At 37.6% G+C, this 72,089-nt stretch overlaps 1 protein-coding gene, 1 long non-coding RNA gene and 1 pseudogene across 4 annotated transcripts; 1 reads left to right on the top strand and 2 right to left on the bottom strand.

Annotated features, from left to right (window-relative positions):
• Positions 1-17,208: 17,208 nt before the first annotated feature.
• Positions 17,209-33,499, bottom strand: vrk1 (VRK serine/threonine kinase 1). Its single transcript, XM_051722186.1, has 13 exons — positions 33,409-33,499; positions 31,379-31,556; positions 30,099-30,154; positions 28,707-28,776; positions 28,045-28,132; positions 27,754-27,862; positions 27,474-27,566; positions 25,548-25,680; positions 24,287-24,407; positions 23,959-24,017; positions 21,938-22,110; positions 18,345-18,438; positions 17,209-17,485 (listed from the first exon to the last, which is right to left on the bottom strand). The coding sequence occupies exons 2-13, from the start codon at positions 31,542-31,544 to the stop codon at positions 17,370-17,372; spliced, it is 1,278 nt and encodes a 425-aa protein (XP_051578146.1). The 5' UTR covers positions 31,545-31,556; positions 33,409-33,499; the 3' UTR covers positions 17,209-17,369.
• Positions 33,500-34,678: 1,179 nt separating this feature from the next.
• LOC127454977 (protein phosphatase 1 regulatory subunit 37-like) lies at positions 34,679-68,786 on the top strand (annotated as a pseudogene).
• Positions 48,089-52,624, bottom strand: LOC127454781 (uncharacterized). Of its 3 annotated transcripts, XR_007899602.1 has the most exons (5): positions 52,355-52,624; positions 52,144-52,259; positions 51,302-51,470; positions 50,324-50,487; positions 48,089-49,938 (listed from the first exon to the last, which is right to left on the bottom strand). It is a non-coding gene; the product is annotated as an uncharacterized LOC127454781 (long non-coding RNA). The 3 variants fall into 3 exon arrangements; XR_007899603.1 differs by lacking the exon at positions 52,144-52,259 and having other exon boundaries at positions 48,090-49,938; XR_007899604.1 differs by lacking the exons at positions 51,302-51,470; positions 52,144-52,259; positions 52,355-52,624 and adding an exon at positions 50,578-50,833 and having other exon boundaries at positions 48,091-49,938.
• Positions 68,787-72,089: the final 3,303 nt, after the last annotated feature.

Below are 72,089 nucleotides of genomic sequence, written 5' to 3'. Positions count from 1 at the left end.
GACACTGGATGTTCACGCAAACAAAGCCGGATGTCCTTTCCGGAGACCAGCGCAACTAGGTCACAAACAAATGCGAGGACAGGCGGGTGCTTCTATGGCAAGGAAAAAAATCACATTAATGCCACCGGGACAGGGAGTCCCTCATTCCCTTCTTCATTAAAACTAAATAAAAAAAAGTCAGGTCATTTATCTCTTTCCCTTTAAAGCCATAAACACAAATAGGTTCACTCTCCTATTTTTCTCTCACTCAGCACTACAGCATATATCATTGACAATAAATGTCCGGTTCTTGTGATTTACTGTGCTAAATTGGAATGTAAAGAAAGAGAGAGATTACTGGGGTAATTGGAAGAAATATGGTAGGGATAATGGCAGCTGGGTTGCCATTAAGTTGTCCATTTGAAGAGGAGACATACAGTAGTAGAAGGCCACTAGCATTGCTAGTCAGCGTATTTAATTCTCAAAGAACAACACCTTGCTGTGCATATTGCACACAGACAGAAGAGTTACTGAACAATAGATGGTGTGACGGGTGTTTCATGGAGCCCTGGGTGTGGGGGGGGGGTTTGAGATGGGGGGTGGAGACCCAGCTTTTCAGTTGGGTCCTCAAATTACAAATGTATTGTAGATTGAGTCTGTTATTAATTGGATTACAATTAGCCAGATTTAACCCTTATTAATGGCCCGGGGTTCCCATTTAGATGACGTGGCAGTCCCGGTAGCCCCCATCCAGAGAGAGCACTGGCACAGTCTCAGGGTAAAGTAGGAACCAAGTGGATGACAGTGACAAATCATCATTAAATTACAATAACTCCACACAATGCAAGGTGCAGAGAGAGGGGAGAGGTGGAGGGAGAAAAGGAAAGACAGAGCATGACTATATTAATCATGACTTTTGTCCCAAAGGAGTATAATGGTCAATGTGTTTATGCTTTTGCAGTCTTAAAAAAAAAAGGAAAACAAGCTATATTTTCGAAAACTTTTTAGGAATATAAAGCATATCAAACCCTTTGTTTTTAGTTGAATCTCACTAAAACATGTCCAGGTCACATTTTATTCCCCCAAAATAATAATAATAATATATATATATATATATATATATATATATATATATATATATATATATATATATATATATATATATATACACACACACACACACACACAGAGAGAGAGAGAGAGAGAGAGAGAGAGAGAGAGATATTGCGTAAATGAAATGAAGCATATTCATTAAGGTTTTTTGCATTGCAACATTATTTCCGTGTCAATTAAGCACACTTCTCCCACAAATTATAAATGAATCAGCATAAATTTAAGGCAGTACAACATATATTACCATGATGTATAAATACTTTACTATTGAATTTTTTATTTTATTTTTTATTTGGGGGGGGTCTGTTTTTAATAAATTCCATGAAACATGTACAGGTCACATTTAACCCCATAATTAAGAGATAAGAAATTATATTTTGCATAAAGTAAATTATGCATATTTTTTATCAACATTATGATTTTTTTTCCATTGTGAATTTATTTAGAATGAGAATAAATAATACTGTAATATAAAATTTATTTTTCAACAAATTATGTATAAATCAGCATATAGTAAAAGCAGTACAACAAATATTAAAATCATGTATAAATACTAGAGCTGTCAAAATTAACATGTAACATATTTCACAGGTTAATTTTCCTATTTTCACGTTAGATACGGACATATTATTTAGATCCGTGTGAGTTCTGAGCACTGGTTGGAGTAGGGCAGAACCTGTGTGATGTGCACGGGGACATTACACTATGTACACACCACAAACACACACATCAGCAATTATTTGCCAGTGATCAAGTGATGGGGAAAGGACCTCTTAAAAAAACAAAAAACACAAATGGGACTTGACAAAAATCAAGAATTTGCAGTCTTTATAAGGCAGAATTTAATTAGCACAGAAGCACTTCAAGCCTTAACTATCACCTAAAAGCCAAAATTACGATTACTGGACAATTCAGATGAAGTATCATTAAGTGATCAGTGCCAGTGCTAAAAGCAGAACAAGATGTTGGCCGTTTTTGGAATGGCATACTACCATACTTTGACTATTTCTGCCATGCATAGGTATGACAGAAGTAGTAAGAGTAGTATGGGTAGTATGCCATTCCGAACTCTCCTGTTCTCTAAAGTGCTTTTCATGTGGAATTCACACTTCAAAGCGACACTAGATATCAATAGTCACATCCTGCCAGTTGATTAATATTGTGAAGAATGAAGGTTTAAGAGATTGAATGCCCATTGCAATGAATACTTTACCTATGGGGACACGTTTTTTTCACTTAGCCAAAATCATGTGATTAATCATGATTAAATATGTTAATCAAATGACAACACTAATAAAACTACTATTGAAGTAATATATCATGACCTTTTCACATTACAGTAATGAGAATGAGATTTTTTTAGATTTTGGGCTAAAATATGACCTGGACATGTTCTTGACAGATTTTGTGAGATTCATGATTTGTATGTCAGAACTTGACATTTTGTATACATTTACATGAGAGACAAAACTTTTGACATTATTTAATTGTTTGTTTCTGCTTGATCTGTCTCACCAACATGGTCACAACAAGTGTGGATTTAAGGCTTTCTAAATGTGTGCATATTACCAAGGGGACAGTAACCAGGGCACACTCTGGAGCATCATGGGAGAAGGAGTACATTATTACTAGGGATTCAGCTCAAAGCCACCACAGGAGGCCACCATACCTCATGCAGGCAGACTTATCATCAAAAGTGTTCGAAATGGCATATTCATTACTTTGTGATGGGTTTAGTCGATCAAATGAAGCAATTTCTCTTGTATGACGACATCTCTGTTTCGGACATTGTTCCTTTATATTTTCATAATGCCTTTGGAAACTCCAGGTAGCAAACAGACAGCAATGAGACATGATACATTTGAATGGCTTTTTTTTTTAGCGTGCTCTCAATCATTGTTTTTTGTTTTTTTTACCTTCAGGGTTCCCACACCTTTAGTTTTGACCAATGAATTTTCATGACTTTTCCATTCAGTCATGATAACTTGATAAGAAATAATAATTAAAATATATATATTTTTAGCTTAGCTAACTAGACAATTTCCACGACTTCCCCAGTCATGTTTACTCGATAATGACTAAAAAAACACCACACATTTCATAGATTGCACTAACAAAGATTAGCATAACAATCAATATATTTAATGTACAAATTTGCATGCCTTCGTAAGATTTTATGCATTTCTATGACCTTTCCAGTCATGACTGATAAGAAAAATCATTTTTGAGATTGCACTTACAAAAAGCAATTTCTAGCCAATTAAATAATTTTTAGCTTAGCATAACAAGAAAACAGTATATTCACTGTAGAAATATCCATGACTTTGTAAGATTTTATCAGTTTTCATGACTTTTCCATTCAGGCATGATTACTTAAAAAGATTTTAAAAAAACAAATAAAAAAAATTTTAAATTAAAAAAAAAGAAATTTCACTAACAAAGAGTAATAGTACATGAAATATATTTTGCTTAACTGACTAGAAAAAAGTATATTCAATATATTTCAATGACTGTGCCATCTGAACTGTGTTTTTGTGACTGTTCTTTGTTTGTGTATTATTGTGTTACTATTGTAAAGTGTCCTTGAGCTCTGGAAAGGCACATATAAATTAAACGTATTATTATTATTATTATTATTATTATTATTATATTCACATTTGTATATATTCATTTCCATGACTTTGTAAGGTTTTATCAATTTCAGTGACTTTTCCAGGCCTGGAATATCCCCATTTCCAAATTCCCTGATATGTCCAGGTTTTCCATGACCGTGGGAACCCTGAACCTTTGATACTGAATATATTCGCTGACACTGCTCACGTTTCCAAAGCTAGCCTCTTCTGATCCTTTCCTGACCTCCAGCCTCTAACACTATGACCTTAGCATGTATAAATGGTTTACTTCTTCACCCTCAGAAGCACACTGTATGTATAACTGCTCTTATGCTTTAAATTTTTTGTCCTTCCAGCAAAGAACCAGTAATGTTAGGGATGTCCTATTTGAATGACACCTCTATTGTATCAGCTGTGGCTGGTACGGCAGTCTTTTGGACTTGAACTTCAACTTGACCTCCTTGCATGGATCAGATATCAAAACACAGTGCCATCTGGCCCAAGTCCTGCCCCCAATGAGGGCCCAGGAGCACAAGGTTAATATCTTACGGTTAGGGAGCGGAATAGAGACTGCAATTATCTTCAATTCCAGGACAGAAAATCCTATTATTTGATCCTCGGTCTGACAGATGGAGCGGCAGACACATCCTCTCCCATTCCTGAGCAAACCAATCTGGTGGCTAGAGCCACAGCGACAGATAACAAACACAATGGTGGGAGAGGGCAGAGGGTCAGCAAGGTTGGCCCTTTTTTTGTGTCAAGGAAGAGTGGAGCTTCATGAAACCTGAGCTGGCCACTGCTTCTCCTCCCTACAAGCCGGACACCACAATGGAACCCACAGGGCTGTTTGAAGTCCTCCAACAGTAACTGCTGTTGGGAGATGGTGAAGCTGATGAAAATATATTATGGGAACTACTCTGTTAGAGGGGTCTCGAAATTTGATGTTTGCCGATGATCGTAATAAATGTTGCAAAAAGTTATGGAAATCAGCAGCTTGTACATCTCTAGGACCCTGTTTACACCTGGTATCAAGATGTGTCTGGGGTGATCCTTAACATGTGGTCAAGCGAGACACATCCCTGTTTACACCTGGTCACTTAAATGCGTCTTCTGTGACCACTTGGGTTCGTATTTTGAGGGGAGGGTCTCTGATTTCATGATGACATACATCAATCACTATGTCAGTGTGCTACTGGAGTGGTAGTGGTGTAGTGGACTAAAGCACTGAACTGGTAAGTGGAAGGTTGTTGGTTCAATACCCCCAGCCACCACCATTGTGTCCTTGAGCAAGGCACTTAACTCCAGGTTGCTCCAGGGGGATTGTCCCTGTAATCAGGGCACTGTAAGTTGCTTTGGATAAAAGCATCTGCCAAATGCATAAATGTAAATGTACTGCATGATAATAAACAGCAAAAAAGTCCTAAAAGACAAAGAAAGCACTAATAAAACCTGCACAATGTTCAGATTCAGTTAAAAATTAATCTTAGCACAAACACAACATTTCAAACAGAATTATCCATTGTTTTAGTGTAGAACATGTATTAACCTGAGCTTCAGATGTGTATGCTTGTCATCTTTGTCTCTGCATGTTGACAGCAGACACACTGAAGAAGTTCTGTAAAGTTCTTGTGCTTGTATATGTATTCGATTTTCAAATGTAAAGATTTGACGGTTATTTCCTTCACAGATGTCCAGGACACATTCAGGATGGATTAGCGTTTACACCTCAAATGTGATGTGGTCACGTGCATTTTTTGCTATCTCCATATGTGTTGTTTGTGATCCGTTTGTGACCCCATTTAAACCTGTTTCTAAAGCTGAGCACTTGTGATCAGATCACCCGAAACATATCTAAATACCAGGTGTAAACGGGGTCTAAAAGGCTGTATAACTGCATATCCATTGTACAAATCTGCAAAAGATGAATGGAATATTGCAGGTTCAATAAAAGCTATGATCATTCAACAACATTTGTGGCATAACGTTGACCTCCACAAAAATGTATTTTAACTTGTCCACTCTTTTCTTTAAAAAAGCAAAATTCTGGGTTAAAAGATTTTGACCTTTAAGGTGGTCAATAGGTTATCTCTTCATCTCTGGTGAGGATGGCAGGGTGGAGTCCCCTTGGTCGTTTCACCATCAAAAAATCAAACATCATCAAAATAAATTATATATGTATATAATTTATTACGTCTCTCTGGAATACTTTAATCAGATTGGTCATTCGTGGCATTGTCCAGTCATATTTTTGTATGAACTGTATAATAAAATGTTGAACCAGGCAACCCATTTATTTCATTGCTGTGCTAGTTTCTCTCATATCACTCCATGGTCTCTTTTTTTCCATATGATATATAGTAATTTCAACTCAAATTAAAATTGTATTTATTTATTATGCAAGTTGCCTTGTAATAAGCAGGATTGTGGGCACAAGAGAAAGGCAATAGCCAACTGAAACGTATTAATTACAAAAATTACAAAAACATATCAAATGTGTATATCTGGTAGAAACAAAAAGACACATCCAGTTAACCTTTAAAAAAAAAAAAAAAAAAAAAAAATGTTTTTTTTCAAAGGAGTTTGTAAAATGCCTTGATAAATCTAGCCTTAAACTAACACAATGGTCGTGTTTGGTTCCCCCCAAATAGACACACCATGTTCCGAAGGCCACATACAAGAAATTGTCCCAGGCATCAGCCATGTGCTCAAGAAGAGAGAGCTCAGCTCCCTGCTGAACAGTTGCTCCAAGCAACTACAGCAACAATTATGACCCAGGAAAAAAACTACTAAAGTGGTTTAAACCTATAATTGCACTTGGGCAACCAAACAGCACCATAGAGTGCAACAGTCTGGTTCTGGAATTAAAACTCCTATTCATGGGGCCTGGGTAGCTCAGTAGTAAAGCTACCACCCCTGGAGTTCGCTAGTTCAAATCCCAGAGTGTGCTAATTGACTCCAGCCAGGTCTCCTAAGCAACCAAATTGGCCCGGTTGCTAGGGTGGGTAGAGTCACATGGGGTAACCTCCTCGTGGTCACTATAATGTGGTTCATTCTCGGTGGGGCACATGGTGAGTTGGGTGCGGATGCCACGGTGGGTGGCGTGAAGCCTCCACATGCGCTATGTCTCCATGGCAACGCGCTCAACAAGCCATGTGATAAGAAGCGCGGGTTGATGGTCTCAGACGTGGAGTCAACTGGGATTCATCCTCTGCCACCTGGATTGAGGCGAATCATTACGCCACCACAAGGACTTAAAAGCGCACTCGGAATTGGGCATTCCAAATTGGGTGAAAAAAAAAAACTCCTATTCATTTTCTACATAGGGGAATAGATTTTAAACAATATATTATAAACCTTTAAACAAAAACCTACCCTGTGCCCAAGGTTGCCAACCCCTGAACAACACTAGCCATGATCCCAAAGGGAAATGATCCATCAATCAGATAATCATGACAAAAAAAGTGCATAAAATGAGCCCTGCAGTGACCACCTACTTCCATGACATATTTTGAATGATGCAATCGAGTCGGTCTTCCTACACTCTCAATCTACTTATATTAGAATTTTATATACACATATGTTGTCTTTATTTTCTTATAATAAATAACTTTAAATCAATAGTTATATATATATATATATATATATATATATATATACACACACTACTGGTCAAAAGTTTTGAAACACTTATTCTTTATTATATATGTTTTTTTTGTTTGTTTTTTTTTCACATTTTAGAATAATAGTAAGGTCACCAAAACTATAGAATAACATAAATGGAACTATGGGAATTACACTATATTGCCAAAAGTATTCGCTCACCTGCCTTTAGGCGCATATGAACTTAAGTGACATCCCGTTCTTAATCCATAGGGTTTAATATGATGTCGGCCCACCCTTTGCAGCTATAACAGCTTCAACTCTTCTGGGAAGGCTTCCCACAAGGTTTAGGAGTGTGTTTATGGGAATTTTTGACCATTCTTCCAGAAGCGCATTTGTGAGGTCAGACACTGATGTTGGACGAGAAGGTCTGGCTCGCAGTCTTCGCTCTAATTCATCCCAAAGGTGCTCTATCGGGTTGAGGTCAGGACTCTGTACAGGTCAGTCAAGTTCTTCCACACCAAACTCGCTCATCCATGTCTTTATGGACCTTGCTTTGTGCACTGGTGCGCAGTCATGTTGGAACAGGAAGGGGCCATCCCCAAACTGTTCCCACAAAGTTGGGAGCATGGAATTGTACAAAATCTCTTGGTATGCTGAAGCATTCAGAGTTCCTTTCACTGGAACTAAGGGGCCAAGCCCAGCTTCTGAAAAACAACCCCACACCATAATCCCCCCTCCACCAAACTTCACAGTTGGCACAATGCAGTCAGACAAGTACCGTTCTCCTGGCAACCGCCAAACCCAGACTCGTCCATCAGATTGCCAGATGGAGAAGCGTGATTCGTCACTCCAGAGAACGCATCTCCACTGCTCTAGAGTCCAGTGGCGGCGTGCTTTACACCACTGCATCCGACGCTTTGCATTGCACTTGGTGATGTATGGCTTGGATGCAGCTGCTCGGCCATGGAAACCCATTCCATGAAGCTCTTTACGCACTGTTCTTGAGCTAATCTGAAGGCCACATGAACTTTGGAGATCTGTAGCGATTGACTTTGCAGAAAGTTGGCACTATGCGCCTCAGCATCCGCTGACCCCGCTCTGTCATTTTACGTGGCCTACCACTTCGTGGCTGAGTTGCTGTCATTCCCAATCGCTTCCACTTTGTTATAATACCACTGACAGTTGACTGTGGAATATTTAGTAGCGAGGAAATTTCACGACTGGACTTGTTGCACAGGTGGCATCCTATCACAGTACCACGCTGGAATTCACTGAGCTCCTGAGAGCGGCCCATTCTTTCACAAATGTTTGTAGAAGCAGTCTGCATGCCTAGGTGCTTCATTTTATACACCTGTGGCCATGGAAGTGATTGGAACACCTGAATTCAATTATTTGGATGGGTGAGCGAATACTTTTGGCAATATAGTGTATGTTGTGACTAAACAAAATCCAAAATAAATCAAAACTGTGTTATATTTTAGCATCTTTAAAGTAGTCACCCTTTGCCTAGAATTTGCAGACATGTACTCTTGACATTTTCTCAACCAACTTCTTGAGGTATCGCCCTGGGATGCTTTTTAAACAGTATTGAAGGAGTTCCCATCTATGTTGGGCACTTATTGGCTGCTTTATTTTTATTATTTGGTCCAAGTCATCAATTTCAAAAAAGTTTTTTTTTTTAAATGAAATTTTAGTTTTATAATGAAATAAATTATTATGGTAGCACAATTATATTTTTGTCTACAAAACTAATTTCAAACATTTAAGCATACGCCTTCAGATCAAAAGATTTTTAAGATCATGAGAAACATTTCAGTCAAGTGTTTCAAAACTTTTGATCGGTAGAGTGTGTGTGTATATATATATATATATATATATTATAAAAAAATATATATATATTATGCCATTCACAATGCTTCATGGGATTGTAGTTCATGTCTTGGCACCTTTGTCTTTTAGTCTGATTTTTAAGTACTTTTATGCTTCATATCAAAGTTTGTAATGTTATGATTCACCTCAGAGCTGGTTGGTCTGGTTAATGGCCTAGAACTCATTTATGAAGGATTTTATAAAATCCCAATGAAAAATAATAATAAAAATAATAATGGTAAAAATACTTCCGGAACCAAGACGGCTGAAAGAGTGTGCGGGCACTGTTGAACTGTATTGCCGCTGATCTCTGTTCAGCTCACTGAGCAAACACATTTATAGTATTGTATCTCTCAGCAGCTTCTACACATTTTGACAAACAGTACCATCGGCATGGCGTAACGAGCCATTCATCAAGAAAGATAATTGACTCCCTGTTAATAAAATCATGTTCACTGGCCCATAAATTGGTTTAAAAAAAAAATAGTTTTGTTTCCTTTACCGATACACCCATGAATTGTATTAGACAGTGGGACCTAATTGAAGACCCATAGATCACAAGGCATATTTTTAAGCCGTGTGATTTTGATATTGCTGAGACACAATGATCAAAGGGTAACAGGGCGTAACGCAGTTTTGAACATCCTCTTTAGGACCCCTTCAGAGTTCATTAGAACATCTACCAACACTTCATTAGATCTCTTTCAGCGGGCATGAGATACATGTCCATGTCACATTAATTAAGAATCCTGCCTCTTCTTTTTTCTCAGCAATGTCACCAGCAGTTATTGGGCCCATACTTGGCAGTCATCACTTGTCTGAGATGCGGAGAGGTTGAGGGAGTTGTCTGCAGTGACTCTGAGAGAGCCTTGATGAATGGCAGGGACAGTTCAGAGTAAGCAAGCTCGCCTCACGCTGATGAACATGTCTGTTTGATGACCACTAAACCCACTCAACGCTGCTGCCAAAGTTAAATCGAATTAAAGATTGCAATTTGGCCTGGAGACTTGGACTTGGCACTTGTGTTTTGGACAAGTCTTTTGCCTGGAGGATCAAAGGCTTAGGAGGCAAAGCTTTTTTGCCGTTCCTCAACCTACAAACAGCAAAAGCACACTATACAAGACGAATCCATCCCTTAAAGGAGCAGTTCACAAAAAAATGACAATTCTGTTATCATTTACCCTCATGTCATTCCAAATCTGTATGACTTTCTTCTGAGGAATATCAGAGAAATGTTCAAGGAATTAAAAAAATGTGTTCATTGCGCTTACACCTCAGCTCACTTGAATAATTTTCTTTCATTCACTCATGAATGTGCAAAAGAGAGTTGGGGGCTGTTCACACCAAATGCATTTTTGCGTCCATCCGCTTTGTATTTTAATTGTTTTCCTATGAAAACATGCACTAAACAGACATCATTGACCATTGTGTTGTATCTGTTTTTTTCTTCAGCGCCTCATCCAGGAGCACCATGTTTTTTAGATGCTGTATCATGTAAAAAAAATAAAATAACTTAAAACTGTTTAAAACACATCAAGACCAACGTGTTCGGCTCTATTAATGGTACTGTCAATGAACTAGCTTTCATTAGCGCAAAGACGCATTCGGTGTAAACAGCCCTTTAGGTGCTAGTCAAGATTTTCAATGTAAAATAACTTTTTGGGTTGCTTCTCACCAAAATCTATTGTTTGCTTTCCGAAGACTTAGAATATGTTGTATGAGTTGCATAGACACTTTTGAGTTCTTTTTTAAGCTTTAACACGAGTCACTATCAACTGTCAGTGTTTTCCCATGAGCAAATGTAACATGTTGTTCATCTAAAATTCCCCCTTTTTTGTTCTGCAGATGTAACATGATGGCAAGTAAATGATGACAGAATTTTCATTTTTGAGAGAACTATTTCTTTAATACCGAAAAGAAACAGAAAAATCAGTTAATTTATTTCCTCTACTGTTTTGCCCAAAACAGAAATTAAGCGTGTATCTACATTTTATCATGTGTTGCATCACCTCTGAAAATTGCAGGTAGTGGAGTGTTTAACTTTCTCTTGTCAAGCATACCCCTGCTGGGACAATAAATGCCTGTCCGGTTTTGCTCACAGCGGCAGCGGCAGATTAGAAACAGCAGGAGAAGGGTGTAGTGTGAATACAATACTGATAAGAATGCATGTCTTAGCACCATTGCTATGCCTTTCCTCGATGAATGTCAGAACCTGCTGTTTTCTAATATTTACACACAACTAGAATCGCAAATGTACCATAACTGCACTGAAAGAGCTCTTTCTCTCTCTGCCATGTAAAATCAGTATATTTCTTTTTCCATGTGTGGGTGTTTTGGAAAAGGGGCACATGGGGACGGGAATAAATACACGCACAATAAGAGTGAAATTTATTTCATCTAAAATTGAAGGAGAGAAAAATAGCGCTGGTGCTGATAATACAGAAAGACAAATCTATTATTTTTTTCATCCCAAGACACAAAAGTAGATTTTGTGGAAATCCTAACAGAACAGATATGACCCCAATAGATTCAAAGTAAAAAGTCTGTGATTAAAATTAGCCTGGAACCATCACTGATGACCTTTAATTTTTTTAACACCCCTTCCATCTCTGTAGCCTGGAAACCTCTCCGCCTTTCTTTTTTTCTAGATAAAAAACAAAAAACAAAACATGTGGCTCAGTGTATCATTTTTTGTAGTTCAGAAAATACCATGCACCTAGAGAAAAAATAAAAATAAATAAAATAAAAAAAATAAAGAAATACAAAAATAAAAAAGCTTAGAAGAACTTTGTATTCCAACATGCTGCCAAAATTTCCCAAAATCACTTGGCACCAGGGTCTAAACTGGGTATTTTTTCAAGATTCTTTGAAACAGTACATCATGAAAAAAATAAATTCATGAAAATACACACACACACACACACACTTGGTGGGTTAGAGATATACAGTGGCAAGTATGTGAACCCTTTGAAATTACCTGCATTTATGTATAAATTTGTCTTAAAATCTGGTTTGATCTTGCTCTAAGTAACAATAATGAACAAACAAAATCAATTTTAACAAATAACACACAAATTATTGAACTGTTCTTCTACATATTGAATACATCAATACATTAAGACTTGAAATGAATCATTGGAACTGGTATACATCTCTGTTCATGAGTCTACTTTTTGGAAATCATTAAACAGGCATGGCATCCATGGCAGGACACCACAAAGGAAGCTGCTGCTTTCCAACAAAAATATTGCTGTGTGCCTGAATTTTGCCAAAGACCACCTTGACACTCCACAACCCTACTGGGAAAATGTTTTGTTGCTGATGAAACTAAGGTTGAATTGTTTGGGAAGAACACAATATGTATGGTGTGAAAAGGGCACTGCATACCAAGATGAAAACATCAACGGTGAAGTACTGTCGAGGGAGCATCATGATTTGGGACTGCTTTGCAGCATCAGGGCCTGTACTGCTTACTATCATAGAGGGAAAAATTAATTCCCAAGTTTATCAAGATATCCTACAGGATAATATCAGGGTGACTGTGTGTCAGCTGAAGCTCAGTAGAAGTTAGGTGATGCAGCAGTACAATTACCCTAAATATCGAAGTAAATCCACTACAAAATTTCTTATATAATTTTTATATATATATATATATATATATATATATATATATATACACACATATCTTTTGAAGTAGCCCAGTCAGAGCCCAGACCTTAACCCAATAGAGATGCTGTGGAATGACCTAAAGAGAGCAGTACACACCAGACATCCTAAGAATATGGCTGAGCTGAAACAGTTCTTTAAGAAAGAATGGTCCAAAATTCCTTCCCTCCGTTGTGCAGGTCTATCCACAGCTACTGCAAACGCTTGGTTAATGGGATGTGTTCAATAAAAACATGAAAGCTTATAATGGTTTCTGTGTTGTTAGCTTAAGCACATTGTGTTTGTCTATCCTTGTGACTTTGATGACCAATTAATGCAGAAAACCAGCTAATTCCAAAGGGTTCACATACTTTTTCTTGCCACTGTATAATATATATATATATATACTGTATACACTGATCAGCCACAACATTAAAACCACCTGCCTAATATTGTATTGGTCCCCCTCGTGCTGCCAAAAGAGCGCCAACCCGCATCTCAGAATAGCATTCTGTGCAGACAGGCTGGTTTGAGGTTGCCGCTGTTTTGGCGGCACAAGGGGGACCTACAAAATTTTAGGCAGGTGGTTTTCATTTTGTGGCTGATCGGTGTATATGTATGTGTGTATATATATATATATATATATATATATATATATATATATATATATATAAATATATATATATAGTGTGTATGGATTACATTATCATCAAGTAGTTAGTGATAGACATATTAAAAGATAGTTCATAATTTTCTCACCCTTATGGCGTTCCAAACCCATGACTTACTTTCTTCCGTGGAACACAAAAGGAGAGGTAAAATGTTAGCCTCACTCACCATTCACTTTTATTGTATGGCATAAAGACATCTGCTTCTGTTTTTCATGGAAGAACAAGTCATACAAATTTGGAACAACATGAGCATGAGTAACAAATTAAAGCATTTTCTTTTTTGGGTGAACGACCCCTTTAATCTGCCACTTTAGACAATAGCCTATGCCTGCTCGGCCATATAATAGTTCTCTTAGAAATACTTAATTCTAAATGGCCAATAACAACTTTGAGGTCAAATATTTTTGTATGAATGCTAAACTGTATATAATTGACCATTGTCCAAGGCAATCAATTACACATAACTGCTAGTTTCATCTTCCACCACACACACACACACACACACAAAAACATCTCAACATTCCCTTACCCCCAAAGTTGAACTTTCAGGAGTCCACTGCTAATAATATAAGTTTAAATAAAAAAAATACATTTTTTTTTTTTTGGTCTCCCCTTTTCTCCCTAATTTGGAATGCCCAATTCCCAATGCACTCTAAGTCCCCATGGTGGCGTAGTGACTCGTCTCAATCCGGGTGATGGAGGACAAATCTGTTGCCCCCAAATCTGAGACCATCAGTCCGCGCATCTTATCACGTGGCTTGAGCACGTACCGCGAAGATGCATCACGTGTGGAGCCCTGCGCTATTCTCCGTGGCATCCACGGACCCCACCGGGAGCGAGAACCACATTATAGTGACCATGAGGTGGTTACCACATGTGACTCTACCCTCCCTAGCAACCAGGCCAATTTGTGGCTGGAGTCACTCAGCATGCCCTGGATTTGTACTCGCGACTCCAGGGGTGGTAGTCAGCGTCAATACTGGCTGAGCTACCCAGGCCCCCCAATAAAAAATAAAAAAAATTCTAAAATGGACAGTTCACCCAAAATGAAAATGCTGTCACCATTTACTCACATGTTATTCCAAACCTGTATGACTTTCTTCTATAAAACACAAAAGGAAATGTTGGGCAGAATGTTAGCCTCAGTCATCACTCTCTTACACTGTGTGGAGAAAAAAAAAATGCAGTGAAAGTGAATCATGACAGAGTAACATTGTCTAACATCTCCTTTGTTCCATGGAAGAAAAGTCATACGGGTTTGGAACAACTTTAGGCAAGCAAACGATTACAGAATTTTTATTTTTGGGGTGAACTATCCCTTTAATAACAACCAACACCCAGAAAGCCAATCAAACCTCTGCTGAGAAAAAATATTTTTCAGCATGTATCCCTCCAACAAACCCCAACAGCCTATGAGAAACTCTGAGAAACTAAGTGAGTGGATATAAATCAATCAATGGCCACATTCAGGCCCATCAAAGCAGCATGTCCTCTTGTGAGCGGGTGGTTAGGTACAGGTGGTAATGTTCAGTTTAAGTTTTGTCTCCCCCACCCACCCTCCACCCCCCAGCTGTGCAATCATTATGTACTACTGCCACCTACTGCGGAGCAATGGCTGTGCGCCCTGAATGTCAGTGGCGAGGAAGGGGAAGCAAGCACACAGGGGTGCACTTTAGTCCTCACTGCTGGAACAATCGATGCCGGCATCAGCTCAGGGCTCACGCAGCTCCACTCTGAAAACAAACATTAGGAGAAACATCTTCCCCCTTTACTGTTCTTGCTGGGCCAACTGAGTCTAACTAGAGTTAACAAGGCAACCAAGGCTGTGGCCCCCCTCAGTAAGAAAACAGGAGTGGGTGAAGGGTGGGAGATTGGCCTCAGAGGAGCTTCGAAATGGGGCAAACTGGGTATAAAAGCATCTATGACAGTCTTTGTGTAGGTGAGAGAAGCGCTACATCTGACCATTCACATCTGACACTCTTACAATTACTTTAGTGTTAAAGAGGCCCTATTATGCTTTTTGGAATTTTACCTTTCCTTTAGTGTGTAATATAGCTGTTTGTGCATGTAAAATGTCTGCAAAGTTACAAAGCACAAAGTCCACGCCAAAGGGAGTTACTCTCTCACACAGAAAACACCGCTCCTGAAATGCCTGGTTTGCAGTCCAGCCATCACTTCCGTGACATAGCTAAGTCACTATGTAGCACATTTGCATAATACCTGCCTAAGGGCCACTTAGACTTAGGAGCTGAAACTCTGTTATAGTAAGGGCTGTTACATTTCTGACACACGCTCTAAGCAGTTGACCAATCAGAGCAGACTGGGCTTTTCGGAAAGTGGGGCTTTAAAGAGACAGGAGCTAGTTTCAGACAGAGGAAGAAAAGAGGTGCTGCCGCAATGTACAGTATGAGAAAACGAATGTGTTTTTTGAACATTAAATCATGTAAACCTATTCTAGTAGACCCCCCAAAAAAAATTATGAACCTGTAAATGAGCATAACATGGGCTCTTTAAAAGAAAGCTCAAAGTCAGGGTTTGCTTTAATTTGGCAACTTGAGTGCATATATTTACCTTTCTCAATTTAAAGGTATAGTTCACCCAAAAATACAAATTCTGCCATCATTCACCATTATATTGTTCCAAACCTGTGACTTACTTTTTTCTGTGGAACACAAAAGTCATTGTCAGATAGTACATTAACCTCATAATTTTATTTTTTTTTTCCATACAATGAAAGTCAATGGTGACTGAGGCTGTCATTCTGCATAAAATCACCTTTTGTCTTCAACGGAAAAAAAAAATGGTTGGCACAACATGAGGGTATGTAAATTATGACAGAATTTTCATTTTTGGGGGAACTATTCCTTTAAGTTTGCATAACTTCTCCATTCTGACTAACTTTGTGGAATTTGGTATGACCTATCAGTAAACCTAAACCATATGGTAAAATCCTGACAAAATTTTTAATTCAACAACAAATGACGTGGCTTCACTTCGTTGTTCCTTAAACATCATGTCTGAGTTATTGTTTTTATTGATTTTAAGTGGATTTTCCCAAATTCTTGGGAAAACATACCTCTACTCTTCTAGTCACAACCCTGTACACATGCCATATATATTATTCATGTATTCTAACTGGTACTCATAAAATTATTCCTGTCCTCTCAATGTCATATCAGTGTTACTGGTATTCAAAAGAAAACATTCGAGATGACATTTGGACCTAAAAATACACTTATCACAATCGAGATGAGTGGTACAGCCACAACTAACTTTTAATGATAGCTCTTTGAAGCCATTTCCTTGCGGAGAACGGCAATGTAAGATAGACTCAAGTGATAGTGGCATGGAAAGTGGGTCCCAAGTTCTAGTCTTTTGTCTCCGCCTGATCAAATGGCAGTCGAGCAGAAAGGCGCAGAGCCACCTTCTCCAATCCCACATACTCGGCTTTGCGGCGTCTGCCATACGTTTGCCTGCATCGATGCAGGTATCAAAGACCAGCTCAACTTTCCCACAGACGTCGGAGTGCCAGCCGCACAGTGGCTTTCATAGCACGACAACAAGGAGAAAGTGTGGCGGGGGAAGAGTCGGGACTCTGAGCTCCTTCAGGGACTTTCTTATCGGGGCAAAGCAATCCCCCCTGGACCTCATCCGCACAGGCTTGATTATTCAAGGCATTACAAAGGAGATGAAAATAACTTACAACTCAATGCCACTGTCATTTTATTCCCTTATTTATTATTATTTCACTGTTAGAGTATGTTCCCAACATCCTGCTAAAGTTTAAGAAAAATACAACCACTGAAAACAAATACATACCATACAATTTAAAAGATACAAAAAGGAAACAACTTGAGCAAGAGTATGACGACGAGGACTAAGAGTTCTTCTTAGGCCTTCCTCTGCTTTTCTTCACCACAGGCTCAGAAGAGTCCTGAGTTTCCTTTGCTGGACGCTTTGCGGTACTTCCTGTTTTCTTCGCCCCATTGACTTCTGAATAATTGTCAAACACAATGCATTTTTTTGCATTTATTTCATCCAGTGTTGAAAAATCCTAATATTTACTAAAGTAACAAGCATTTACGAAAGTTTGCTGTACACCACATTGGAGTTGACCATAAATTTAAAAACACCTTAATGCTAAAGTAGTCTGTTTGCAAGATCATTCTAAATATTCATAACATGTGTTCTTAAAGGCAAATTCTAGATTTTTTTTGTATTTACTTTTTTTACAATTCAAACTCAGATGGCAGCATGCGTGTCTTATTAATTTAGACTCCCTATTTTTCTTTAAAAGAAGCAAAAACTGGAGTTACAGTGAGGCACTTATAATGGAAGTGAATGATGGCAATTTTGTGGGGGGGGGGGGTTAAAGGCAGAGATGTGAAGCTTATAATTTTATAAAAGTATTAACATTAATTGTTCTGTTAAAACTTGTGTATTTAAGCTGTAAAGTTGTTTAAATCATTTTTACAGTTGTAAGGTTTACTATGTTACATCGTCATGGCAACAAAGTTGTAAAATTGGATATAACTTTACACAGAAAAGGATAGTAAGCTATTTTATCACACTAAAATCACGTTAACACGCATATTGTTTACCTCTTGTTGCTATACTTTTGAAAAAGTGAGTATTTAACATTTTTGGATTGGCCCCATTCACTTCTATTGTAAGTGCCTCACTGTAATCCAGATTTTTTCTTTTTTTTTTTTTTTCTTTTAAGAAAAGTAGGGACAAATCAAAATAAAATGTTGTGGTAATCAACATTATGCAACAAATGCGGTCAACTGAGCTTAACTTTAAAAATTAAGCCAATAGGCCACAGAGATCACATCCCATAGAGATGGCTTACCCTTCTTTGGAGGAGCTCGCCTCTTCTTTGCAGGGCTGCCATCAGTTTCGTCATTTGACTGCCCTTTCTCTGCTGCTTTCTTTCGCTTTGGAGTCTTCAAGTCAAAAATGAAAAACATTGGTCAAATCACTTGCCTAGAGCAACCTTGGAGGAAGTTCAAATCAAATATTAAGAAGGGACCTTTGCTCAGTATACACATGGAAACTATTAAGTTTGCCTTAAGCCTTTTGAAAACAAATGTAATTATGAATCAGCTATCCAGTACGGTTAAAATTCCGGAAAGGAAAGAAAAAAAAATAATTTAAACGTCAAATGCAATATATGTATTTTGACTGATGATACTGGGAACAAATCGGATTTCAATGTTGAATCTTGCCTTGAAACTACAGGTCCGAATGTGAAATTGTCAGAATTCCAAACAATAATACGCATTTTGAGTTAATTTGTACAAATTCAATCAATCAATCAAAAATCCTTGTTTTTTTCCCCCAATGAAGATTCTATCATAGAGCACAGAAGTCCTCATTTCAAGGAAATCGTACTAACCGAACCAGGGGTTATAAAGAAGATGCACTTAACGACAGCAATCAAATTCTCCCTTTTCTTCACTCAGACTGCATAATGAATGCTTGCCCCTCTCTCGGACTCGAACTATCATCCTTACTAGCCCCCCCCCCCCCAACATTTCCCTTCCATTTTGCCAATTGCTGCCTCATGATTACCATCCAGACCCTGCTGAGCTGAACAGATTGGCTCGATAATTACATACAATAACGGCAGTGGGCAGGTAACCCTCAGCTGGCATGGGCCAGCTCCCTGGTGGCACCTTCCATATGCAAACTGCATTGTGGGAAGCGAGGAGAGTCCATCCCCTCCCCTGTCGTAAGTGCGGCTCGCTGATTGCCGGCCTGCGCCAACTCCAAGGTTACCATGTCAGCAAATTTGTGATACATTAGCAGGGAATAAACACAGGCACTCAGGACCTATCTGTAGGAGGAAGAGGAGGGGCCATTCAGAATAAACACCCCGGCACTGGAGAGAACCTGAGATGCAGACGGCTTTGTTGCCAAGAGCTCTTTGTGACTGACCTCATAAATGAAGCCACAGTCTTATCATATTCAGAAAGTATATGCAATCAACAAGATCTTTGCGGGCACAGATGTTTTGTTTTACACAAAATCTAAAAAAGGAAAATGGGGCTGAAGAATTCTGTCTTGTTTAGCTTGAAATTCAGGCTTAACAATTAAAGGGATAGTTCACACTTACCCTCATGTTGTTCCAGACCTGTATGACTTTCTTCCATGGAACACAAAAGGAGATATTAAGCAAAATGACAGCCTGTCACCATTCATTTTTATTGTATGGAAAAAAGATGCAATGAAAGTGAAGGGTGACTGAGCCTAACATACTGCTGCCATTAGGGTTGATAAAGAATAATCGATGATTGTGTATTCATCATTAATAAATTGATCGATTAAGCTTATCGATCATTGATTAATAAATTTCAGCACAAATGCGTTCAGTAATTATGCTTTTAGTAATTATGACAGCAGATAGAGAAAAGACTGTCTATACAGTCTTCTGCAACTAGAGGACGCACTGCAGCTTGCGCCTTGCATTCCACATCCCGTCAGCAACACAGATCTGCATATTAAACTGTGATATTGTGTTAAAATACAACATGACAACAAGCATTGTTGGTCTTCCTGCATCATCCAAGTTTGTATTAGAACATTTGATCAGTCAAAAATCAACGTTTGTAAAAAATAAAACTTAAGAAAAATATATTTTTCCAGTATTTTTTGAGTTTCAAGCTTAGGGCTAGGTATTGATACAGATTTCCCGATTCGATTCCAATTCACAAGCTCTCTATTCGATTCGATTCAATATCGATTCATATGGTTATATTTGAATTATAATGCCCCTTTTGTTTACATATTAAAGAAATTCTCACCCAGCTAATACTGTTAATTTTACAGGGGACATGCTAACTAGGTAAATTATGAAAATAATAATTTCTTTTTTTTTTTTATTAGTTTTCATAATTTTTGTTTCATTTTAGTTTTGTTTTGTTTTTTATCAATTAAAAATGAATAAATCCATGCATTCAATAAATAAATATGATATTATATTGCATTTTTTTAACATGTTTATTGTTTAATTGAATAATTTGTACTATTTACAGGCATTTACATTGATTTGTTGAACACGTGCTAAAGAGAGGTTCCGTCTCTTTGAGAAAACCAGGATTTCTGTAAAGAATGTCTGTAAAAGAGTCTGTGAGAGAACTTGAATGGCTTTATCTCATCTGTGCTTTGCGTGAATAGAATGACATTTTTCTTTTTGTGTTGTTTTTGATCAACAACTGACTGTATAGAATAGAAAGGGTATTAAGAGACATTATTCAATGACAACTGGGTTGTGTGGATATCGTCTTTGGACACACATTACACTGAACAACTTCTACTCTCAACACGAAGTGAAAGGATCTCGCAGCTGAATACTCCACCACTATACTACACAATCACTAGTGAGTGAAATCTGAACGTTTACCAGCCTGTTGTCAAATATATGCATTTCAGTTGCATAGCGTAAAATTTGGTTGCAAATGCGAACAATTTTCTCTCATTGCAGTAGAGTGTTGCGCATAGAGTAAAAGATCGATCTTGTGATCTCGAGATCGTTCTAATGAAAATCTGGATGCATCGGAAAATCTATATTTTTTCCCACCCCTATTCAAGCTGTTCACCACGTCCAGTTTATTGTTATTGATTAATCGATTTTCATTCATTAATGTTAATGCCTAACATTTCCTTTTGTGCTCCAAAGAATAAATTACTTCTTATGGGTTTTGAACAACATAAAAGTAATTGGAACAAAACAAATGATTACAGAATTTCCATTTTTGGGTGAACTACTCCTTTAAACGCTGATGCTTCCACTTGCACTGATTAAATTTCAAGCTGTGACTTCACAACTGTTCAAACAGAGAAGCAGTATAATCATTATATTTCAGAAGAGTGAGATCTCACACTGACTGACACATTGAAGGTGTTGACTGCAATCCAAGATGAAACAGACCGAGGTCCGCTGGGCAGATACAAATGACACTCTTCCATTAAACACAATCTAGCTATGAAAATCAATTCAATGGCAGAGAGATAAATACTGAATAAAGATTTCAGAAGAACAATTCATAAAAACATTAACATCATGACACTTCATTGCAAAGGTAAGGTGACATGAGTAAGGGGCAAGTGTGTGTGTGATCGAAAGAGGGAATCTAAATAAGCTCAAGACAGATCTGTTAAAAGCATCACGCTTTAATTGTATTTGAAAATCAATGCACTTGACAGCATTTACCACTAACCCGAGCAATTAGTCTTGGATCGTGTGCGGGCATTTTTAAATTTGAAACTACTTTCAACAGGTAAACAAATTATAGGATTTTGAAATGGGCTCATCTTTAAAAGGTAGGCTTCAAAAGGGAATTGCCTGAGCATTTTGAATGTGCCATGTTTTTATTGGGGAAGTGAATGAAGGTGTGTGATAGAGGCTGGCTTTTTTGATGTTTTGCTGAAGGTGGCTTTCACCTTGGCGGAGAGCAGGCCAGTGCCATTTGTTGACACTGCGAAGTCCAGCTTTTTGTCGTCAGTCGCCCCTATGCTCTTCAGCCCTTGCTGCAAAATGCCTCGCAATTTTGCGTAATCTGGCTTGTCCGTGTATCCAAGAGTCTTGACTTCTTGCAAGAACTTCCCCATTTCCTCTGAAGTTTGAAAAAGACATTAAATATAAATCTGTATATACAAAAATGCACTGATTTATTTAGACATCACAATTAGGGATATGACATGTTTGACAGTACATACCATATTTCAATAGAAATGTGTAATCCAATAGAGATTTATATATACCATACTGGTTATGTAATATATAAAACATTTTTGAATTGGCAGCAAAAAATGACTTTAACATTATATATACTTTATCGAGAAATGAAATGACTCGCTTTGATACAAGATTCCGGTCATACCGTGCACCCCTAATCGCAATACAAATGTATACCATTGCATCAGGATTGAGAAATAAACAAAGAGTATACTATTTATGCTATTAACTGAAAGCTACTTGGACCTTCTTCTCAGAGTTCCACTAAAATTAACACAAGTTAATAAGGTATGTGAGCATGTGTGTTTGTGCATTTAGAATTGTGCAGGAAAGACACTGAAAGACTGAAACAATCCCTGTAGGGCAGTGTCTTCACAGAAGACGCTCACACTTCAGCCTTCAGGCTAAGTTTAGATGGGAGGGGTTGACGTTTGTCACTTTGTTCCTTATACTTCTCCGCTCTCAAACTGTTGTTTACTGTCGGCTGCTAAAATAGTCACACCAAACAGAATTAGTCGTGATGGCCATGCTAACAGTGCCGCCTCCCATCATCTCTGTGTTGTGATGCGGCATGTACACTCAAGACAACAGCCCGAGGAGGGATCTCACCGTTTGCCGTGCGGCTGTCACAGGGCTTATGAACTGCCATCACATCAGCAACTGAGCAAAGGGAGCCAATGACGTCTTTGATTTTTAAACGACACAAAGAAAGAACGCCCTAAAGTTCTGCAAAAGTACATGCTGTCACACGATAACTGCAAAACTAGGCAACACAGAGGTCGAGAAGGAAGAAAAGGGTGAAAAACAAACTTTTTTGCAGTCGACAGGTGCCAATGTTTAGAGAACTGGGTGGCCGTATTGTTATTTATTTATTTCCATAAGATATTTCCAGATTTATGCATGCATTCATATAATTCCCTACAGTTCAATTAATGAAGGTCAGTCATCTACATAAGCAGAATTTAGCATTTCTGTGTTGCTATACTTGGAAAAAAAATTACACTTTTGGCTGAAATTACACTTATTTTACACTATATTTACTCAAAATTCACTAAAGGAATATTTGAAAACATATTATATTTGATAATATTTTAATATTTTATTTATTTTTGTAAATTTAGTAAATTTTAAACCTACAACTGTTAGTTGACCAAACAGTCTAATGCCAATAATCTCAAAATGTATTCTACTTGGTAGAATGTCATTTTGGAAGAAACAATCAAAAATGTACAGAGACCTGCAATATGCTGAATGCATCCAACCCAAGAAAATGCATAAACCATGTATGTATGCCCTCTTCCATCAACTCAAAGATGCATGGTCACACTCTCGGTTTATAGTTAGTGTGAGAAGTTGATGGGAATCAGCACAAGGCTGATAGATTAGTTCTAATTAAGGCTAAATCACTGGGTCCACACTCATTATCAAGAAAAGAGGCCCTCGTGCTCTTGTCTGCGCATCAAAACTAGAAAGTACGTCAGACCAATTACCTCTTGGCAGACAAACAAAAAGTAATAATGCAGAATTCACAGGTGCCTCTGTATCTCAACACGGTCAAAATAACAAATCCAGTTTGATCCCAATTAGCTGAGAATTTTTTTTAAGATTCAAAATTACTACGCTCTGACAATCTACATAACTGATTTTTACCTATCAAGTTGCATTCACACTTTAATACATAAAATATTTAACACTAATTTTACAGAAAATTCAGTCTTTATCTCACCTGGTTTATTTTCTTCGGTGAAACAGCTTTTCATGAATTCATCAATGTTGTCTCTACACCTGAGGAGAGGAAAATATAAGAAACAAAAACGGATCAAACATCATCTTAAAAACGTATCTCCTATTGCAATTCATTAAATCTGACCAATTATTATTTGCATCTTCCATACAATTTCAGAGTAATTTGTTCTAAGCCAATTAAAGAAGAGCCATTTTTATCTGATAAGTTGATATTTATTAGCCTGTGGCAAATAACAAGGTAAATCACATCTTGCTTCACACATAAGCACTTACACTTAAAAAGCCACAAGTAAGGCAATGACGCTCACCTCAGTTTGGAGTCTCTGACATACAGGGGGTCCTGGAGTTTATCTTCCCAGGGCAGATGGCCACAAAGCCACTGGATCATGCAGTAGCCCATGATTTCAAGGTCTGCTCTTCTTGAGGGAGCTGAAATGTGATATTTACCCCCATAGAGAGTAATTTCACTTAACTTTTAACTTAATGTTATTCTGAAGTAATACTTCATGTTTCAAATATGAATTCACTGTATTGGGCTGTATTTTAACAAAGCAGTCAAGAAAACTCTTAAGTCTGACTCTAAATTATGTAATATTTAAAAAATGCAATGCACACCTAAATGAAAAAGGTGGAGCAAGTATCCTTTAAATTATGAAAGTTTTGTGGCTATAATAGCTTACTACCAGAGCTCACAAGAGATTCAATCCATAATGATTAGTATTTAATTAACATTAAATGCTCCCCAATCAAATTATCAGAAAGCTATGTAGAGTGCAATTTTCACTCTAAACTCTAGACTGTGGAAAACCACTGCAGTGTGATTTGAATTAAAGAATGAAAATTCTCTCATCATACTCACCCTCATGCCATCCCAGATGTGTATGACTTTCTTCTGGTGAACACAAAGATTTTTAGAAGAATATATCAGCTCTGTAGGTCAATACAATGCAAGTGAATGGTGGCCTTTCCAAAAAGCACATAAAAGCAGCATAAAAGTCATCCACACGGCTCCAGTGATTCAATTCCTATTTTCAGGAGCGATGTGATAGGTCTGGGTAAGAAACATATCAATGTTTATGTCCTTTTTTCTATAAATTCTCCTCACTGCCCAGTAGGTGGTGATATGCACAAAAAAATTAAATAATACAAACAAAAAAAGAATGTGAAAGTGAAGATTTATTGTAAAAAAGAACTTAAATATTGATATGTTTCTCACCCACACCTATCATATTGCTTCTGAAGATATGGATTTAACCACTGGAATCATATGGTTTGCTTTTATACTGCCTTTATATGCTTTTTGGACCTTCAAAGTTCTGACCACCATTTGCATTGTATTGACCTACAGAGCTGAGATATTTTCCTAAAAATCTTAGTTTGTGTTCAGTAGAAGAAAGAAAGTCACACACATCTAGGATGGCATAAGATTAAGTAATGAGAGAATTTTCATATGTGGGTGAAATATTCCTAGTTGCAGTTCCTGAATGCTGTAGTAAATCTGCAGAATGCCCACTCAAATGCAAGATTATTAAACAGTGACTTATAGATTTGATTAGTCCAGTTTCTTACCAACTCCTTTGTGTGCATCAATGCTTGTGAACTCTATTGTGCCGTCATGACACCTTTTTGGGTCTTCCTTGTACTCTTTTGGAACACCTTCAGGAGAGTATCTATAAGCCAGTCCGTAATCTACTAAATATACCTAGGTTTCGAAACAAAACCATGATGCAAAATTAAAACCATGTGCTTCCTGTGTACAAAACTGTGAAGCACAATTTTTTTTTTTTTTTTTTTTTTTTTATAATTTGCAAATATTAACAACAGATAGAACATAAGTTATATGATAAAGTTTTAAACTTTAAAGTTACTAAAAAAATTATTGCAAATGCAGCTGCTAACAGATTGTTTGCCAGTTAGCACTGTGTGTAACCTATAAAAGGTTTGAAAATTTGCACTTTGAAATGTGAGTTTTCAAAGCAACAGGAAGCACCAAACAAAGTTTCAAAGATACAAAAACAACAGTGCTCATAATACAGGTGCATTCGTTAACTGAAAAGTTTGCAGCTAACCTAAATAGCTAGACTAAGAAATCTGTGGATTGTTGCCAAATGCACAAATATTCAGTGTATAAAGATTGCAAAGAACTGAATCAACTCTTCAGTGACCCCGTCTCAAATAAACTGTAAGACAAAAACATTACAAAGCTGTAATTGATGATTGGGATGCTGATTGGAAAACTTTTGTATTAATGACCAAGAAAAAAAAATCTTTATTGCAAACAGAAAGCTGATCCCAAGGCAATTGAAATGAGTAATATAGTGAGATGAGTCACCTTTCACACAGTTTCTTACATCTGGACATGCTTGTGTCCAGTGAAACCAAAATGATGCCTTCAACCCACACTGCCAACTGTTAAAGGTTGTTTGGGATCTGTATGTTATGGTCAGCAATCTCACATGAGTTATTAATTCCAAAGATTTTTATGCATGGTTGTACAAAAGGTTGTAAAATATGCCAACAGTTTATGGGACTAATTGAACCATATGCTCCCAACACTTTTTATTAATGATGTTCCTATACTGCACGATGATAATATCCCAATACTCTTCTGGATTCATTAACACAAGACTGACTCAAATGCTTTCCATTGACTGCCCAATCTTAAAGATCTACATTTCAAATAAAATTTCAGAAAGTTCTGGAGGACAGATTACATCCACATTCCTAAAGGTGCTGGAGGATTTTCTTCTGGAGGTATAGTGAAATATTAACTAAAATAATATTTAAATATTAATTAAATTACTACTAACAAATTTAAAGACAGCATTCCAAACTTAAGGACAAAAACTGTTATTAAGTCTCAACATGGTACCTTTCATTTTAAAACTGTGTCATGCCCCAATTAATAGAAATAAATTATAGTATGGATTTTTGTAATTAAGTCTCAAACCTGTGCTTTACTGTATATACACATTCATAAAAAAACACATAGAAATGTATACAGAGGCAGAGAGAATACCATAGTAATTTCTTTGATTTGTCAGAAAAGCCCTATAGTCACACAGCAAGAAGCAACTAATCCCAAGAGGCCGAGTTTTAAATTGTAACTTTAAAAATAGCATCTTAATAATACACCACTGATACATTATTAATCCTCAAATTAAATATTTGCCCCTGCCCAGCCCCCCGGCCCAACCTTATTTGCTAGAGACAACTCCAATACCGTCTCTAATCTCTCCAGTTTATGAGCCGAGCATTAAAGGCTTAAATTGTTTTTCTTTTTTTTCCACCCAAATCTCATTAACAGATGGCAAAAAAATAAGACAAGTAGTTTCTTACATTGCAAATGATTGTACTCCAATTAAAAGGAGCAGGAGCTCCAGTAGAGCCCTGCATTCTTAAACACACACACACACACACTCTCTTCTAAGCTTGTAGAGCTCTACAGCCATAACAAAAGTCATCTGCTAAACATGTAGAAGGCTTGAAACAAACCTGATTGGGGTTGCTGTAGGACAGAAGGAGGTTGGAGGCTTTTATGTCTGCATGCACATATTCGTGTTCATGGATGTACTCTAGAATGTCAAGCTGGAGAGATGAAAAATTTTAGAATATGAAAATGTATTACAAAATGTGAATACAAGATTTTCTACCACTGCTTGTAATGTCACAGGCCAAAACAGGCATGTTCCAAATAATTATGTGCATATTTAACATTTTCAGCTTAGTTTGCCACTGATCCACTGTTATTTTGGTCATCTTAGAAGAAACCTACAAGTCGGAGGCCCAGCTGAAGAACCAGCTTCCGTGGAAATCTCTTTTCATTTTCCTCAAACATCTTCTGTAAATCTGTTCCAAATCGGTCCATGACCATGAATCTGTACCTGTCATGAGGATTTCAGTGAAATCATTATGCTTTAATTGAAGGCCTGGTCATCAAAAAACTCCTGTATCTCTTTAAATATTTCAATAAGAAACAAAATATAAAAAGCTGTCATGTTGTCCATTATGTAATACTTTGGAAAACAGTATTGAAGATGATCAAGATTTTATTTTTTTTGCATACCTCTTACCACCTTTCTCATGAAAACCAGATCCCCAATATTTCGGAACGCCCAAATACTCCATTTTCCTCGACTTCATCCAAGCCCCAACTGAAACAACATATAAAACACAAACATTATTCATAACATATTACCTATTCCACTTCAACAATGAATGAAAACTAGCACATTACGAGACAACAGTGTTAGCTTATCATGCTAACGATTACACTAAATTACATGCAATCAAACAATTTCATAATTTTCTGAACTTTTATTCCTTAAACTTGTTGGTGCTTAGAGTAATATATATTAGAGTAAAATATTCCTTAGAGACCACATTGTGTGTGTGTGTCACAAGGTAATCTGCTGGTGGGACAAATATTTACCAACATTGCAATATTCCAATGAATAAAACATGAGTATTATTCTTTAGTATTATAACAGTTAATTGTCAAGGGAGACTGACATTTGGATTGTTATTAAATAAAATGCAATGCTGTGGCCTTGGGGCAGCCATAGGAGCCAACAAAGGCAGAGGAGTTGTGGTTAGTTTGTCTCCTTAAGACCCTCAATAGTGAGCTCAGAACTTTCTTTAATTAAAAGAGTTGCTCTTGACTTTTTTTTTCTCTTCAATCCAGCTCATCATGCATAGGTTGGTGTGTTTGCCATCACAAGGGCATACTTAGATCAGGTTTGGCAGCTCGCATGTAGAACTTCAGTTCAGAGAAGAGAGGGCCATTCTCACTTGGCTCCTGCAAAATAACAGTAAAAACAATCAAAAATAACTGACATTTGGAAAAAATAAAATAAAATAATAATAATAATAATAATATATATATATATATATATATATATATATATATATATATAAACTTGAACCACAGATAAAAGTTCATTAAGGTTACTCCATGTGACAGATTTCTTGGTTTACTGAATTATTTAACACCAGGAAAATTTCCAGGTAAGAGATGATAAATAAATGGGTAGTTATTCCTAATTGCATCAACAACACAGAATACATTAACTTCATGCCTTTCAAGTACAGTCATACAATCAGTCTAAGGGCACTTTCAGACCTGTAGCTCATTTGATTTGTTCTGAATCAGGGGCTAAAATTGTTACAATGTTGCATTTCCTCTTGGTTTAGTTCGCTTTCACAAGGCAACATTTCAAAACGGACCAAAACTGTCACAATAAAATTCAAATGTAAGCAAACTATCCCCTTATTGGTCAGAATGTTTGTGCGCTATTCCTGGATATAGCGCATCCATTGATATGGGACCGGTTAAAATGACGTACCTGTAAAAATGTTGTCAACCATAACAGAATGCATGGTACAGAATGCGAATTCCAGTCAGAGGTTACACTGCATGATATGTGCAAGACACGTATCCGACACACAAACGGCATGTGATGTAAAATTTTCATCAGAGCTATTTTTATCAGTCATTAGTTGCTTTTTCATTACTTCTGCAATGAAAAGTGCCTGTTCTCACAGTCACAGAGCTGTATCTCACAAACACACACAAAAAAATGCAGAGAAAAGTCAAAAAAAAATTATTTTTTTAATCTGCCAAAAAGTTGCTGACGCAACTATCCGAGAGAAGCAATCATACCAAAATTACCTCAGGAATTATAAAACAGCTCCTATATTAAAACATACAACTATACATAATATAGTCGCCTATATACTATATACGCTATAAAGGCTATATCTGTGTTCTGATGATGAATTACAGTGAAGTGCTGACCTACAAATTTCTTCTCCAAAGATCCATCAGGAATGTTCATGGTTTATATAAGGAAATTGTTTGGTTAGTTGGTCCGCTGGGTCAGATTGCTTTCTCTCCACAAGCGAAACGTTCCAGGGTTCGTTTGCAATCGGTCCGACCGACTGTTTAGGCGCAGATCCGAGTGCGATTGTCGTGTTCATATATGCCGAATGAACTGAACTAAGGAAGAAAACAAACCAGGTTCCAAAACAAATGCTCCAAATGAGCCAGATGTGAAAATGCCCTAAGACCTCTGATATTCACCTGCTGTCAGTATTAAAAAAGGTTATATTATCCCTTACCACTTTAATGACGTAACGTGCGTTAGCTCCAACAGATCCTGAAGAGTCCTCATTTGCTGAAAGGATGACAATCGTGGCATTAAAAGTTGAGTAACTGATGTCAAATGCAAGAGATTAAAGGAATAGTCCACCCAAAAGTGAAAATTCTCATCTTTGAGTCACCCTCATGCCATTCCAGATGTGTATGACTTTCTTTCTTCTGCTAAACACAAAGATTTTTTAGAACAAAATCTTAGCTCTGTAGTTTATTACAATGTAAGTAAATGGTGACCAAAACTTTGAAGCTCCAAAAAGCACATAAAGACAACATAAAATTAATCCATAAAACTCATGTGGTTTAATCCATATCTTCTGAAGTGATCCAATCAGTTTAGGTGAGAACAGACCAAAATATAACTCTTTTTTCACAAAAACCTTGACATCTACAGTCTCTGTTAGTGTAATCGGTCATCATCTCGATTACACTAGCGCCATCTAGCACTCTGTGCATGCGTCAAGCACTAGGAAGTGTAATTGACCCTGAAATCATGATAGTGCTGAAGACTGCAAGGGCAAGATGTACAGTGAAAAAGGAGTTATATTTCGGTCTGTTCTAACCTTAAACCGATAGAATCACTTCAGAAGACATTGATTAAACCACTGGAGTCTTATGGATTACTTTTATGCTGCCTTTATGTGCTTTTTGGAGCTTCAAAGTTTTGGTCACCATTCACTTGCATTGTATGGACCTACAGAGCTTTGTGTTCTGTAGAAGAAAGGAAGTAATACTCATCTGGGATGAAATGAAGGTGAGTAAATGATGAAAGAATTTTTAATTTTGGGGTGAACCATTCCTTTAAGAGAGAAGTCTTGCAAACTTTGGTTCTGTAATAAATGTAACATTGTTCTTGTAAATTTTGCTGATGCAAACACATCAACAAGGCAAAAAAATTGCAATAATGACTTGAATAATGTCTTGCAAGCACAAGTACGGAGCTGAAAATTATAAACAAATCATTAAGGCAATTACACTGTGTTGCATTGTTTTACTGAAAATGTTTGAAAGTATAACTGTCATACAGTTACTGTCAAAATAGCTGTTAGTCCATTTTTTTTTTTAAAGAAGAAAAATTTTTTTTTATTGTTAACTATAATTATATGTTGTTAAAATAAACGTTTATACATTTGTCACAGGGCCTTTGAAAATGTTAGCAGGGAAAGAAATATAATCAGAACTACTGCCCAAACTGGGAGGGAAACATTTCTTAACCCTGTTTTGCTTCAGTTTATTTTAATCTTACCGAGGTACAGTAGGCCAAAACCTCCCTGCCCAACAGGTGGCCCAAGTTTCCATCTTTTCTTTGCGTTATCTGTCAGGACTTCTCCAGGTGGGAATTCTTCAGCCAGCTTCCTCTTGGGTGGAGCTCTCGCTTTTTTCACCCCACTTGCCTTGGCCTTGGGTGGCATTTCACTGAATGTCTTTTAGAAAATCAAATCAAAGCATTAATAATACGCTTGGAAAATGACACGCAGATAATAACAATGGAAAATGTCATGCAGATAAGTGGGATCACTCAATATACAATATACACTTAATATAGCCTAATTTCTCTTTTGTATATTAAAGGTATAGTTCACCCAAAAATGAAAATTTGCTGATAATTTACTCACCCTCAGGCCATCCAAGATGTATCTGAGTTTCTTTCTTCATTAAAACAGAATTTAAGAATTTTAGGATTTTATTTCAGGCCTCCTCCTCTAAACAGTGCAAGTGAATGTACTCCACTTTTTTGACTGTCCAAAATGCATATTTAGGGTGCATCAAAATAATCCAAATGGTTGATTATTTTTAGAAACAAAATAATACTTATATACTTTTTAACTACAAATGTTCACTTCAGTACATCTCTGTGACCTGAGCTCATGAGAGGGATGATGTAAGCTTGTTGGTAAGGTCACGCGTCACGTGGAGGAGCAGTCAGGAAGCACGTCATTGTTTACAGTTTTTTTTAATTTAGAAATAAATAAAAAATTTATATATATATATATATATATATATATATATATATATATATATATATATTGTTCTGTACTGTTTGTGTTAAATTGTTAGGTTTGTGAACGGAACAAGTTTCTCTTGTAAACAATGACGCGCTTCCTGACTCCTCCACGTGACACGTGACCTTACCAACGAGCTTACGTCATCCCACTCATGAGCGCACGTCACAGAGATGTACAGAAGTGAACATTTGTAGTTAAAAAGTATCTAAAAATAATCAATCATTTGCGTTCAGAAGAACTTTATTTGTCGACTGGAGTCGTGTGGATTATTTTGATGCACCCTAAATATGCATTTTGGACAGTCAAAAAATGGAGGACATTCACTTGCATTGTTTAGAGGAGGAGGCCTGAAATGAAATCCTAAAAGTCTTAAATTCTGTTTTGATGAAGAAAGAAACTCAGATACATCTTGGGTGGCCTGAGGGTGAGTAAATTATCAGCAAACTATTCCTTTAACCAACTAGTAACAAAGGGTTTGGGTTTGATCTACATCAAATGTTTTCATCTCGTCATACCACTATGCATTATTGCAAACTTCAGCTATGCTGCACAACAGGGCTTTCAACATAACACGCCTACTAATAATTACAGAACAAGACACGACACATTATAACTAGGGAGTGTCTAGTGAATAAATTTTTTTTTTTTTATGAAACTACAACATGCAGAAGAGGAAGTTCATCTTATATACATGATCTCTTTTGCATTTAATTCCCATTTATCCCATATATATATATATATATATATATATATATATATATATAATTTAATGTGATCTATTAAATGTTAAAATGGCATCTTAACTGTACTATTTTGTATAGCTGGGCTTTCAGTATGACTAACGTTCTAACAATTAAACAATATAAATAAGGACACTAATAGCTTTGTGTCTGATCTGTGATGATGATATTTGAGTTTTGTACATCGATGGTTTCACTTTGCAGTCTTGCCAATTATGCGGCTTGTTTCGCTTTTCCGTTTAAAAGAAACACAGACCTTGGTGATTTCTTTAGGAGTGCTCCAAGAGTGATAAAATACACTTTAGATGCCAAACAGGCTTATGAGAAAGAGTGACACCGTATTGTTTATCCTGTTTTTGAGGGGAATGTGGAAACTGCGACACTTAGCAAACTGCTAACAGAATTAGCTGTCTCTTTACGGCTTGTTATAGAAATAAAAACGATGGTTTGCAATGGCTCAGAATTGCTGTATTAATAAACACACACGGACTCGATGCTTCATGAAAGCGGACCAAGAAGTTTCCACTAACCTTTTCACTGTAGTCGGCAGGTTGTAACAGCTCTTCCTCTCCAAAGTTCCCGCAAAACTGCTCTTCAGAGTGAGGGTGGACGAACGCGATTGGCCAGAAAGAGCATTGCGTAGTTCCGGGTTTTGCAAGACATGATGGGATATGTAGTTCGTAAGATGATCGTTCACAAACAGTGTGATGACTAATGTTCATTGTTTTATTTTTTATCTATACTGTATTATCTTTCACTTTATCCGTCGCAATATTAAATATAAGGCTGTGTTTGTTTGTTTGATTATTTTTTTCCCTGCAGTGAATGAGTTGATTTAGGCTTTATTGGTCACAGTCTTATTTCTCCTCTATTGGTAAGTTAAGATTGCATAAAAAAGGAAGGTAGCCATTAGATAAGTAGAGGTATTTATGGGAAATGTCTGGATAAAATTATTTGGCTAAGGTTTAAACTTGACATGACTAGGGCTGTAAACGGTATGAGACTTGTGTTTATTACTACCACTACAACTAGAGTGAATACAGGTGTGCATTATCTATAAAGTGGGACAACTGTTGAAGTGTGGGGCACTTAAGCTTCCATTACTAGAACAACATTAAGTTCATCATTATCTAGTAAGGGATGACATTAATGTAACCATTTGGATCATATAAAAATAGTACTCTAATAATAACCATAATAATAATAATAATAATAATAAACTTCATATATGCAGCATATTTCAGTTTAGTCCTCTGTTAAACTTTAAACTTGCCATGGCTTGTTATGCTCTCTTATCCTGTTATACTGTATGTTTAATGTAAAGTACCTATAACTTACATGTAGTAGCCCTCAAAAAATTATTTTAGGCTCTGTTTCCCCATGTGCATATTTGATGTTGACTTATGTGGAGTTCTACTAATGTTGAGAGGCACATAGTTTATAAATAATTGAATATGTGGTATCATGTAACTGTTCTGTAGAAGTGCTATGCTGCAAGTTTAAGTTTGCTTTTGCCTAGTGACTGTTAAGCCACAGAATAACAACACAACGATTTTCACAAGCATATTTTTTTAGGGGATATTACTGAGTTTGTTTTGTGCTGCCATGAGGGATGGACAATGTGTTTACACAGATGTTATTGTATATTATGTATTTCTTAGTAGAGAGGACTGACTTCTTACATAACGGCATGTCTCTGAAATAGAAACAGCTGACTTCAATTCTGATAAGGTCTACAAATTAATTTAGGTTAGTCAACCTTTTTGTCAACATAAAGCAGAGGAAGAGACATCTCAGTCTATGAAGGGGTGCAAAGGAGAAAAGCGAGTATCATTTCCCCCGGATGAGGAGATGGTGTCTGACTTTGTGGAGAGCAAGGCTGGACTTCCAGAGGGTAAGCAAATGTTAAATGGAGTGTTATGATGGTGGCCTCTTATAGTCTTTATTTATGTAACACCATTAATTTGTCACAAAACTTTGCAATGTAGCTAGATAGTTATTTATTGATTTAAATTACATCCAAGAAATATCGCAAGGTCAGGTAACACTAAAATTAATTTTTGTGTACATAAGTTCGGAAATCAGGCAAATGTTAAAGGGATAGTTCACCCAAAAATGAAAATTCTCTCATCATGTACTCACCCTCATGCCATCCCAGATGTGTACGATTTTCTTTCTTCTCCTGAACACAAACCAAGATTTTTAGAAGAATATCTCAGCTCTGTAGGTCCATACAATGCAAGTGAATGGTGGCCAGTACTTTGAAGATCCAAAAAGCATAGAAATGCAGCATGAAAGTAATCAATACGACTCCAGCGGTTAAATCCATGTCTTCAAAAGCGATATGATATATGTGGGTGAGAAACAGATAAATATTTAAGTCCTTTTTTTCACTTCCACATTCCTCTTCTTCTTTTGTTTTTAGCGATTCACATTCTTTGTGCATCTCACCACCTACTGGGCAGGGAGGAGAATTTATACTAAGGATTACTTTTATGCTGCATATATATTCTTTTTGGACCTTCTTAGTTCTGGCCACCATTCACTTGCAGTATTGACCTGCAGAGCTGAGATATTTTTCTAAAAAACTTGTTTTTGTTCAGCAGATGAAAGAAAGTCATACACATTTGGGATGGAATGAGGGTGAGTAAATGATGAGAGAATTTTTATTTTTGGGTGAACTATCCCTTTAAGCATAATGAAAGACAAGACACTTAACACCAGGTTGCTCAGGTAGGGCTTTATCTAATCTCTACTACTAGTTTGCAACATGTGGGGTGCCTTTTTATACGGTTCTCCACAGTTTTCCTGACCAACCAACCAACCACATGGCATCATGATGATTCTAATTGTTGCTGGACTGTTTTCTGTTTCCGGTCTCCACAGAGCAATGTAAAAACTACTGAAACAAGCGATTCAGACGGAGGAAAAAAGTGTTAGTCAACTTGTGCAGTTGTTGGCTGTCATAATGTTGAAAGGTAGTTAATGATATCAAGGATCTAATGTCGTGCCGTTGCTTCATGTCATCTGCTCCTTAAATATTAATAGGTGAGTTACTCTCAAAAGACGGTCATCGCGGCTCTTTAAGTATCAGAACTATGGAGCCACATGCTTTTTTTTCTTCTTTTTTCTTTTCTTTTTTTTCTTTCTTTTTTTTTGTGTTTTTTTTGGTGTGTGTGTGTGTGTGTGCAATTTTTACCATTTTAAAACACTTAACATCACATTATCAGTGAGTGAAAACACTGGAGACCAGAAATCAAAAACAGGCTATGTGTCGGTCTAACATCCATAAATTTACCTATATTTAAATATTATGTCAAGTAGTCAAGAGTGCTGACACGATTTTGATTTCTTCACTGGATTTTGGGCAAGAGCGTAACAGCCGCGGGGGACATGGGGGACACATCCCCTGCACTCTTTAAAAAGGTGATTTTTGTCCCCCGCACTTTTCCAAGCTAAACCCATACCGAGTCCAAATGGTGGATTTGTATACAGTATTTTTTGCGTTTTGTTACTTTGGGCTAACTGAGCAACCATCCAGCCAATCACAGGTGATTTTCATGAGCCGAAACAACACTTACGTAATAGGTTTAAAATTCATTTGTTATTATAATGCTTAACCTCTACTAAAGTCTCTTTGTAGGTCTGTAGAATTACAAATTAAAAATTTTCTTTTGATCATTGATTCAGTGACTAACTAATTTCACACAAGACACTCATTTGCCACCATCTTCTAGCATCATCAGAAATGGTCACTGAATCATTAAATGGATCTGAACAAATTTTGGTGAACGTAGTCAAAACATCTGAGCCACTTGGATACATTTAAATCCCACAATGCACAAGCACAGTGTAAAAAATACAATTGTGCACATGTACAATTGTCATTATCATGATTGATTAAACAATTTATTCAAGACCAGCTTGTGCTCAGTCTTTTATTGTCATGTGTGAAACAGAAGCAAGTGCTCCACAAGATGCCCCTTATTTTTTGCAGCTAATTTAGCCAAATTTTGCAATTATTTTGCAATATTGAATCTTTAAAATACTAAAAATATTAAAAGTAAATAATTTGTATATATAAATATAATACTTATATCATACTTATTACAGTATATATTAATATATATGTTGGGTCTGTGCGAGCCACCTACTGACAGATGTGTCGTCCCCCCTCCCCCCCCCCCCAGCTCCAAAGTATGCCAGTGATTAGAAATATCTGCCCTCCCAGAACATAATACATTTTTCTGGTTTGCTGGTCTATGTCTTTTTTATCCACGACAAAGAATGAGGGATATTCAAAACATTGAGCCATAGTAGATATATCTGATGTAAAGAAAAAAAAAAAGAAATAAAAAAAAAAATAAAAAAATCAGAATGAGCTTTATTGCCGTGTTCTCATGTACACAAGGAATTTTTATTTTTTATTTTTTATTTTATTTTTTGGGTAATAGAAGAAACAAGTGCACACAGAACATTACAGCATAAGAAAAATGCATAAGAACAAAAATATTTTAATGGCTAATTTTTTTTTATTTTTTAGGATAATGTATGGAGTATTATAGACATGGCTTTAATATGTGGGTTTAATGCGTGTTCTTTTTAGCTGACAGTCTCACTCTGAAAGTTATAATTCGGGCTGACAAGCAGAACTGTGAAAAACACCATGTGAAACCAAACCCAAAGTCTCTTGATGAATTAAAGGTACAGTAGAGTAACATATATTAGAAAACACAGCACTTCTCTCACTTTGATTTCTTGCTATTATTAGCTTATTTATGCAGAAGAATTGGTTATTGAAAACATTATTTTGTGGAGAGAAAAAAACTTGGAAAAAAAAGAAAGAAAGAAAGAGGATGAAAAAGAAAACATTTTAATCCCTCTCAGGGAGCAGGTTAATTAGCCAATCACATTTTTTTGAACTAAGAAAGCAATACAATAACAAACAGGTAAATGAAAGGAAATGAGAGTCAAATGCACTCAGGCATGCACACACAATCACACACTCATACACACACATACACAAACACACACACAAGCATGCATGCATGCATAATTTAAACTCTGCACTTACTTATTTCACTTTGACCAGTGACGTTAAGAGCATCGGTTTCTCTTCTGCATAAATTTACCATTAGATCAAGGAGAATTATTTGTGGAAAATTAGGGACTTAGCATTGCTTATATTAAACACACTCTTGGCATTATCTCTGCGCCGCTAATGAACCCGACTGCATTTGAAAGGAATGGAGGTGGTCCCCCTAAAATAATAAAATATGTATGGTTAAGCAGGAGCTAAAAGGAAGGATATTTAGTTGAGTACTGCATGTGAATTTCTAATAAAAGAATGATAAATTAAATTTGCTGCTTAAAGAGCATATTTATCAAATTAGGTATTTTTTCAGGCAGGGTTGCCACTAGAGGATAGCTGTTGAAAACTATTTAAAGCTTTTATTGTACCCATGGGCATTCTCTTTTCTTTTTTCTTCTTCTTTTTAAAGTGGGTAAAACAGTATTGCTTTTGGTTCTTTTTCATAGACATGGTAAACAAACAAGGGCTTGTGTGGAGGACCCTGGGCCCTCATAGTTTATCACAGGTCGGATGCTTAAAGTATGATTATTATCATAATTTTATTACATGGCTCTGTGGAATACTTGATTCCTATTGGTCAGTTGCAGCATTCTATGGTCAAATTATCTTGTATAATGATTACTAATCTGTATATTTTACTTATTGTACATGATATATTGTATATATTAACTGTATATTAGACTATTGATTAGTTTTATGTCTTTTGTTTTTTACATAAACACAAAACTAATTTAAACTCAAATACATATTTCATGTTCATTTATTTACTTATTTGTAAATAAAAGTATTGCATAATAAACTGGAAAAGTACAATTCCTGATCACACTCTCTGGGTGTATTTTGCAATAATGACTGTACATTATCCCTTACATATTCCAAATATCTTTGTTTAGCAGTGTTAGCACAGTTTTGTAGTTTCTTATTGCTAAGTTTTCTGTTTGTGTCCACTCTGGTTCCTTGGTCTTAGAACACACAGAAAGTTTTCAATATGCGTTTTTATCCCAGGAGCTTGTAAATGAGTAATGTTTGTTGAAGATGTGTCACCACCACTGAAGTGCAATTCCTAGTGGAGGTGGTGGCAATTGTAGTAACAAAAAGTAAGAAAGAGAAAAGACTTGCAGAAGGAGGAAGCATCATCAAACAATTCAGAATTTCACATCCCACTGCAAGATAAGGCATAGATTTTATAAGTTTGTATTTCAGACTGAACCGTCCTCCCAATAGAGTGTAGCGCTGTACGAATGTAGCGCTGCTTCCCCCCAACCCCAAACATCCTTGCTCCCAGCCTGACTCTGTTGAGCTGCTTAGCTCTGAGAATTCAACAATCATCAGAAAGCCACAGAGTGTCTTATGTGAAATAACTGTCCTCCCCCCAATATGGAGTAGAATTTCACAATCTCTCTCATATAAACACCATATAGTATAAATAACTTTCACACATTTAACCTTTAATGTCCATTGCACCCTGCAGATTTGCCACAATCTCTCTCTTTCTCTGTCTTTACAGCATGAAATGCATGTTTACTTCTTTCACAGCTGTGTGAAGATGCAACATTGTAGTCGTCATCCATGGAGTGAATCATGTTTTATTTTAACAAGTTATTTATAATGTTCTTTGACAACCACCAAATTGTCCTAAATGAAATGTCTTTTCACATATTTTTGACAGCACTGGTACACACGAAGAGACAGCGTGAGACCGTAATATTCAAGAATAAAAAATAAAATTGTTTACATTTTCATTTTGTTAATGATAAATTAAGTTATTAATTTGGTCTATGCTCTTTCTAGACACTGCAGGTTTAATTGCTAATTGTTAACTGGAAATGAATATATTTGCATATTAATTAGGTCCCAATTTACATTTTTAATTTGCTGCCTTCAAAGGGTGTGCGATAAAAGGTCATGTTATTTTAAATAATTTATCCTTTATTGCAGAAAAGATGCTGAAAGGAAAATGTGTGGGTGATTTTAATCCCTGAGAGCTTTTACTGTATAAAATGTTTCAAAATCATTTTTTTTCCCCAACTAATTAAATGAGGAAAAAAGGAGAAATGCATGCTCTCAAACAGTTGCTAATACAAAGCCACCCAGACTGCAGTGTGCTGGAGTGGGTCTCCAGTAGTCTTTGAGTGAAGAATTGGAAATGCACTTGAGATGGCGTCAGTGGAAGTCAAGTTTATAAGCTGTGTCCCGTTCTGCCTGGAGGAAGCAAAGCTCTTTTTATCACTTCATTTTGTCCTCTCTCTCCTGACACATCGATACATTTTGTACTTTGTCATTTCATTTTCCTCAATACACAGCACAGAACATTGCTTGGCAGCAAAGGGCTTCAGAAGTTTCCACATTTATTAAGATGGAAATCATCAAACAAAGACGGAGAGGTACAAATCCATGGCCCTAAGTCATACTTGTCAGGACTTTTCTTTTGGAATATTATTAAACTGTGAGAGTGTTCACACATTGAAATGCTTAATTTGTTTTTGCTCTTAACACAAAATCCCATATGACGTCCTGCTCGTGTTTACAGCAGGTTGACTGCGGGACTTATCAGTCCGTTGCCTGATAGATACTAACTGCCATCTGCTAGCTACAGTCTAACGACTAGATTGCCAGATTGAGCTGAAATGATCTTTGCTGTGACGTACTTGAATTCAGTATAATCTTTAGGGTGTCAGTTTGATATATTGATTATTACATTTTGTTTAAGGTTTATTGGTAGGCTAACATTTTACATTTACAGTGTCCACACACACACACACACATATACTGTAATATGGTATACCATAATACATGTAATGTGGCACACACTATATTACCTATATGTAATATGTTAATATTATTAATTATTATTGCATTAACAATACCAATGTGTAAATCAAGACACTTGACTTCCTATTGACATTAAGCAGGCTGCAAGTAGTTCATTAATATTATGTAATACTCATTTTAATATACCATAACATGAATAATGTAATATAAAATGCTATATATTTAATTGAATACATTTCATTGCATATTTGTAATGTTGATTAAACAGAGACCATTGCTATATGTCTTTTTATATCCACTTTATATGTTTAATGTTGATGACACTTGATGTCCTTTTGAACAATGTGAAACATCACAATATTAATAATGATAGGTAGTATAAGGTAATAATAAGAAATTAAGTCTGTGCCAGTAGCCATAAACATGAGTAAAATTCATAATTCATGGTTTCTGCATAAATATGTCATAACTGAAATTGACTCTTTTATTTACCCTTCTTCTTTTATACCCCTCTCTCTCCCTCTCTTTCTTTCTCTCTTTCATGCAGCACATTACTTGTGTTACTGGTATCTTGATCTGTCATTTCTCTTCGCATTACTATTTTTGAACTTGTGAATTATTGTTTTTGTTAAAGCTAAACACCACCAGCAAAAGCCCCAGTGCTGTCAATTCACCTGTGACATTCATCTCTCTATCCGTCATAGTATTTCAACATTATTCATCTTTCCAGCAGCACGTTTTTGGCTTCACCAGTCTGACCTGTTGGAAACGCACTACCATGAATCCTTAAACAAACAGAAAACTGTCCCCCACTCCTACATGAAGTTTAGGCCCGATCTTTTAAATTCATAGACACAACTCTGGGAGGAGACGCTCACCAGCTGTGACAACATAGTAGAAGGTTCAAACATGCATTTTAGCAATCAGATATTTTATTTATCTTTTCTTCAGTTGTGAAACTCAGGCAATTTTTTTGTGCGGTGTTTAAATGTGGAATTGCATACAGTATAAGTCTATTTTTATAAGAAACACTGGAATTTATTTGGCCATAAGAATTTATGTGCAGACATAACTGGTTTTATCTGATCCAGCTTTAAGTAATAATTATTGTAGAAACACAATGACCAAGTGAAACACCTACCCAAAAAAACTCTTTACTTCAGTACTTTCAGTCATATACTGTTTATGAACACTCACTAAACACTTTATTAGGAACACCTGTACACCTACTTATTCATGCTATTATATAATCAGCCAATCATGTGGCAGCAGTGCAATGCATAAAATCGTGCATATATGGGTCAGGAGCTTCAGTTAATGTTCACATCAACAGTCAGAAAGGGGGAAAAATGTGATCTCAGTGATTTTGACCGTGGCATGATTGTTGGTGCCAGAAGGGCTGGTTTGAGTGTTTCTGTAACTGCTGATCTCCTGGGATCTTCAAGCACAACATTCTCTAGCGTTTACTCAGAATGGTGCCAAAAAACAAAACAAAAAACATCCCGTGAACGGCAGTTCTGTGGACAGAAACGCCTTGTTGATGAGAGAGGTCAATGAAGAATTGCCAGGTTCAAGCTGACAGAAAGGCTACAGTAACTCATATAGTCACTCTGTATAATTGTAGTGAGCAGAATAGCATCTCAGAATGCACAACACATCGAACCTTTAAGTGGATGGGCCACAGAAGCAGAAGACCACGTCGGGCATTTTATTAGGACCATAGAGTTCATAATAAAGACTTAAGTGAGTGTATTTTGTGTGTTTTAAGCATATTTTATGTATATTTGGATTTCCTTTGGAGCTCTAGAAAGATAGTAGCCTGTTTCAGTTATCCCTGAAGTGTGAACCAGCCACAACAGTACTTTTTAGAGCCACCACACTTTGATAAGATCAGAACTTTGACGAGCCTGTTAATTGAAATGTACATCCCAATGCTGAAGGGCATTAGTTTGGGATTAAACTGCTGTCCCTTTGATGACTGGAACAGCGGTTATTGATACCAGCTAAAGCGAGATTGAAGCGCAGGTCAGCATGTTCTGGCTTCCTGCGCCCTGTCACGCACTGATGACATCTAACTCCAAGTCTTGTGTCATTATCTGCACATGGCAGAGGGGATTAGAAAAATGGGATTTCTGATCCCCCTTCCTATGGTACAGTTAAGTGATTATTGTAAAAAAAAAATTACAAATGATTATGCTAATGATGAATAAATTATTATCTCCCCAACATGCAGCTCAGAGCAATCTGTCTTCTCCCCGACCATGAAGATAAGAGTTTATGATGGGAAGGGGGCCTTTGCAAAGCGTGTCTAATATAGACGGACTGCTGTGGCCATCAAAGTATTTCTCAGGGCTTTGTTTAAAAGTCATCTGTTCCTGCATAATCACTAGCTCTTTGATTGTCTCCTCCACTGAAGGGAGGGGATGGGATGTGATTTTGTTATGTGCATTAATGTCTAATATGTCTCACTATGAAGGGGCTGAGATTTTGTGTTTTTAGGTGTAGGTTTGGTGTTTATCCAGTTGCAAAAATCTTCACTGCAAAGGTACTTTGACACTCGGTCGACTAAGGGGCGCCCAAAGTGTAAAGAAGGGTATCTCCATTTTGATTGCTTTTCCAGGTGAATGGTTAGATTATTGCTCCTGTGAGCCTCTTGAAGAGATCCTGAAATCAGTGCGATTTGATTTATCAGTCTGCAGGGGGCAGAGCTCGAGGAAAATGTAAGTGTAAGTGTGTGAAGAACATTTACATTTAAAATTCCAAACTCTGTAGACATTATCAAAGAGATATAGGTCAATAGTGTCATTGTACAGCATGTATACACAAAGATGAAGTGTGTAATTTCTGGGCATCACAAGGGACACCAAATGAAATTCCAAAAATAATGCCTGTTTTCAAGCAGGCACAAAAAATTCAACTCGCCCCAAACTCACACCACTCGTTGAGCCAGTGTTGCTATGTTGGGCTGGTTGGGATTCTGAAACAAAAAGAGCAATGGTTTGATAGTGTCATAGAGCCAGTATTACACTTTTCAGGGGACTCAACCTACGAATGGCTTACTTATAAACTTCCTCTCACTTTCAACTGCTTTTATTTTCAGCAAACTTAACGTGTAAATATTTGTATGAACATAAAAAGATTCAGCAACTAAGACATAAACTGAACAAGTTTCACAGACATGTGGCTAACAGAAATGGAATAATGTGACCCTGAACAAAGGGGGGGGGGGCTTCAAAATCAAAAGTAACAGTCAGTATCTGGTGTGGCCACCAGCTGCATTAAGTACTGCAGTGTATCTCCTCCTTATGGACTGCAGATTTGCCAGATCTTGCTGTGAGATGTTACCCCACTCTTCAGCCAAGGCACTTGCAAGTTCCCGGACATTTCTGGGTGAATGGCCCTAGCCCTCACCCTCCGGTCCAACAGGTCCCAGATGTGCTCAATGGGATTGAGATCCGGGCTCTTCACTGGCCATGGCAGAACATTGACATTCCTGTCTTGCAGGAAATCACGCACAGAACAAGCAGTATGGCTGGTGGCATTGTCATGCTGGAGGGTCATGTCAGGATGAGCCTGCAGGAAGGGTACCACATGAGGGAGGAGGATGTCTTCCCTGTAATGCACAGCGTTGAGATTGCCTGCAATGACAACAAGCTCAGTCCGATGATGCTGTGACACACCGCCCCAGACCATGACGGACCCTCCACCTCCAAATCGATCCCGCTCCAGAGTACAGGCCTCGGTGTAATGCTCATAATGTGTAATGCTCATTCCTTCAACAATAAACATGGTCCACCATCACCCCTGGTGAGACAAAACCACGACTCGTCAGTGAAGAGCACTTTTTGCCAGTCCTGTCTGGTCCAGCGAAGGTGGGTTTGTGCCCATAGGCAACGTTGCTGCCGGTGATGTCTGGTAAGGACCTGCCTTTCAACAGGCCTACAAGCCCTCAGTCCAGCCTCTCTCAGCCTATTTCAGACAGTCTGAGCACTGATGGAGGGATGGTGCGTTCCTGGTGTAACTTGGGCAGTTGTTACTGCCATCCTGTTCCTGTCCCGCAGGTGTGATATTCAGATGTACCGATCCTGTGCAGGTGTTGTTACACGTGGTCTGAAACTGCGAGGACAATCAGCTGTCCTTCCTGTCTCCCTGTAGTGCTGTCTTAGGCATCTCACAGTACGGACATTGCAATTTATTGCCCTGGCCACATCTGCAGTCCTCATGTCTCCATGCAGCATGCCTAAGGCACATTCACGCAGATGAGCAGGGACCCTGGGCATCTTTCTTTTGGTGTTTTTCAGAGTCAGTAGAAAGGTCTCTTTAATGTCCTAAGTATTTATAACTGTGACCTTAATTGCCTACTGTCTGTATGCTGACCGTTCAACAGGTGCATGTTCATTAATTGTTTATGGTTGATTGAACAAGCATGGGAAACATTGTTTAAACCCTTTACAATATAGATATGTAAAGTTATTTGGATTTTTACAAAATTATCTTTAATATACAGTGTCCTGAAAAGGGACATTTCTTTTTTTGCTGAGTTTAGTTGACTCTGCAAATGAAACTAGGAGATAGGAGAATATTAAATGACACACTTCACTTTTATATTAAATATGGTATTGTTTAAATGTCACAGTTCTGTTTATTTGTTAATATTGATATATTTTCTGTCACAAGGGAGCATCATCTTTGCTGGATATGCTTTTGTACTATGAGTCTGCTACACACCTTGATGTGTCTTCAAACTCAGGCATGGGGTTCTCAGATTGGTCACTTTCACACCTCCTCAGACAGGTATAGTCTAAATATTTCCACGCTGCATACATAATCCTACGGACCAAAAGTTTGTGGCATATACAGGTGCATCTCAATAAATTAGAATGTCGTGGAAAAGTTCATTTATTTCAGTAATTCAACTCAAATTGTGAAACTCGTGTATTAAATAAATTCAATGCTCACAGACTGAAGTAGTTTAAGTCTTTGGTTCTTTTAATTGTGATGATTTTGGCTCACATTTAACAAAAACCCACCAATTCACTATCTCAAAAAATTAGAATATGGTGACATGCCAATCAGCTAATCAACTCAAAACACCTGCAAAGGTTTCCTGAGCCTTCAAAATGGTCTCTCAGTTTGGTTCACTAGGCTACACAATCATGGGGAAGACTGCTGATCTGACAGTTGTCCAGAAGACAATCATTGACACACTTCACAAGGAGGGTAAGCCACAAACATTCATTGCCAAAGAAGCTGGCTGTTCACAGAGTGCTATATCCAAGCATGTTAACAGAAAGTTGAGTGGAAGGAAAAAGTGTGGAAGAAAAAGATGCACAACCAACCGAGAGAACCGCAGCCTTATGATTGTCAAGCAAAATCGATTCAAGAATTTGGGTGAACTTCACAAGGAATGGACTGAGGCTGGGGTCAAGGCATCAAGAGCCACCACACACAGACATGTCAAGGGATTTGGCTACAGTTGTTGTATTCCTCTTGTTAAGCCACTCCTGAACCACAGACAACGTCAGAGGCGTCTTACCTGGGCGAAGAAGAACTGGACTGTTGCCCAGTGGTCCAAAGTCCTCTTTTCAGAAGAGAGCAAGTTTTGTATTTCATTTGGAAACCAAGATCCTAGAGTCTGGAGGAAGGGTGGAGAAGCTCATAGCCCAAGTTGCTTGAAGTCCAGTGTTAAGTTTCCACAGTCTGTGATGATTTGGGGTGCAATGTCATCTGCTGGTGTTGGTCCATTGTGTTTTTTGAAAACCAAAGTCACTGCACCCGTTTACCAAGAAATTTTGGAGCACTTCATGCTTCCTTCTGCTGACCAGCTTTTTAAAGATGCTGATTTCATTTTCCAGCAGGATTTGGCACCTGCCCACACTGCCAAAAGCACCAAAAGTTGGTTAAATGACCATGGTGTTGGTGTGCTTGACTGGCCGGCAAACTCACCAGACCTGAACCCCATAGAGAATATATGAGGTATTGTCAAGAGGAAAATGAGAAACAAGAGACCAAAAAATGCAGATGAGCTGAAGGCCACTGTCAAAGAAACCTGGGCTTCCATACCACCTCGGCAGTGCCACAAACTGATCACCTCCATGCCACGCCGAATTGAGGCAGTAATTAAAGCAAAAGGAGCCTCTACCAAGTATTGAGTACATATACAGTAAATGAACATACTTTCCAGAAGGCCAACAATTCACTAAAAATGTTTTTTTTATTGGTCTTATGATGTATTCTAATTTTTTGAGATAGTGAATTGGAGGGTTTTTGTTAAATGTGAGCCAAAATCGTCACAATTAAAAGAACCAAAGACTTAAACTACTTCAGTCTGTGTGCATTTAATTTATTTAATACACAAGTTTCACAATTTGAGTTGAATTACTGAAATAAATGAACTTTTCCACGACATTCTAATTTATTGAGATGCACCTGTATAATAATTCAGTTAGAATATTTTATATGCTGCTTTTTTGCTTTTACACTGCCAAAAAATTATTTTTTTTAATCAGTATTTTTGTCTTGCTTTCCCATAAAAAAATAAATAAATCTAAACATCCTTAAATATATAAATTCTTATTTGCTCACCCTCATGTTGTTCCAAACCCATATGACTTTCTTTCTTCTATGAAACACAGAAGGAGATGTTAGGCAGTATATTCAGTCTCAGGCCATATGTTTAGTATGTCACCATTAATTTTGCTGCGTTTACACATCTCATCCACACTAGAACTGTGTTTTCCTCCACCGAAAACAGATACTTTCGAAAACACTCTTCATAACTGTATACTTTGGAAAATGATGATGTTATTAAACTGAAAACAGAGTTTTCAAACTTCAACGGATTACTGTGGACGGGGTCTCAGTCACAATTCACTTTCATTTAATCTTTTTTTTTTCATTAAATACACCCTTTTTACAGTCTGTGATGACACGTTTCCGCCTTATTTGGCAGCGTAAATATGTTACGCTAAATACCAATGTCCCCTAGCTTTTTCTTGTTTACTCAGCTTTTTTAAATAACAGTTATACTGACTGAAAAAAGCTGTCAGTGATACAAAAAATATTTTGTTGAGGTAACTTAAGATTGTTAGTTTTCTTGAGCAGTACAACTATTCTATAAAAAAAAAATATATATTTTGTTGAGGTAACTTACGATTTTTAGTTTTCTTGAGAGGTGCAACTATGCCATAGCATAACTTTTTAAGTTGAGCCAATTCAGATTTATTTTTGTTTAGAAAATCATTTCTGAAGTTGAGTGCACAAAAAATGCTATTGGAAATTGGTACCAAGTAATATTATGTTTAAATTGTATACTACAATAACATTGCCCTAGTCAAAAACTGGAAAAAAAAAATTAGACAAATTTAATAAAACATTATTTATTTCATAAACCAGTTTGAGACAATGTTTACAAAACATTATTTCACAAACCTGTTAAAGGCAGGATGATCAGGATTTCTCTTAAAGGAATTGTTCACCCAAAAATTATAATTCTCTCATCATTTACTCCCTTATGACATCTCAAACTTGTATGACTTTCTTTCTTCTGCAGGACTCACACAAAGATAGTTTCATAGATTTAAGATATTTAAATCCATTCAATACAAGTCAGTGGTGTTCAAAACTTTCAAGATCCAAAATGTATATAATGGTAATCCATAAGACTCCAGTGGTTTAATCCATGTCTTCTGAAGTGATACGAATGGTTTTGGGTGAGAAACAGACAAAAATTTAAAAGAATAATTCACAATAAACCTTGATATCCAATCTTATTGCTTCAGAATACATGGATTAAACCACTCAAGTGTTGAATCCCTTTGACTTTCACTGTATCGATATAAATACATCAGACATCTATGAAAATATCTTTGTGTTCCACAAAAAAAAAAAAAAAAAAAAGTTTTTTTTTAAATCATACAAGTTTGAGACAGCATAAGGGTGAGTATATGATGAGAAAATAATATTATTTGGTGCCACAAACCTATCAATTTGATTCAAAAGACATTCATTGATTGACTGGAGTCATGTGGATTACTTTTATGCTGCCTAAATATGCCTTTTGGACCATCAAAGAGCCAGCAGCCTGATGGCACCCATTCACTTGTATTGTATGAACAAAAAGAGCTGAAATGTGCTTAAAAAATCTAGATTTTGGTTCTGCTGAAGAAGGAAAGACATACAAATCTGGGATGGTTTAAAGGTGAGTAAATCATAAGAGAATTTTAATTTTTGGGTGAACTAATCCTTTAAGACTACGCTATTTAAATAAAACATCACAGTTAAAACGGCTTCATAAAACACTGCCACAAATGATTATAAAACATTGTTTGACAGAACAGCAGCATGTAGGAGGAACACAAATCAGTGTTTCCCTTTCAAAATTATAAGGATGGTCTATAAAAAATATAGGTGCTCCCATCCGTGATTATGTATGACTGAACAATAGTACTGTATCTCTAAAAGTAAGGGACTGAACTATGTTGGTGCACTTTTCTCCCTGTCCCACAAAGATGTTGTCTCATATGCGCATAGAGAAGTCTAAAGAGTACTATGAAAGCCATGGGAAAGTCAGATAGGTCCTCCATGAACACAGTTACCTCCAGAATGATGCCAAATTTTAGACATGTCTGCTTCGCTGCCTGTGAGAGGTCATCCTCCATCACTTCAAGATGTTCAGTTTCCATCCTCTGGTTTAGGTCTCTTCTAAATTTGTTTCCTAAGAATTATATTTAATGAGAAATGATTGTGCATGGTAAATGTAAAATCAAAACTCAAATACACTCATGCAAACAAAACATGGCCTGACATTGTGTGCTTACCTGAAGCTTACCCATCTTAATCACTCAAGGAAAATAGCCACATGGAAACCAAATCAGTGCACTTACTAAATAGAACTGCACATTTGTTAAAAGAATGGTGATCAATGAAAAATTGGCATGAACTTTCAAACATGTAAACGCATTTTGTAGACAAAAAGAAGAAATATTACAAAAATATATAGAAGAGCTCAATGTCTTTCAATAAACTAACTGAGTTTGAGTTTGTAGATATTTATAGGTTTCCTAAATAGCAAGCATTAAAGGGCTTTCAAAATAAAGTTAAAAACTCACCAGACAGGTGTTTGATATTGCTTCACGGTCCCTGAGGTACAAGGGGAGTCCCTGTAGAACTGTAGTGAATCTTTGAGATAGGATATCTGTTGTGTGTAGAAGAAGAAAATAAATCATTTCAATCATCATTGACTTCTATATGATTCCTCACAAATCATAACAAAGTCTCATTAGGCATAGGCAAAAGGTCAGAAATTAAGGACGGCTCAGGGCAAAAATGCCACCAAAGGTGACAAAAAATTACTACAAAATTCAAAATGTGGAATGAATGAATTCCTTTGCTTATTTGTAACATCTAATGTAGTTAATATTTTATTCAAGGCAGTCATACATATTATAGCATAAAATATTGATGTTGAGATTATGTTGATTTCATTTTATGGGTAAGAGGTAATATATTCTCAAACAACTTATTCAAAAGATTTACAGATACAACTCATTCTATTGTATTCATAAGTTTAGGAACCATACCTGCTCATCAAGTTTGTCCCGGATAAGTTTTATCTCATCAACAGTACAAGGTCTGTACTCTTTGCATGATACATTTTGATGAGGGAGTTGCTATGTTCATTAAGAGATGTCATAAAGGCTGTTTTGAGGTCCACACATGTAATTCTTTTGAACTCAGCACAGACCTGAGGGAGTGAAAGAGAAATTAAGCCTATAAACTTACAAGCCTCTAAACAATCAAGACAAATAATGTATAGACGATTCATATAGCTTACTTGCTCCTCCAAAAAGAGGCCAGTTCACCTTTCTTTGACAACAGAGACCAAGGGCTGCTCATTGACTATTTATTTTCTCCTGAGAGAGAAATTTTTGTGTGTGTGTGTGTGTGTGTGTTCAATATAGAGCTGTTCAGCCGTGACGTCAATTTGTAGGCAAACCCGAAAGTCTAATTCTCCATGGGTTCCCTCTGGATTTTCCTATGGGTTTTTATAATGGGGTTTTTAAACTAGTGTAAAATAAGCTCTGTGGTAAACATTACTTAACAATACATGGACGTTTTTATTTTACTACATAAATTACACACCGTCATACCTTAAACGTGAATTTTGAAGCCACCATGTGTTAAAAAAAAAAAAAAAGTGTGTAATTCAATACGACTTCAAAATTCACATTTGAGGTATGGCGGTGTGTAATTTATGTTGTAGAAAAAAACCTCCACGTTTCATCAAGTAATGTTTACCACAGACCTTATATTACTTATAAGTTCAAAAATTATAAAAAACCCATAGGAAAATACAAAGGAAACCCATGGCGAATTCACTTCGAGGTTTTTTGGCCTACAAGCTGAACAACTCTATTGTCAAACTCACGTTCCTTTTTTTTTTTTACTTCAAGCTCAGTCTGGTCCCTTTCATGCTCCAGTGCAGCAACATCCACACCAACAGAATGGTCTGGAAGAAAATTGATTGTGAGCCCTATGCAGATGAGTTTTCAATGCACCTGGTGTATGAAAAGTGCAGACACACTCAGGGTACAGACACGGCAGTGGTACACGTCGGCCTGGGTGCCAGAGCTTGAGCCTGTAGTGTCACAGCAGCTGATTTTCACTGGGGCAGCTGTATTTTCAGTACCTACAGTACACTGTATGAAAAATGCTCTCAAGGTAGATCTGTAGGTGAAAATACACAAATGTGAATGGTCAGGTTAATCAAAGGCCAACAATTTATTAACAATAAAACAGACAATGACTTTCATTCCTAAATTTAAAAGAAAAACTGATGCACAGTTACAAAATGCCCCAATATTATCATTGATCCTAATCTCCTCAGCCCTTTCAAATAAAGCAATCCAACAATGGCTGGGTAATTCATCAAAATTCAACATTTTATATCCACTTATGTTTTAACTAATTAACATTTAATACTTGGCAATCAGTAGGCCACACTGTCGACCAACTTCTCTTATACTGCACTATTTTTCGAGATCCCAATTATGATCATAAAAAGGACAAAGAAAGCATTTTTTAAACAGCTAACACATAAATTCATGGCGAACAAAGAAAGCACTCAGTACAGTATATATATAGAGATCCATGCAGTCTGGCTTATGATGCAACACAAGACAAGATAAGACAAATACCGCAATAAAATATGTTTACCCCAGAACATTGAAGCTCGATTTAAACATTGAGTAATGTAGATAACTTATAAAATAATGCAATGGTGTCTGTAGTTTTCTAAATAACCAGCATATTAAGAAAAAGTGTCACTTAAAGAAAGAGCAATGCACTTTCCACCCAGTGGGCAGTGGTGGCTCAGCCGTTAAGGCTCTGGGTTACTGACCAGAAGATTGGGGGTCCAAGCCCCAGCACCACCAAGATGCCAGTGTTGGGCCCTTGAACAAGGCCCTTGACCCTATCTGCTCCAGGGGTGCTGTATCATGGCTGACCCCAGCTTAACTGGGATATGTGAAAAAAGAATTTCACTGTATATATTCAAAATGTATAATGTGTGACAAAATATAAAGGCTTCTTCAATGATTGAGCACACTCACCATAAATATTCCTCTGGATTCTTTTTAACGTGCTGTCTCTCTTCTTTGCTGAAAACCTCCAGTTCTTTATCCCGCTTTAAAACTTTCAAGTTAAGGTTGAACTCAGTCCAGACTCCAAACTGGGGGCGTGGTTTAGTGTGAGAGAAAATTATGTCCTTGCTCACTGGAATATAAAATTATGCTGATAATGTATTTTTTTTATTTATTTTTTTATGCATGATTTAGTTAAATATAACAATTAAATTCTCTTGCGCAGCAGCTCTGTTCTGTTTGTACTTTGAACTGATGAAAGTTCATTCAGAGGCTGGTAATGCAACTTCACAGTAAAGGTCTTCCTGCAGATTTGCGCCAAAATAAAAGTTTGATGGTTTAACTGGACCCCGTAGCAATGCTGTGTTCAAGTTAAGAAATTATCAGGCCTACTGAAATATTACTTTTATAATAATCATCATCATCATCATCATCATATTGTTGTTGTTATTATTATTATTATTATTATACAATTGTAATATTTTTCAATTGTATAACAATTATAAAGCAATTAACAATTTCAGCAAATGCTGAATTCTGTTGGAAATGTGTTATGCACAGTAGGCATGTTTTTAAAGTCTAAAAATCCCCAAACAACACAGAGTTTATCTTCATTGTCCTGGTAAATAAGTGGTTAGATTGGTGGTGTGGTGGGGGGTAGAGAGAGCGGTAGATCACCCCCCACCACACCACCAACCCCCGTACACACACCCCCCCCCCCGCGACGGAAAGTCGTGGAAATGTAATAGTGGAATTTTTCTTTTGCTGTTGGGGCAAATGGGTAAGAACAAATAATATTATCAATACAATAGTTTACTTCTGTGTTCCAAAATTCCCGAATTGTACAAATGGTCTATAAAATTGAATGGTGCCTGAGGCTAAAATTCTGCCTAATCTATCTTTTTCCTGAACACGGAAGTGTACCATGGTTCACCTGTTTTCAATTTCCAGTCTACAGACCGTTGAGTTGTTTTGACAGCCAAACTCTGCACAAGGTGATTGTGAAATTCATTTTTACTCCAAATAACACTTAAATGGTTGTTGTTGTCCATCTGGATTGCTCGTTTCGGTTAGTTTTACATCTCGTCTAGAGCCCAGAAACAGAATACAGGCAATTGACCTTTTTCACAGACTGTGATGATGCGTTTCCGCCTTATTTAGCAGCATAAATCCAGCACTTTTTTATATTATATTTTTTTAAAATATTGAGTGTAAATGTATAACATTATGCTTTGTGTTATATCCCCTGAAATGTATTTAAAAAATTAATTACCACAGCTGCGAGGGGGTTTCAATTACATCTGCTGAGAGAGTGACAGTAAATTTGCAATTTTCTCCCATCTGACTGTCTTAATCCACCGCTCTCTATTTTCTTCTTCTTCTGGAAAGTCATTCAGATGTAATAATGGATTTTTTCTTTTGCTCTTGGAGCAAATGGGTAAGTGAAAATAATATTTGCTGTGATCTCCCATTCACTCCCATTCATCACCGTCAAAGTTTACCCTGAAAACTTTTACTTCCGCATTCCAAAACCCAGAGTGTGAAAAAGGTCTTTTAGAATCATCATGGCACCTCCCAGTGGTTGCTCAGGAAAACTGTGGATAGTATCTAATATCTGTTAGAACAACATGAGGGTAAGTAAATGATGACAGAATTTAAATTTTTGGCTGAACTTTATTTTATTTTTTTTCAGAGCATATATGAGTTAATTTTACTTACACTATTGGCAATTAGACTTTTTTCAAAGCATAAATCGAACAAAACTTATTTATCTTGTACAAGTTTTGCTTTTCAAGTAAATGTATATTTTGTAAGGATACTTTAAGGATACAGATAAAAATACTGATTAAGAAAATAATCATTTTGCAGTGTATTACTTTCTATTAGTAAATTTTCCTAGAGTATGGTCTTCTGTGTAATACTGTATTGATATTCAGATTGCATTTGGAAGCAATGAATTATCATGCATCAAAGATGAAAATGTCTGCACTGCTGAAATGTGTTATATTCACACTTTGATTTTAATGGCTATCATTAAAGTCCTCATAAAACTCCGGACAATATATGTTCATTTAGATGAAAGACAGCATCACCTCATGGTGACGAGAACTTCAATGGTAAAACCAAAGGCATGCTCTCAGGCAGTATTATATGAGATCAATGGAAATATCCCAAGAAAGGTAAAGGAAAAAAATAAAAATAATCTGGACACTTTTGAAGTGGTGGACTAAAGGATGAAACTCAGGAATGGCCCGCAGATCTTCAGGAATCTCCCGTCAGAATTGTTTTCCAGTTTTGACGTTTCCACTTCTTTAGATAGGATGGTTTTTGATGAGAGAGGGTGAGACAGAGAGGCCAGTCCGTAGCAAGGGCAGAATAAGGCCTCTGAGTCTTTCTCCCTCTCCCTCTCTCTCTCTCTCTCTCTCTCTCTCTCTCTCTCTCTCTCTCTCTATCTCTCTCTCTCTTTCTTTCTGATGGCTTGCTGTCTGGTCTCTTCAGAGTGGATGCCTTTGGAGACTGGATGCTTGTAACATGCCGATGGTGGACTATGCCGCGCAGGCCTTGTCAAAAACCCTTCTCACCAGCAGGCTGACAGTGCTACACCTTGAAAACACCTGCCTGAGCGGCAAACCTCTCTTCACACTTGGTATGCCCAGCACACAGTTTGCACACTTGAGGTGCATAAAGAAGTTTTGGGTGCTCACAGCTATAGAATATGATGTGATATGCAAATCTTAAGTCATAGATGCATTGTGGGAAATGGGGTCAACTGCATTACTTGGCCTTACTTCTTATTTGTTACCAATAAATTTAAATAAATAGTTCATTGAAAAATGAAAATTCTGTCATCATTAACTCACCATCATGTTGTGCCAAACTTATATTTCAAAAACAGAAATTTTGAAGAATGTACTGCTAGCTCTTTTTCATACAATGACAATTGGGGACCGCAGCTTTCAAGGTTCAAAAAGGATGCAAAAGGACCATAAAATTGGTTAGACTCATGTGCTAATGTATACTTGAAGTCTTCTGAAGTCAAAGCTATCATATGATTTCAGAAGATGATTTGGAATATATGGCATATGGACCACTCTTTATATCCCTCATTCAGGAGGGCCAGATATTTGTATTGTTAGTCTAGCTAGTGTTGTGCAAAATTTGCCACTGCATAAGTACTTTTACTGCAGGCAGAGTTTGGAAACCTGTAAAGTCTGTATCATGACAGCACCACATACTGTTCCAAAGGGCATATTATTTGCAAAAATCACACTTTATCTTAATTTTTTTACAATGCAGAATGTGCTAATCAGTCCAAGGGTTGTTTCACTTGGTGTAATCAAAATACTGCAATATGCCAGTCTTAACGTGCAAAGAGTATGCGTTTGATATAAGTGTTCTCCATGAGTGGCCTAGGCCAGCAGGAACAGATGATGCAGGACAAGGGAAGGAGTGGCAGATTTTGGCCCAGTGACCCTAACAGCCAGACTGGGCTTGGATTAGATGTCCTAATCTTCTGCCTGTCACTTTACACATTGCTGCACCGATCCGTTCAGGGTATTTCGGCCAGCACAAGTCTCTCCTACAACACTGCAGAGGTAAAAGCTATAGCCATGGCTTTTTCAAAGATGTGTCAGTCCTTCAAAACTGCAAAGAAGACTGTCATTAAAACATTTTAGATTTCAAGGATGTAACCAAATATGTATTACTTGGAGTGACCAAATACTAAATTTTAAGAATCGGTCATTGGAAAAACCCATATTATTTATTAATAATATGTAATTAGTTACCTTTTGTTTAGAAGTACCTCATTAGAGTGAATTCAGCCACTGCTGTGTCATCCGACTAATATCTAAGATGGCTGTATCTGTAAATAACTGAGAAACAGAGAGAGCGAAAGAGAGAGAGAGAGAGAGAGAGAGAGAGAGAGAGAAAACGAGAGAGATGCTGTAAACATAGGCCATTAACATAGCCCAAGTGAAATTACCTTAAATGAGACGGAGGAATGGAGTGGCACATACATGTGTCTTTGTAGCTCTGTCTCTTTAAGCAGTATGTGGATCCATTTAATATTTTGGGGCCACTCGGCCACCCACTCTCATTCTTCCCAGCGGGACACCCAGCTGCTGATCATTGCTATCGATCGTTGGGGCCCTGATTGCGGGACTCGCTGGCTCGCACAGTGGAGTACCTCCGATCAATTCAACAATCCCCCTATTTGGTTCCTACTGTGTATGATGACGATGTTGGCATTCCACATGCAACCGAAAGGGTCTGATCAAATCTGCCGCATTGATTTGGAAAGACAACTCTGTGAGGCCACAGACAAAAAGCCCATGAAAGCTTCTCTGGCCCTAAAAGATACATGTAATCATGCTGACGATTATAATGATGACCATGATAATCACAGTGATGTAAATAAAAAAGATAATGGAGTTAGTCCTCCAAAGCCTCACCGTTTTCAATAAGCCTTTGTTGTGATTTGGAAGAACTGCAGTGGGCATTCACGGAAAACCCTTATGTTTAACTTTCTGCCTTTTTCTTCAGATTATTTTTTCTTGTCTCACTTTGGCCAAGTTCTTTGGCACAACTATCTCAGACAAAGACAAAACAATGTTTATTGAATATTTTTCTAATTTATTGCCCTATAGTTGGTGCTCTGAAAAGGAATGCTGCTTTGCAGGAGCTTTACATCTCAGTGGCTACCAGGACTCCATGCAATTGGATGACCTCCTCAAATACAACAACACTCTTAAGACCTTGGACCTAAGCAACAATATCATATCTGACTCAGGTATGTCCATGATGTCTGTTTCTTTGAGAACACATTGTGCACTACCCAATACCATGGTTGAATGAGGTTTTTGTGGTTAAGATGCACAATTTGTTTCAGCTTTTGTGTAGTCATCTCTTTCTGTTCCACAGGTCTGGAAGAGATTTGTGATGCTTTGAGCTTCCAAAAGGCTGGTTTGAGATCGCTGATACTGAGTAACACTCACATCACTCATCTTGGCTTGATCCATCTACATAATGTTCTGGATAGATGTCCTCTCAGGCAAGATAATAGAGATATAAAATAATTTTAACCATTGCAACACCACATCTAGACTTGTGATAAAAAATAAAATAAAAAAAGCGAAAGAGAAAGTTCACCCAAAGTATAGTTCACCTAAAATGGAAAATTCTGCCATTATTCACTTCCCCTCATGATGCTCCAAATCCATATGATTTATTTATTTTTTATTTTTTTATGAATATCTTGATACATTTTTCATGTAATGAAACTTAATGAAGACTAGGGCTGTCAATCTCAAATGGTCCATATGACATATATGCTATATTCTAAGCCATCTGAAGCCATAAGATAGCTTTGGATGAAAAACAGGCTGAAATTTAAAGGGTTAGTTCACCCAAAAATAAAAATTCTCTCATCAATTAGTCACCCTCATGAGCTGAGATATTCTTCTAAAAATCTTTGTTAGTGTTCAGCAGAAGAGAGAAAGTCATACACATCCGGGATGGCATGGGGGTGAGTAAATGATGAGAGAATTTTCATTTTTGGGTGAACTATCCCTTTAAGTCGTTATTCAGTGAAAGTCTTGACATATTGCTTGGTACATTCATGATAGTTCATAAGAGAAGAAGAAGTGTCTGATTTGTGAACAAATCACTCTTTTGAGTTGGATCTTTTCAATAAATTGGTTGATTCAATTCACAAATCCAATCTAAATGATTTGTTCATGAACCAGACTGATCTGTTTCTCTGACCCAGTCGCAGTTCACAGCTTACTGGAGGAGAAGATTATCACTGAATTACAATTTTTTTTCTTTTTTTTTTTTCTTTTTTTCTATCCTTCAAAAGACTTGGAATATAACAAATACTGTATAATCATATGAACCACTTTTATGGTGCTTTATAGCTTGTTTTTGTCATTTTAGAGCTTGACAGCCCTAGTCCACATTCCCTTTCATTAAATGGAAAAGAGTGCCCAGGATATTCTACATCATTTTTGTGTTCTATGAAAGACAGAATTTTATTGGTTTGGAACGACATAAAGGTGAGTAAACGATGACATAATATATATATATTTTTTAAGTGAACTATTCTTTTAAATCTTTTAAACATCTGGAGCACATACTTCATAATTCTCACAACTGCCTCTCACACTGTGTTTTCTTTTACCAAAAACTGTGGGTCGCACATTACATTAAACACAATGACTTTCATTCAGTAAGTTACTATGTTTTTCAGTTATTTATTAATTTCTATTTTATCTGAGTGTGGTTTTGATTAAAGATGAACAGTTACACTGCACGTGGCCCCTGCTTGGATTTGGAGAGGAAACACACAACCCATCAACACAACAGCTACTGGAAATATCTTTTTTTTTTTTTTTTAATTTTATTTATTTATTTATTTTTATTTTTTTGACACACTGAGAGAAAAAAGACGAGAACAAAAGGAAATGGCTTGTTTCATCCTCACTGGAAAGCTCATCTCTGATCCTTAATAATATCTATTCCTCTTCAGCAGCTCTGATTGTCAGAATAAACTGTACCTTTCTGTCATCTGAATTGCGATTCGAATCAAAAGCTACAAATTAAAGGCCTGCTTTCTCTTCTCTCGGCCTTTGGCGTGTTCACAGAGAATTCATCCAGGCCAAAAATAAAGGCTGCTCATTCCATTTTGCCTGTACTAAATGGGAACAGTTTGATTAAATAATAGATATGTGTTTAAAGGGCTTTTTCATGTGGTCTGTCATTAAGAAGGATAAGTAGACATCCATTCGGCCATAATTAATATAATTAGTCCAATGGCTGGTCGTGTCGAATATGACACAGGAAGGGTTGTTATTAACCTTTCTTTCTTTTTTTTTTCTTTTTTTTCCCTGGGATGTCTTTTAAGGCAGAAGAGGAGAGAAAGAGAATAAATGGGTTCTTTGGGCAGACACAGAACTCTCTGATGTCAGCAGAACATAATTAAATCACAATGTTATCCAAATTTTTGTGTCAATCATTGTGAGACCAATGGAAATCGGATGACCAAACATTTCAAGCTTTTAGAATGATTGAACTTCAGTTAACTCACAATATTTATCATGTTAACAATACTTTTCCATTGTAACAGTGATTGTTTATTTTAAAAAAGTCAATGTGGGTTTTTGTTTATTTATTTATTTATTGCTTTGTTCCTTTTAAGTTGATATTATTAATATGTTTATGCTCTAATATAATTATACTATTAAGTTTATTTATTTATTTACTGGCTTTTGTTTGTTTGAAATTAATACTGTTAGTATGTTTATACTTTTATATAATTATTTTAATGTGTTTGTTTATTTATTTGTTTATGTTCCATTGATGTTGATATTATTAGTATGTTTATACTCTAATATAATTATATTATTAAGTTTGTTTATTTATGCATTTTGTTCCTTTGAAGTTGAAAATATTAGTGTGTTTATTCTCTAATATAATTATATTATTATGTTTATTTTTTGTGGTTGTTTATGTGTTTATTATTATTATTATTATTATTATTTATTATTATTTTTTGAAGGTGATATTATTAGGATGTTTATAATGTAATATAATTATGTAATTAAGTTTATGTATTTCTTTGTTTATGACTTTTGTTCCTTGAAGTTGATATCATTAATGTGTTTATACTCTAATATAATTGTATCATTAAGTTTATTTATTTATGTGTTTTATTTATGGCTTTTATTCCTTTGAAAGTGATATAAATTTATTACAGAATAATATGAATATCAAGTTCTTACAAGTTCTTACTGTAATATATTTACAGATAAATAATGCACCTAAAAAAAAAAATAAAAAAAAAAGCTAAGCTATTGAATTTTTTACATTTTTAACATTTTATGATGTTTCAGTTACATTTATTCTTGTTTGTTACATTCTCTGAATCTTTGACAGTGCTTGTCAGTTGAGTTTGTACAGTATGTAGTGTATGTGTGTCTACACTCACTGAGCACTTTATTAGGAACACTTGTACACTTACATGTAGTGAGCACAACAGCATCTCAGAATGCACAACACGTTGAACATTGAGGCGGATGGGCTACAACAGCAGAAGACCACGTCAGGCTCTTTATTAGGACCATAGTGTTCCTAATAAAGTGCATAGTGAGTGTATATGTGAGGATGTTTAAATGCTTGAGTGTTGTAACAGTGATGCAAATGAACAGAGTTGACCTTTGGGCTTGTTTTTTTTTTTTTTTTTAGCTGTGTGTGTATTTTCTTTTTTTTATTTAAAAGCAGGAGTGTAGCGCGCTGGCATTGTGTACGTTCAGTTATGCAACATGGCTTTCCTCCATGTGCTTCGCTATCTCCTGCTTTATATGGCTGCTAATCATGCTTCATAAATGACGTGGTTAATATGCTCTTGAGATTCAATCTATTGCCATGGCTGCGTGCGTGACTCTTAAAGCTTCACCATCCATAATTGGATTCAAATGCATAGAAAAAAGGTCACTTTTGAATTATGAAAACATGCTCAGTTGTGCACATTCTCTTAAACATCCTGTTTTTCTTTTCCAGCCCAGATTAAAAATGCTCTAAACATTAAACCTTGGCAAAAACAACCTTGAGAACAGAGGCATTCACACGTTAAAGGAGTCCCCCATGATCAATCGCTCTTCATTGCAACATGGCCTAGCTTCCGTAGGAATTACATGTGAGGGTACAGTTCTGAATATTGCTTTTCTACCTCCTTGGCACTTCCTCTAATTCTAGATTTCCTTTTTTTCTGAGATGAATTTCTGTTTCACCTTATAATTGAAGGGTAAGTTCGCTCAAAAATGAAAATTCTGTCATCATTTACCCTCATGTCATTCCAAACCCATGTTGTATGACTTTCGTTTTCCCGTTTAACACAAAAGATGATATTAGGCAAAAAGAAAAGAAGTCACACGTGTTTGAAACGATGCAAGGGTAAGTAAATTATGACATAATTATCATTGTTGGGTGAACTATCCCATTAAGGCTGTGTTTTTTATCTGTTACATTGAAGTTGATATTAGTAGTACTGTATGTTTATATTATATTTATTAAGTGTATTTTATTTTTTTTATTTTTTTTTTTAGCTTTTGTTCCATTGAATTTGATTTTAGTAGTATGTTTATAATTATATTATTGCTGTAAGTTTATTTATTTATTGAATTGTTTATTTATGACTTTTGTTTTTTGTGTTATGCCAGATGCTGTGACTTTGGCAGAGATCCTTGCTGAAAATCTACAGATCCAGCATCTGGATGTACAGCACAACCAGGTGCTTGCTGGAGGGCTCATGGCTCTTTCACTGGCCCTGAAGATAAATAATTCCCTCATCAGACTGGACTTTGACCAGAACCTTAAAGAGAAGAAGGTCAGATGTCAGCAGTTTTTACGTAATCTTGATAATGTGGGTGTTTGGAATACCAACCTACACAGCCAAAACGCAGAAACAACGGCAAGACTGAAAATGTTTAGTTGAGCCAAACCTGTTTGTCACTGGATTGATTATAGTCTAGAGACCAGATTTAATAACATGATTTTGACCAAATGTGTAGTTTCTTCATTTTGCCTTGGCACAGCAGAATAGTTGGGACAAAGATGATACAGAATACTCTCTTAAAAACATAAAAGCTCCTCTTGATTAAAACCAAACTTGTTTTATTTTTTTATATCAGTCATTTGTTTTGATTCAGATGTTGTTGCCCCGTCAATCAGTTACACCTTAAAATATCTTTTCATCGATAAATGGCCTGAAAACATGCCATCTGTCTTAAATATGTATAAATGTGTCATATTTAAGCTCTGCTGACACAGAGGACGAGGTTATTAACATTCCCACCATGATAGATTACAGCAGGGTAGTATTTAACCAATGGAGAATGAGACATTTTAGTGTGGCAGTACAAGAAGACACACTGCTGGGATTTGTCTGGGCCAGGCACAACGTGACGGAATGAGGGACGATTGTATTAAAAAGCAAATCTTTCCATCAGAAATCAGCGGGTGGTCAGATCAAGTGTTCTGATTCAGTTTCGTGAAATTCCCTGGGCCTGAGAAAAGTGAAAATTTCATTCTTCAAAAGAAAAGTGTATGTGAACGTGTGTGTGCGGCAAGATTGTACATGCGCATATTTAAACACAAGGAAGGTGGCAGGGAGGGAATGTAGGTCCTTGGGTCTTTGTTTACAACATCTGATTTGGCATGTCTGTTGAAGCCAACTCTATTTGATCATTGGCCTATTTGTTGTTAATTAATAATGACTTACTGATCTAAAATATTAATTGTGTGAGTCTCATAAGTACAGTATTCAGAGGGCATATCACTGTAGCAAGGTGCTAAGAGTTATTTCTTTAAGTTGTCATACTTAACATATGAGCAATTCATAAACTTTATGAGTAAACACATTGGAAATAAAAAAATGAACAATAAATAAACATATCTAATATGTAAATTGTTTCTCCTAGATGGCATTTAGATTAAATGGAGAGCAAATGGAGACTTTATAAAATGTCCTGCTTCTCAGATTTTTCTCATGAGAAAAATGTCCTAGTAATTGTACATGTTTATTCTCTAGAGTTTCAGAAGATATCTCAACAATGTATCAAACTGTGCTCAGATTTGCCATGATACCAAAGACTGTAATAAAAAGTCAGAGATTTCAATACTCAACTTCAAACTCAACTCATGTCTCATCAAGTTGTCCCAAGACCAAATTTTCAAATGTCTATGCTATCTATAATAATTTAATAGCTCTATTATGTGTTGAAAATGGTCTCATTTGTGCCTATTTTAATTTCCCTAAGGAACATAAGGAGAAAGGTCTGAGACAAAGTTTGCACTTAAATGGTTAGTTCACCCTAAAATGAAAATTCTCTCGTCGTTTACTCACCCTAATGCCATCCCAGATATGAATGACTTTCTTTCTTCTGCTGAACACAAACGAAGATTTTTAGAAGAATATCTCAGCTCTGCAGGTCCATACAATGCAAGTGAATGGTGGCCAGAACTTTGAAGGTCCAAAAAGCACATAAAGACAGCATAAAAGTAATCTGTACGACTCCAGTGGTTAAATCCATATCTTCAGAAGCGATATGGAAGGTGTAGTTGAGAAACAGGTAAATATTTAAGTCCTTTTTTACTATAAATTCTCCTCCCTGCCCAGTAGGTGGCGATATGCACGAAGAATGCGAATTGCCAAGAACAAAAGAAGAATGTGGAAAGTGGATATTTATTGTGAAAAATTATTTATGATCTGTTTATGATTTGTGAAATCGCTTCTGAAGATGTAGATTTAACTACTAGAGTAATATGGATTACTTTTATGCTGCCTTTATATGCATTTTGGACCTTGAGGTTGAGAAAAAAATGAGATAATTTTAATTTTGGGGGGAACAATCCCCAACCCAAAAATTACAGTTATGTTATTATCTACTCATCCTCAGACTGTTCCAAACATTTCTTTCCTCCATGGAACACAAAAGGAGATGTTAGGCAGTATGTTATGTCTCAGTCATTATTCATTTTCATTGCATCTTTTTTTTTTTCTTTTTTTTTTTCTTCTTCCATACAATGTAAGTAAATAGTAACTGGGGCTGTCATTCTACATTTGGGTTCCAGGACAAAAGAAAGCCATTTGGGTTTGGAACCACAATAGAAAAGTAAATGATAACAGATTTTTATGTTTGGGTGAACTATCCTTTTAAATGAAATAAAACAAAGATTTTTTTAAAGACTTTAATCTCCTGATATTAATCCTGATTATTAGTTGCTTAAAAGAGCAACTTTTGAGCAATAAAATTATACTATGGGTAATTATGAGTTTAGGGTTGTGTATATTTTCACAATTTGATTTGTGTATAAGTATATGTATATTGTTTTCTTTGCTACTCATTGTTCTATTTATTATTCTACTCATTGCTTTCATTTCAAACCAGGCAATGCCAAAAGCTGTCTTGTCCTGGAACATAGATTTACAACAGTGCAATGAAATGATTCCCTCTTGCTGTTTGCTTGGGCAGGGTGCACTCAGGTCGCTGTGATGTCTCTCACAAAGCATTATTAAAGATGCAGGTGGGGCTACAGAGGGGCAGGTGGTCTTATGGGACAGACTCCAAGTGGAACTAAGAGTTGGATAGTGTTTGTGTTCGGTCATGGTGTCTGACTCTCTGATGGCTGAAGTTGAGTGAGTGAGCAGGTAGAGAGCAGGTTCCTACTCATGGGACCTCTGATGAGCTGCTTATGATGAGTTTCACATGCACATGCAAACATACACACAAACACACACATGTTGGTGCAGCTATCCTTATGAGGACTCTCCATAGACATAATGATTTGTATACTGTACGAACTGTAGATTCTATCCCCAAACCCTAACCCTAACCCTCACAAAAAAACGTTCTGCATTTACAAAAAAAAAAAAAGAAAAACATTGTTTAGTATGTTTTTTAAGCAATTTGAATTATGGGGACACTAAAAATGTCCTCATAAACCACATTTATAGCATAATACCCTTGTAATTACCAGTTTGTAACCTAAAGAAATGTCCTCATAAACCACCCAAACCTGCCCACACACACACACACACACACACACTGCTCCTGCAGTGAGCTCACTTTCTGGTAAACATACAGTACAGTTGTCTACTATTGCGTTTTAGTTTCATATGTGGGCTTAATGCCATTATTTGGCATGAAACCGTTCTGGTTACTTGCGTAATCTCCGTTCCCTGATGGAGGGAACGAGACGTTGTGTCGATGTAGTGACACTAGGGGTCATTCTTGGGAGCCCGAGACACCTCTGGTCTTTGATAAAAGGCCGATGAAAATTGGCGAGTGGTATTTGCATACCACTCCCCTGGACATACGGGTATAAAAGGAGCTGGTATGCAACCACTCATTCAGGTTTTATGCTGAGGAGACACAACGTCTCGTTCCCTCCATCAAGGAACGGAGGTTACGCAAATAACCAGGACGTTCCCTATCTGTCACTCACTCGACGTTGTGTCGATGTAGTGACACTAGTGGTCCCTATACAAAAACGCCACAACTGGCTGAACTGTGTTACATGAACTGGCGGTGTGTGACGGGCAGACCATTGTGTGCCTCATAGCCAGTGCACCAGGCCGACACGTAACCTCCCCCAACACAGTTATGAGTGTCGAACGGCCCTTTGGGGACAAGTCGACTACCCAAAAGATAGAGACGGGCTAGCCCAGTCATGGCATCTTATCCCCTTTTTTTTCCCACTCCTTTAAAAAAAGGGGGATTAACCATCTGGGCCCACCAGGTCTAGTCGGGGGGGTGTCCCTCCCAAGGGGAAGACACCATGGAGATCATACCCCGCCCAGAGAGGGGGGGGGGGGCGTATTTAAGTGGAAATATGTCACATGGTCTTGCCGAGCTATGTCGGAAGTATGCCATGTGGGGGAGACCCAATGTAGGTCCTGCCCTACGGGGGAGGAGTTACTACAAGCATGGTGACTGGGGCAGAGTGGCCTCTGCCCAAGGAAGATGCAGTTTGCCAACAGGGAAACGAATTAGCGGAAGATATACATCGCATGGGGTTACCTATGGGAAACCACCACATGCGGAGCATCTACCCCAGTACAGGGCTTAGTTAGCATGTGTACAGAGCCGGCAGCGAGTCTCTGTGCAAACTCGTCTGCCACAGGGCTCAGAGGAAATCAACCAGGGAACACAGTTTGTGAACACTACTGGGAGTTAACGGCGCACGTCTTCAGCTCAGGGGAGGTGCCACGCCATGTTGTGGCCGTGCTGAGTTCAGGGACATCGAAGCACTTACCTGGCTCCTTGTGACCACCCCCAGAACAGCCTGGGACGGGGAAGGAAGAGGCCTGTCCTCATGTCCCATGGAGACTGTCACATCGGGGGCGAATTTGTGCCACAGCTAGGCACGCAGGGGCGGGGAGACTGCCGCTGGAGCGCCAAACCTGCAAGGATGGAAAGGTGGACGGTGGTTGTGATGACGGCCGTACACACAGAGTACGTGACACAGGGAATAAGGATACAGCTCTTTTGCTGAATTGTTGGGTACCGCAGCCACTTGGGCATTCGGCGAAATTAAATGAAAAAGCAACAAAAGATTCTTCTCCCGGCCCTCCACTGGGGGATGGAGTGGTCTGCTTACCAGCTCCAAGGTGGGTTTCATCGTCCCTGGGTCGCCCATCTCAGGGGCGCTTCAAAGCCTTCCGAGGGTGGCATCTGCTTCCTGCGTTGGGCTCCAAGCTGGGGCCGGGCCAAAGGGGCGGGCTGCGGCGGAGCCAGTGCAGTCACCGCAGGGGGATGCCCTTGGCGATGAGCAGGCGGGGTGTGGGATCTTGAGGCAGGATGTGCCAAATAGCCTTCGTCTGCTGCTTCACCATCGAGAACTGCTGGGCAAAGTCCTCGACGGTGTCACCGAATAGGCCAACCTGGGAAATGGGGGCAGCAAGGAACCCATCTCGACCAGGTTGAGACAAAGGTGGCGCTCCTGGACCACTAAGGTGGAAATCGCCCACCCGAGAGACCGCACTGTGACCTTCGTCACCCAGAGAGTGAGGTCGGTCGCCGAGCGCAGCTCCTGCATCAAATCTGGGGCAGAACTACCCTCGTGCAGTTCCTTTAGCGCCTTGGTTTGGTGGACTTGCAGGAGAGCCATGGCGTGCAGGGCAGGGGCGGCTTGTCCAGCAGCACTGTAGGCTTTGGCTGTCAGGGATGACGTGAACCTACAGGCCTTGGATGGGAGCTTTGGGCGTCCACACCAGGTGGCGGCGCTCTGCGGGCATAGGTGCACCACAAGCGCCTTATCCACCGGGGGAATTGCCAAATAGCCCCTGGCCGCCCCGCCATCAAGTGTAGTGAGGGTGGGGGAGCTGAAGGATCGGGACCGGGCAGTAAAAGGTTCCTCCCACGATCTTGTCAACTTCTCATGCACTTTCGGGAAGAAAGGGACTGGAGCGGGGCGTGGCTGCTTTGAGCGGCACCACAAGCCCAGGAACCAATCATCGAGCCGTGAGGGTTCAGGGGAGAGCGGAGGGTTCCACTCTAGCCCGACGCTCGTGGCTTCGCGGGAAAGCATGTCTGTCATTTCCGCATCAGCCTGTGACTGGGCAACCGTACCCAAGGGGGGGAGCCCAGCTGAGGCTTCTGCGTCTGACTGGACGAGCCCGTTCTCCGATGCTGCGCTCGAGAGCTCATCAGCTTTGCGGGCTCCAAACAAGAGGTCGAACTCGCCGTGAGACGAGCCGGCGGACTCATCCAGAAGCCCGATCGGGGCAGATGAGCGTGCTGGGGAATGGGAGGTCCGTGGGGGTATAACCGGCAGAGGTGGTCCCATTGGGGTCCCCAAATCGCCCCCAGTGCTAGCCGCACTGGCCTCATACCCGTAGGTAGAAGGATCGAGGCGGGGAGCCACTGGGGTGGCTTGCTTTCTTACGCAAACAAGCCACGACCGCGACGTTGCCATGGTCATGTTCTCGCAGTGAGTACATGATCAATCCACGAACGCTGTCTCCGCATGGGTCGTGCCCAGACATGAAAGACAGCGATCGTGACCGTCAGAAGTTGAGAGGTAACGACCGCAACCAGGAATAACACACAAATGGAAGGCATCTTTAAAAAGATGCGTCTTTAAAAAGACGTTCCGTGTGTGCCGCTCTTTTAGAGAAATATACTCTTTTAGTAAAATATACTTTCTTTTTTCTGCCGAAGCGCCCAGGGGCATTCTCTGCAGTGCACCAGTGCAGAGGAGGGAGAAGCCGCTGAAATGCGCCGTCAGATCCAGCAGAGGTGAATGAACATTCAGCTCAGTAAACATCGACCGTTTGGCTCCAAAGAGAAAATCTGAATGAGTGGTTGCATACCAGCTCCTTTTATACCCGTATGTCCGGAGGAGTGGTATGCAAATACCACTCACCAATTTTCATTGGCCTTTTATCAAAGACCAGAGGCGTCTCGGGCTCCCAAGAGTGACCCCAATGTCACTACATCGACACAACGTCGAATGAGTGCAGATACGGAACAAAACTTTTATCCCAATGGGAGCACCACAGCTCCTACTGTACGTGTTCAAGCACAACCTCTCCACCACAGTTTTGACACATTTTTTTTTGGAATCACTCTTCCAAACTTGTTGACTGCAAAAAATACTGTTAACGTTCTTTGTGACTTCAAAGTTTAATTTAAGAACTGAAGTTTGTGAGCAACATGTTCCATATTTTGATGATACTTTCACAGAATCTTCTATCAACTTCACATGGTTTTAGGGCATGAAAACGACAGCCATTTATAGCAAAGCACTCTGAGTCTTCAAGTGTCATATGTTCATCAAATCACAGTTCTCACAACTCTCTGTTTCTTTGCATCTGCTCTCACTGTCACAGGGAAAATAGAACTTGTCACCAATATCTTGTTGTTGAAGTCAATCTGCTTATCATGTTATAGACTATTAGTTAGAGATTGTCATATATAATTTGATGCAAACGATAACAAAGCTGTGAAGGATGGAAATGCATTCTGTTCAATAGGGATGGGAATCGAAAGGAACTGAACAATTCTGATTCCTATTCATGATTCCAGTTCTTTAACAATTTCATTAATGATTCTTGTTGTAGTTTTGGGAAATAAAAATTTGCAAATTATTATTGCATTCACTGCCCTGTTTGACAACTGATACCAAATGATGAGATTAATTTTCTTGGTTTCCAACTCTACAGTTCAGTATTTTGTACTGTTGAGTGCCTGAAAATTAGGTCCTAGGTCTTGACTTCCATATTTATTCATCCAATTTTGTTCGTTTGTTTTTTAATGGAACCATTCTGATTAAGTTCCCAGTTCCCAACCCTACCATTCAATATGACATACTGTTGAGTGACACCATCCACAGTTGAAACCACATGACATCTTTTAGAATCACTAAAACAGTACAGAATAATTGTCAATAGACTCTTCATAAACATTTACCCCTGTGCCCACAAAACTTTGAGGTGAAATTATCTTCTCAGTTTAGAAATAAACCTTCTGTCTCTTTGCATCCACAGTCCACACACAGTCTTGCTCATTTCCTGATGTAGTTTTGGGGGCAAAACAGGCATATTTGCCAGCTGTGTAATTTACTGTGGCACTCATTTGCATATTAAAGCATTAATTAGCCCCTCTGAGTGTGAGAGCGAGAATAGTGTAATCATTGGACGTGTAGTCGCGGGGGACGAGTCTGTGTTTGGGTCTGAGGGGAGGCCGAGAGGAGACCGCGGTAGTCTCTGGGTGCTTATGTTGACCATGCGGTGCATGCTTGTCTGCTTTGTGATTTTTCTTTCTCTCTCTTCCCCACCGGAGGGTGGATGAGGAGGTTACGCTGCTCAGTTTTCCAGCTTTTTTCAGACCCTTTGAAGTATCACACCCGATCTGTCTCCATGTCATTTTAATGGCTTTACTCTCCCGCGTCAGAGCAGTCAGAGGTGCAACCAACAGTTTCACAGGAAGTAGAGGTTGTTGATTTTTTTTTGCATCCTCTTTCCCATTTGAGGGTGAAAAGGGGGATTGGGGTTGAGGATTGTGGGTAGAGCATATGAAAAACAAACTGACGAGCGACAAAGGCCTTTTCAGAGGCCATGGTGCCAGTGTTTGTAGCAGAAATGCAGAAATCATCACAATCATCTCAAATGCAGATAAATCTATTTGAAACATGAAACATCATTTTATTAGTGATATCCATACTTTTACTAATAAAATTATTTATTTTGTAATATCTAAATAATGAAAATTCTGTCATAATTTACTCAACTTAATGTCATTGCTAAACCTGTATTACTTTCTTTCTTCATTAGAACACAAAAGAAGATATATTGCTGAATGTGCAGAGTGCTGTTTTCCATTTAACCAAAGCATATTTGCTCTCAAGCTCCAAAAATGACAAGAAATATTTTTCAAAAAGTAATATAATTCAATCTCATTCAATGTAAATATGCAGTATCAGTACATGTCACCCTAGATTTGACGTTAATGACAAAACACACGACAATCAATGATGATTGACATCTTTAACACCAAACCTGACTTAACGCATCTTGACCTACTATATTTTGAACCTAATTATATTTGAGAGCTAAGTGGAGGGGAAGGTTTTCAGCAAATAGCGACTTAAATTTCATCCTTTTCCTCACACAAATCTATCATATGTCTCCAGAAGGCTTGGAATATAGTGTATAAATCTTAATACTTGAAGTATTAACTAAGAAAAGTTTTAACAAAATAATTATACTATATTTAAAGAAAGTAAAATGAAAAATAAAAAATGATTCATATGAGTTTTGGAATTACTTTTTATTTTCTTTCATTTTACACACTAATGCATGTGGTCAACAGTGCATGTGACCATACAGATAGGTGCAGTAAACATCCAGTAAAGTATGAGATTATCTTGGTTCAGTGCTTCTTTGTTGAGCTGTCTCAGAAGCCTTTGCCTGGAACACACTGGCTCACATTTTGATAGGAGTGGATTCTATCTTTCCCTCTACTCCACTAGAAATGGCCCATTGGATGAGTTGGTCCATCAGAATTTCAGAATCTCCCTCTGGGCATGTCTTCCAACTCCATGCTCAAGTGCTCTGAGTCACCAGTCACCCACACTGAGGCTCATCTGAATATCATGAAACCCATGAGTCACTGCCTTTATCAGAGGGCTCCAGCCACCGAGAACCTTCCTTTTCCCTTTAAAATAAACATGGCAGTGGCATAGCCTCAGTATGAACATGAATGCTCTATTAGGTCTTCATCCTGTCTGTCTGTCTGTATGTCTGTCTGTTTGTCAAGAAGAGAACCCCCATCTTTTTGGCCTAGTCCACCCTAAGTCCAACCACTATGCTTCTGAGCTCTGCATACTACCAGACAAATTCATGTAGCACCCTCAATCTAGGGATTGGTACAATAGCATGACCAAAATGTTACATCATTATATGTGTAATTTTAGATCATAATAATGGTATTTATCACAATATAGGTTTTTTGGCTGGAAATTCAATTCAATCAATCAATCTATCTATCTATCTATCTATCTATCTATCTATCTATCTGTCTATCCATCCATCCATCCACCCACCCACCCACTGGCAGCCAAAAGTTTGGAATAATGTACAGATTTTGCTGTTTCGGAAGGAAACTGGTACTTTAATTCACCAAAGTGGCATTCAACTGATCACAAAGTATAGTCAGGACATTATTGATGTAAAAAACAGCACCATCACTATTTGAAAAAAGTCATTTTTTATCAAATCTAGGCAGGCCCCATTTAAAGCAGCCATCACTCCAACACCTCATCCTTGAGTAATCATGCTAAATTGCTAAGTTGGTACTAGAAAATCACTTGCTATTATATCAAACACAGCTGAAAACTATTTGGATTGTTAAATGAAGCTTAACATTGTCTTTGTGTTTGTTTTTGAGTTGCCACAGTATGCAATAGACTGGCATGTATTAAGGTCAATATTCGGTCAAAAATGGCAAAAAAGAAACAGCTTTCTCTAGAAACTCGTCAGTCAATCATTGTTTTGAGGAATGAAGGCTATACAATTCTTGAAATTGCCAAAAAACTGAAGATTTCATACAAAGGTGTACACTACAGCCTTCAAAGTCAAAGGACAACTGGCTCTAACATGGACAGAAAGAGATGTGGAAGACCCAGATACAACTAAACAAGA

This window comes from Myxocyprinus asiaticus, chromosome 17 (genome assembly GCF_019703515.2).
Source record: "Myxocyprinus asiaticus isolate MX2 ecotype Aquarium Trade chromosome 17, UBuf_Myxa_2, whole genome shotgun sequence".
NCBI classification, from domain to species: domain Eukaryota; kingdom Metazoa; phylum Chordata; class Actinopteri; order Cypriniformes; family Catostomidae; genus Myxocyprinus; species Myxocyprinus asiaticus.
The sequence above is the reverse complement of the archived record's forward strand: the minus strand, read 5'-3'. Positions and strand labels throughout refer to the sequence as shown.

Excerpts from the sequence above, each read along its gene's own strand:
- vrk1 (XM_051722186.1), bottom strand. The coding sequence starts at position 31,544 with ATGCCACCCAAGGCCAAGGCAAGTGGGGTGAAAAAAGCGAGAGCTCCA. Across the intron at positions 30,155-31,378 it reads TTTTGGCCTACTGTACCTCG|CAAATGAGGACTCTTCAGGA; the intron begins GTAAGATTAAAA and ends TCATCCTTTCAG. Across the intron at positions 18,439-21,937 it reads CTGGCCTGCTCTCCGCCAAG|ACTCCAAAGCGAAAGAAAGC; the intron begins GTGAAAGCCACC and ends TTTGACTTGAAG.